This window comes from Macaca mulatta, chromosome 4, assembly GCF_049350105.2.
Source record: "Macaca mulatta isolate MMU2019108-1 chromosome 4, T2T-MMU8v2.0, whole genome shotgun sequence".
NCBI lineage: Eukaryota > Metazoa > Chordata > Mammalia > Primates > Cercopithecidae > Macaca > Macaca mulatta.
In genome coordinates, this window is record NC_133409.1 from 2,777,928 (window position 1) to 2,850,016 (window position 72,089).

The following is a 72,089-nucleotide window of genomic DNA, read 5'->3' on the forward strand; positions in this document are numbered from 1 at the left end:
ATTTGGATGACTATCTTGGGCCGCCTTTTCCGCCTGCTGAGACGTTTTGCTCCTTCGTTATACACACTGACCTTGCCTCCAGGGCTGCCACAGATGCAAGTTTGCTTGCTGTCTCCTCTGTGGCACCGGTCACTGATGGCAATGCTCATGGCCAGGGCTGTGCACAGAGCCCACGATCCTCCTCATGCCGTTCTCAAATCACCGTCCTCTGTCTGCCTTCCCTCCTCCCTACGTTATCAGCACCACAGGCACCTGCTCCCTGGACTCAGAGTCTGTCTCTTATCACAGGGCTCAGAATGCTCTATCTCTTTTAGGGACTCCCACTGTAATGGGGGATCTTTGGGACTGCATGACCACTTTAGAAACATCTGGAATAATGGAAGTTTCAGGCAATGTATCTGCATGGATACTGCGTCTTTACAAACTGAAGGTCTGTGGCAAGTCCGCAGGTTTGATTTCTCCAGCAACAAGTGCTCACTTCATGGCTCTGTGTCATGCTTTGTAATTTTTATGATATTTCATGTTTTTTATTATTATTCTGTCTGTGCTGGTGATCTGTGATCAGTGACCTTCACTGTTAACTACCTTAATTGTTTTGGGCCATCAACAATTGCACCCATGTAAGATGGCGAACAAAATCAATGAGGATTGTGTGTGCTCTGACTTCCCTACCGACGGCCGGTCCATTTCTCTCCCTCTCTTTGGGCCTCCCTGTTCCCTGAGATGCAACAATATTGAAATTAAGCCAATTAATTACCTACAATGGCCTCTAAGAGTTCAAGTGAAAGGAAGAGTTTTGATTTCTCACTGCAAATAAAAACTTATTAAGTTTAGAGAGGAAGGCGTATCAAAAGCTGAGACAGGCTGAAAGCTAGGCCTCTTGCACCGGTTAGCCAAGTTGCAAATACAAAGGCAAAGTTCTTAAAGGGAAAGTGCTCCTCCAGTGAACACACAATTGATAAGAGAGCAGAACAGCCTTATCGCTGATTGACAGGGAGAAAGTTTGAGTGTCCTGGAGAGAAAATCAAACCAGCCACAACATTCTCTGAAGCCAAAGCCTAATCTAAGCAAGGCTCTAACTCTCTCCAATTCTGTGAAGGCTGAGAGAGATGAGGAAGCTGCAGAAGAAAAGTTCGAAGCTGGCAGAGATTGGTTCATGAAGTTTAGGGAAGAAGTCGTCTCCGTAAGATAAAAATGTGAGGTGAATCAGCAAGTGCTGATGGAGAAGCTTCAGCAAGTGATGCAAAAGATCTAGCTAAAATCATTGTTGAGGTGGCTACACTCAACAGCCGATTTTCAATGAAGATGAAACAGTCTTCTCTTAGAAGAAGAGGCCATGTCTAGCTGTCATAGCTTCAGAGGAGAAGTCAATGCCTGGCTTCAAAAACTCAAAAGCCAGGCTGTCTCTTCTATGAGAGGCTAATGCAGCCAGTGACTTCAAGTTGAAGCCTGTGATCATTTACCAATCTGGAAATCTTCAGGCCCTTTAGCTATGCTAAATGTATTACTCTTGTGCTCTTTAAATGTAACAGCAAAGTCTAGATGACAGCAAATCTGTTCTCAGCATGGCTTACTAAATATTTCAAGCCCACTGTTGAGACCTACTGCTCAAAAAACTATCTATTTTAGAGTATTACTGCTCTTGGTCAATGCACCTAGTCACCCAAGAGCTCTGAGGGAGATGCTCAGTGAGACTAAGGTTGTTTTCATGCTTACTAACACAATATCCATTCTGCAGCCCATGGGTCAAGAGGTCATTTGGACTTCCAAGTCTTACTATTCAAGAAATACATTTCATGAGGCTATAGCTGCCATAGACAGTGATTCCTCTGATGAATCTGGGCAAAGTCAGCTGAAAACCTTCTGGAAAGGATTCACCGTTCTAGATGCCACTAGGACATTCATGAGTCCTGGGAGAGGGAAAAGTATCAACAGTGACAGGAGTTTGGAAGAAGCTGATTCCCATCAAGAGGGATGACCGTGAGGGTTCAAGGCTTCAGTGGAGGAAGTCACTGAAGATGTGACGAAATGAGGGAGAGAGGTGGCGTTAGAAGCTGGGCCTGAGGATGGGACTGAATTGCTGTACTCTCATGATAAAACTTGAATGGATCAGGAGTTATTTCTTGTGGATGAGCAAAGAAAATGATTTCTTCAGATGAAATGTACTCCCAGTGAAGATGTTGTGAAATGCTTCACTCCTAGGGAAGATGTTGAGATGGCAACAAATAATTTAGAATATTACATAAGCTTAGTTGAAAAAGCAGCAGCAGCGTTTCAGAGAATAGACACCAATTGTGAAACAGGTTCTTGTGTGGGTAAACTGCTATCAAAAAGCATGACATGCTACAGAGAAACGTTTTATAAAAGAGTCAATAGATGCAGCAAACTTCATTGTGGTCTTACTTTAAGAACGTGCCACAGACACTCCAACCTTCAGCAACCACCACCCTGATCAGTAAGCAGCTGTCAGCATTGAGGCAAGACTCTCCACCAGCAAAATAGGACGACTCATTGAAGCCTCAGATGACCATTAGTAGTTTTGAGCAATGAAATGTTTTAGAATTAAGATATACACCATTGTTCTCCTAGACATAATGCTACTGCACCCTTAATAGACTATAGTGGAATGTAAACGTCCTTTTTATATGCACTGGGAAAGCATAAATCCACGCAACTGACTTTATTGCAGAGGTGTGGAACCAAGCCTGCGGTATCTCCAAGGTGTGCCTGTGTTAGTTCCCTGGGCCTGCTGCAATGAAGTATCACAAACAACACATGTATTGTCCCGCGGCTCTGGAGTCCAGCAGTTTTAAGCGCCGCGGGTGGCAGGGCTGCACGTCCTTGGAATGCTCTGGCAGAAGCCCCTTCCCCATCTCCCACAGTTCTGGTGTTTCTGGCAGCCCTTGGTGACCTTGGCTCGTGTTTGCATCACCGCGTTCTCTGGTCCTTCATCAAGCGGTGCTTGTCCTGTGTCTCCATCTTCATATTCTCTATTCTTATTAGAACGCTAGCCATTAGATTTGGATGTTGCCCTATGTCAGTTCGACGATGTCTACACTTGGTTTCATCCACAAACACTGTGGTATTTCCAGTAAGCTCATTCACAGGTTCAGGGTGGAGGTGAACTTGCGGGGGGGCATGATTCCACCTGCTGCGTGTCTGTCCCTCGTCCTCCCGCGCTCACACGCGATGATGCTTCCCTCAGCATCGCTGGCTTTCCCGCCGAGGCCTCTGACTGCTTTTTGTTTCATCCTCACATCTCCCTTCCTGCTCACCCCCAGGGGGCCCAGGGAATATGCTGACCAGGCGCTGTCCCCTGTACTCCCCCTCTAGCCCCCTGCACAGTGGGGCTGCAAAGTCCCGCCTCACCCTGCCAGGCACCTCTCTGTGACTTCCACCACCTATGAAGCCCTTTCCATGCATCTGGGCCTGGGTGCTGCTCCAGGAACCTGCTGTTCTCTGCACCATGAACACCTACCCACTCTCTCTGCCTGACATACTTTCTCAACCGGGGACGCCCCATTCATGGGCCATGTTCCAGTCGGTTTACCTTCTGTCTCCTCTAAACAGACTTCCCTGATTATGGGCTGCTAGATTCTACAGAAGGAGGCCCGTCTTCTCTGCACCCACCCATCGGCACATGGAGGGTCATTACCACATTCCTTCCTCCTCCCCAGTGAGTGTCACGGTCTTCACCGCATGCTCCCGAAGTGCTGAGCAGCAGAGCTGTGTGTCTTCACCTTTAATCAGGAAACATGCGTTCCGTGGACTGAGGAAGAGGGGAGGCTGTGGCACGCGGATGCCACCCTCCACATTCCGGCCCCAGGAAAAACTGACCTGGAGGCAGAAAAACTCAAACCGATGAATGGATAATTATCCACTGAAAATTCTTTAAGGGGAACTGGGTTATACTTTTCTTGAATTTGAGATAACATTAACCTATTTAAACTACTTTTTAATTCAAATGATGACTTTGTCCCCAATAGCTTAAAAAAGCAAAATAATGTACCTTAAACATGACACATACACTCTTGGAGTCTAGTCTCTTGTCTGTGTGTGTGTCAGAAACTGATATTTACCAAGTGATAAACAAACAAGTGCCACTAGGAAAAACAGAGGTTTTCGCAAATGAAAGCTCCTTCCCTCTCCCACACCTGCTCACATATCCTCCCTGAAGACAGAGGTAAGAAAGCGAGGCTTGATCTTCATGATGCCTGCCGACCTCTGCGGCGCTGGACCTCTGTGGGGGAAGGCCAGGAGGCTTAAGAGATGCTCCCCTGCCACAGAGACAGTGAAAGCTGTGTCCATAGAAATTCTCTTTAATGTTCTCTAAGACTTGACAGGTCCATGGCCAGGCTGACAACTCCACACACACGTGAAGGAACCCAACAGGCAGGTGCCGACAGGAAGCAGGTGCAGGTGGCTCTGGGCAAAGCAGCACCTCCCCAGTCACCATTCACCCCACCTGGAACAAGTAGAACCTCCCCCATCCAAGGTCCACCCTAACCTGGGAGAAGCAGCAGCTCACCTGTCTGCCATTAACCCTGACCTGGGAGAAACAGCCCCTCCACCATCCACCTTTCACACTGTCCCGGAAGAAACAGCCCCTCCACCATCCACCTTTCACACTGTCCCGGAAGAAACAGCCCCTCCACCATCCACCTTTCACACTGTCCCGGAAGAAACAGCCCCTCCACCATCCACCCTTCACACTGTCCCGGAAGAAACAGCCCCTCCACCATCCACCCTTCACACTGTCCCGGAAGAAACAGCCCCTCCACCATCCACCTTTCACACTGTCCCGGAAGAAACAGCCCCTCCACCATCCACCTTTCACACTGTCCCGGAAGAAACAGCCCCTCCACCATCCACCCTTCACACTGTCCTGGGAGAAACAGCCCCTCCACCATCCACCTTTCACACTGTCCTGGAAGAAACAGCCCCTCCACCATCCACCTTTCACACTGTCCCGGGAGAAACAGCCCCTCCACCATCCACCTTTCACACTGTCCCGGAAGAAACAGCCCCTCCACCATCCACCTTTCACACTGTCCTGGAAGAAACAGCCCCTCCACCATCCACCTTTCACACTGTCCCGGAAGAAACAGCCCCTCCACCATCCACCCTTCACACTGTCCTGGGAGAAGTGGCACCTCCCCCATCCACTGTCCAGCCCAAATTGGGAGAAGCAGACCCTCCCCCACTTACCATCTACCCCAACCTAGGAGAAGCAGCAGCTCCCTTTCCACCATGTACCCTGACTTGGGAGAAGCAGACCCTCCCCCATGTACCATCAACCTCCGCCTTGGAACAGCAGCTCCCCTTTCCACCATCCACCCTGACCCGGGAGGAGCAGCCCCTCCCCATGCATGGTTCACCCTGACCTCTGAGAAGCGGCCCCTCCCACCCGCATGCAGAGTGCACCTTGATTGGCAGGTGTGGGAGGGGCAGGGGTTCGCTGCTGCCACTGCTTCTGGTTCTGAGTCCTTGCTCTGTGCGGCTGCACATCAGGCTGTTGCTGCGATGGGACCATGTGAAAGTGTGCACCGAGGGGACTTGGTCGGGTATTGCATGTCACTGGGAGACGTCCTTGTAGGGGATCTTCACTGAGCAGATGAAGCAGAATTTGGGTTAAAATGAATTTTCCCAAAGCTGCAGTACAGTTTTTCAGTCCTCTAACTGCCTGAGATAAATGTTGGCAACTTCCTTTGACATTACACTTCACTTTTGTCACATAATAAACTTGGTTATTGACCATAATAACTTTATTAATATACAGACTAATTATTGATACTCACCGATGTATTTTATGTGTTATTAAGAGTCAGTCATTTGGTTTAGAAAGACCAATATCACATTGAATAATTCGAAACATATTTAAGGCATAGAACTTGCATTTTTTTCTCTTAAGCAAAATGAGGAGTTCTAGCCAATCTTGCTAGTGTTATTTATAGCATCTTATTTCCTGAGAGAAGACAGGAAAAGTGAGTCCCTGCCTTCCCTCTCTCTCTGTCTGGCTCCTCCCAGGCCTGTCTGGCAGGGGCCGGGGTGCAGGAGGAGGAGGCGGCCTCCAGTGCAGAGGGGCTGGACTTGGACCCCTGCAGCAGGTACTCGGAGCAAATGGTGAGATCAGAAGGGGGATGATGTCATTCCTTCGAAGGAATGAATTAAACGTGCTTCCTCGTGTGTCTGATTGACAGCACTGCACAGGAGAAGCGGCATATAAAGCCGCACTGCCCGGGAGCCGCTCGGCCACGTCCACCGGAGCGTCCTGCACGGCGGGGCCGGTCTCTCGCTCCGGCAGAGCCTGAGCCTTTCTGACCCAGTCCGGAACACTGAAATCAGTCATCACTGCATCTTTTTAGCAAACCAGGTACGATTATTTCTTAAACTCAATTATTTCATCGTGCTCCAATTTTAAGAAATTAGAGCTCTTGAACTGTAAGACGGGGAGAAGAAAAAAGAGCTATCGAGATTCCGAAGGTGGGTGGTGCGTCTATTAACACTAAACGGCAAGCCTTTCTTCACGTGGAGTTTTTACTGCCCACTGGAAGAGCAAGGCACGTGGCCGCCGCTAAGCTTTTCCTCCGGCTCCTTTCGCCGGCTGGCCCGGCACCCCTTCCTCTCTGAGGGTTGTGGTAGTTGCTATTGTAATGCATGTACCTACCTGGGAACCCGGTAAAGGCTTTATGTTTTCACCTTCAGAATAAGAAGATTCCACATGAGAGTTTGTTATTGAGGAGGGAATTAGAAACCACTCCCGGAGTATCTGAAAAGTAACCGAGATTAGAGAGAGACTCTAATTGTTAACATTATTAGTAGATTAGAGAGAGACTCTGATCTCTGATGAACATTATTAGTGGATTAGAGAGAGACTCTGATCTCTGATGAACATTATTAGTGGATTAGAGAGAGACTCTGATCTCTGATGAACATTATTAGTAGATTAGAGAGAGACTCTGATTGTTAACTTTATTAGTAGATTAGAGAGAGACTCTGATCTCTGATTAACATTATTAGTGGATTAGAGAGAGACTGATTGTTTACATTATTCGTAGCTGAAAAGTGTTTTGAACCTAACTAGAGAATATTTGTGGTAAGTCTATGCAAAGTCCTGTGACTGCTGGGACACACAGCGACTTTTAACAGTTTTGCGGCAGTTTGCATATGAAAAGCCAGCTGGCGGGTTGCCTGGCTACCACTTAAGGAAGGTGGGTTTGGCCTCCCAGGGCTGGGGGCTGAGCACCCAGGAGTCTGCTGTTTCATCAGACTGCTTTTGGTGGGGGATGGCCGGTAAACAATTAGCTCTCTGCAAAGTTATCTTTTACTTTGATTGTTCAACTGAAAAGAGTTTTCAAAGACCTTTGCAAATTCAAACTGTGTTCTGCTGCCGAGAGGCACTGACATCTTTCTTTTGGAAAGACACCAGCATAAACGTGGTGCGTGGCGTGCAGAGGCTGGGGCAGGGGTGAGCGGCACTGGCTCGTCCGTGGCTCCATCCCTGCCCGGTGTCCCTGGATGGGCTGAGGCCAGGCAGCCCGGCTGCTCATCCTTCCTGTGGCATGGAGCCTCACTGTCCTTTGACAATCCTCAGCGGCGGATGCTTTGTTAGACTCCTGCTCCTGTAAGAATCCACCTCAAGGCAGAGACAGTAGGATATGGTTTTGTCAAAGGAGTTTGCTTTACTTTTTCCAACCTGTCCTTATGAAGCTGGGCATCCAGAACTTTCGCGTTTGCCATCCTGTTCTTGGCTGGCCTCTGCAGGGCCAGCCCCACAGAGCTGTCCTTAGGGGACTTCAATGTGTCCGGCAGTGTGGGCTAATAAGGTGGAGAGGTGGGAAGAGCCTGCCAAGGCTGTACCTGAGCTGCGTAATTCTAACACCTCTCTGTGGTGCTTACTGTGTGCAGACATTGTTCCAAGCTCATGGTCAAGTGTTCACTCATGTCATTAAACCCTCTTAAGAGCTCCATAGAAAGGTCCTGTCAGCACTACCATTATTACTGCGGCTGCCTCGGGCATTTACAGTAGAAAGTGCCCCAGACCCAGAGGCACATTCTGCTCCTGTAACCCATGTCTGTGGCTTGCTTGGCTAAGTCAGCCCCTGGTAAAGATTCGTTTGCTGAATTCATCTCTCATAACAACCCGATGAGGTGGGCGTTTTATATGAGGCTATGTTTCTACAGATGAGGAAACTGAGACAGAGAGGTTAAGTAAGTTTTCCTAGGTTGCACAGCTGGTGTTCAGCATTGCTCAGCCTGGTGCTGGCCTCCGCCGGCCGCGGGCCGTGCTGCTTCCGGAGCCAGGACAGATGAAACAATCACCAAGGACCCGGGGGGTGGCACTGGGGGCAGCAGATGGGTTGCCGGGGGGGGGCTGGGAGCAGATGAGTTGGGGGGTGGTTCAGGGAGCAGATGGGTGCGGGGTCTGGAGGTGCTGCCAAGCATTTCTTCTGGGGAACGTTTCTTTATTTCTGGAAGGTGAGGATTTCCAGGTTACCAAATGTTGTTTCTGGAGAGGGAGAGTCCTTGGATTAACAATGAGAAGTTAACAGCCTTTGCTATTCGAAATATGGGAAGAATTGGGGTCTCAGTCTTTGCTTCAACCTGGAGCAGGGTATGACCAATTGCTGGAAGGGACTTGGGGAGCCCCGGGACCCGCAGGCTCATGCTCCTTCGGGAGAGGAGAAGCTGAGACCCACAGGGTTAATCGTGCAGCAGGGCATTGGGCCATGTCTCCTGACTCCGGGTCCAGCCTCCACTGAGCTGTGCCAACTTAAAATCCCCAAGAATGGAAAAACAGGCCTGCAGGAAAATAAAAAGGCAGGGTCAAAATGATGGCTAAGTCAAGTGTTCTGTTTTTTTGTAAGTATAATTCACCAAATTAAGTTTATTTCTAACTGTTTTTACAGTTAGTATTTATTCTGTTTAATTAGGTTATGTGTAACTGTTTTTTTTCTGGATATTTACACAAAATGCTTTCACAGATTATTTTTGTCAGGCTGGATATTTTTCTAAATTCAAACTTTCCAGATCTAAGTCCTGTCTACAAGTCATATGAACAGAATTACTCCTGGCAAGCGCTGACCTTGCCCATCGTCCATTTGCTCATCTGTAAAACGAGGACAATTAGAGCACCACTTACCTCCTCGGCTATTATGAAGATGAAATAATAGGAATATTTAGAACGTGATGAGCACAGTGCTTGCCGGTGAATGCCAGCCTAACAAATCTTAGTTATAGTTAGAAGAATCCTGCTTGAAAAGTAAATTTCCTCCTTAGCTCTTAGTTTCCCACAAATCCAGTTGGTGCTGAGTTTTATATGCAAACTGTTTTTCAATGGTCATGTGAGTCACTGGGCCAGTCTCCCTCATAGGCAGGGTTGCAGCTGTGGACTCATCACTAACAAGGGTTTCCTGTATCCCCAGGAGCTAAACTGCAGGAGGCAGGATGGTCTGGGGGCTGGTCCTGCTGGCTCTGTGGGTGTGGCCCAGCACACAAGGTGAGTGTCCTCAGAGCCCGTGGTCTCTTGGGCTTGTGAGATGTGGCTTAGCTGCAAGGCGAGAGACGACAAAATAAAGTGTGTAGTAGGACAATTTTACCCGTGAGGACCTTCTAGCTCCTTAATAGTAACTTACTTCAGAGCCAATATGACATGAGAGAATTTATCTTTGGAAAATTCAGGTGTTAGAGAAAAATGCCATTCCACTTAGAGTTGCACAGTTTATCCTTTTTTTTTCTGTAGAGGATGTTCACAGCACTGCAAGCATTTGGTGTTTGTTGAATTATTTTTGCTCCACTTTCTTCCTCCTTTAAATATTTTCCCATGTGTTTACTTTTCTACAGTATGATTTTTAATGACCACGTAATATTTCATCACAGATGAAGTTTGATCTTTTTCAATCAATTCCCACTTAGATTGGTTTATTTTCATTAGCATAAACGGTGACACAAAAAATACTGACGTGGATAAATCTTAAGTAGCATTTGTGATTATGTCCTTTGGATAGGTTACAAAATTAGAATTGTTGAATCAAAGCTTTTAATTCTTGCCAAGTAACTCTATGGAAAGTGGTCCCATGCCCACTTCTATCAGCAACACTGTGTATTATACTGTTCTAATTTGCCAAATATTACATGAAAAGGAAGGCTTTGTTTAAACTTTCCGTTCAGTGTATTACTTCGAATTATTTAAACTGTTATGATTTTGGTGAGGTCTGATCACTTTTCTTGCCAATAGCTTAGGTGGTGAGTTAAAACCATTTGTTTCTATACTGGACACTGATCACTCTTTCAGATCCTTACCCACAGGGTGCATTAAGAGCTGGAGAATACATTTTTACAAAATAGCAACCTGCTAACGTAACGGGTTTTAGGCAGTTGATCTCAACAAGAAAGCAACATACGAGTGAGCCGCTTTCAGACACTTTATCAATAGCAAGGCTAGAGATCCATGTCTTTCCTAGTTTATTCATTCATTTATTTCCTGAGCAATCAACTGGTAGAGAGGACAGCTGCTTTTCAGCCTCAGATCTGAGATGGAAGAGCCAGACAGAGTCACTTGGGACATGTGCCAGAATGTCAGTCGAGGCCCGGATTCCCTCACCACGAAGGTCGGGCTATGCAAAGGGCCAGGTGAAGGGACAGGGCGCTGCCTGGCCCCACCGATTTACCTTCTAGCACACGCTCCTCGGCCAGCCAGGGACAGAAGCTGACCCCACAGACCCGCAGCTGCGTTGGCACCACACTCTGAGTAGCAGCACTGGCAGTGGCTTTTCATCAGAGAGGGCTCTAGCACTCCTATAAAAGAGGGAGAGAAGTTGTGGGATATTGGGAGGCCTCGTTAATTTCCTTACACGCGAGGTTCTGGTTTGTCACCCTGGGTCTGGCCAACCTCGCCCTCTTCCCCTACGTCACCCTTCTGCACTGCGGTTCCCTTTGCAGCTGGTCACCAGGACAAAGGCACGACCTTCGACCTTTTCAGTATCAGCAACATCAACCGCAAGACCATTGGCGCCAAGCAGTTCCGCGGGCCCGACCCCGGCGTGCCGGCTTACCGCTTCGTGCGCTTCGACTACATCCCGCCGGTGAACGCAGAGGACCTCAGCAAGATCACCAGGAGCATGCGGCAGAAGGAGGGCTTCTTCCTCACGGCCCAGCTCAAGCAGGACGGCAAGTCCAGGGGCACGCTGCTGGCTCTGGAGGGCCCCGGTCTCTCCCAGAGGCAGTTCGAGATCGTCTCCAATGGCCCTGCGGACACGCTGGACCTCATCTACTGGATCGACGGCACCCGGCACGTGGTCTCCCTGGAGGACGTGGGCCTGGCTGACTCGCAGTGGAAGAACGTCACCGTGCAGGTGGCTGGAGAGACCTACAGCCTGCACGTGGGCTGCGACCTCATAGACAGCTTCGCTCTGGACGAGCCCTTCTACGAGCACCTGCAGGCGGAAAAGAGCCGGATGTACGTGGCCAAAGGCTCAGCCAGAGAGAGTCACTTCAGGGTACGCTCTGCAGGGAGGCGGCCACGGTGAGGGAGGAAAGAGCTTTGCTGGGAACTGACCCGCGAGTGCGTCTGGTGATGCGAGGCTTAAGCAGGCGGAGCCTGGCCTTAGAGAAGCACACTGCACCTCCACACACGTGCTCACATGCACACATGCACACACTGCACACCACATGCAACCACAGGCATGTGCACACGTGCACATGCACCACACACCCATGAACACGCATGCACACAAACACATGAACACACATCCAAAGACATATGCACAAACACTGCATATGCACTCACACTCGCATGTGTATATACATCACACATGCACACACATGAATACACATCCAGAGACATATACACAAACACTGCATATGCACTCACACTTGTATATGTATATACATCACACATGCACACATTACACACACATGCGAACACACATGCACACAAACACACGAACACACATCCAGAGACATATACACAAACACTGCATATGCACTCACACTCGCATATGTATATACATCACACATGCACACACCACACACATATGTGAACACACATGCACACAAACACATGAACACACATCGAGACATATACACAAACACTGCATATGTACTCACACTCGCATATGTATATACATCACACATGTACACACACCACACAACACATGCACAGACACACACCTCACCACATACACACGCATGTGAACACACCCTCACATATGCATGCCCGTGTGCAAACACTGTACATGCGCATGCACATGCAGACCCACATAAACACCATTCACACACTCATGTGCGTGCATGCACACCACAGACATGCATGTGAACACACACATGCACACACGTGCACACACCCTACATGGGCATACATGCACATACACAAATAAACACCATGCATACACTCACATTCACACAGATGTGTGCACGTGCCACACATGCACACACACACCACACACACATGTGAACATACTCTCACACATGCACATGTGCACACAACCATATATAGGCACTTATACAGACATGTGGACAAAACAGGTGTGCACACACCACACAAAGTCATTCAATGCACACACATCATACACATGTGAACACACACATACATGTGCACAAAAGCACCATACACAGTCACACACATGCACACACCTCCACACATAAACACACCATACATACACTCACATTCACTCACATCCCACACACACACACAAAAACACATATAGATGCACACACAGAACCACAGATGTACAGACGCATGAACACACATGCACACACACTCATACACACGTATACACACACAAACTCCACATGTGAACTCATGCATACACATACGTCCACCATGCATGTGTACACACACAGGCACACATGCACACACAGGCACACATGCACACACAACGCATGCAGAGCCACAGGCAGTTGTCAGCACATACATACTTTCACACATGCACTCACCCTTTCATGTGCAAACACCGCCCACAAGCGCGCACACACACACAATGCACGCCTTTCTAAGTCATGATTAATCAGAGAGGGCCGCCCCAGCTGTGCTTTCCTAACTGCACTAATAACCATCAGTTGTGATTGACGGCTGGTTTGATGATCAGGGAATCAATCCTATTCCAATGTTTCTAGCAATCCCAGACTCTTTTGATCACGACCAAAACCACTCCTAAATGTTTGCTTTAGCAGCGAAATGATGGGAGAGCAAAGTAGCAGGTGCCCTTTTCCAAGGGAAAGGGCTACTGATTTATGAGGGAATGGTTTCATGTCCATTTTGGTGAAAATATGTTTGGAAATGAATCTTCCTTAAACTGCAGGTGTTTAGAATCACAACAGGGTGTGGTACCTTGCTCCCTCCCAGTCATGTAGGGCCTTGGAAATAAGTACATGCTTAAACTCAGTAATTTGAGTAAAAGGCCTAGAGATGCATAGCTTGTTTTTGAGTTAATCTCTCGTGGGTGCCCGGGAATTCCATACTATATAGGATTGGCCCAGCCCCACCGTAACTCAGCTGCGGGAGGCGCTCAGAGTCTGTGTCTCTGAGTAGACCAGTGGGCCTCTGTGAGCTCCTTTGCCCAATGCAGAAACTCGCTAATCATGGTGACTTGCAAGGAAAGAATGGCCTTGAACGTCCATGGGAACATGCCCAGAACACACAGCAGGCCACACCTCTCCAAGGGCCATCTCACTCATTTGTGAAACATTTCCTTCTAGGTAGATTTCTTACATTACACTTCCATTTCTTGTGTCATGCTCAAAAGCAAAATTTCAAAAGTCCTATATACAGAAAATCTGATTATAAAGAGACTGCAAATCTGCTACGTAGAAGGAAATACTTTCACTACTTGAAGATTACATCTTGTGTTTTTAGAATGTCAGTGAGCTTGGCATCAAACGTCGGATGTTTATCTGTTGCTCTATTTTTCTGCTTGTATGTATTTACAGGGTTTGCTTCAGAATGTCCACCTCGTGTTTGAAAACTCTGTGGAAGATATTCTAAGCAAGAAGGGTTGCCAGCAAGGCCAGGGAGGTAGGTGTGTTTTCAAAAATGCATTTGATTTACTGGCTTGGATGGGTTTCTATTGTGACATGATGTATGTGTGTGTGTGTATGTATGTGCATGCATGCTTGTAAAAATTCAAGTAAAAATATTTGGAACTACCACTATTCTCTTTGAGTGAGTTAGCTGGTCACCTTAGACATGTCGATATCTGAAAATAATAAATTGATTAAACAGTTAATTTTAAGCAGATTTTAATAATCCAAACAATTTTATTATAGAAGACGAAATATAAATAGCTGGTACTTTAATATGACTTTAAATATAGGCGACTTTTCCAGCATATTAATGTGCGATGCTTGTCTGCCTAAGGAAAGTCATAGATATTTGTTGAACTTGACTTATAGAAGTTTTTTGTTTGTTTGTTTTGTTTTTTGAGACGGAGTCTCGCTCTGTCCCCCAGGCTGGAGTGCAGTGGCACGATCTCGACTCACTGCAAGCTCCGCCTTCTGGGTTCACACCATTCTCCTGCCTCAGCCTCCCGAGTAGCTGGAACTACGGGCGCCTGCCACCATGCCTGGCTAATTTTTTGTATTTTTAGTAGAGACGGGATTTCAGTGTTAGCCAGGATGGTCTCGATCTCCTGACCTTGTGATCCACCGCCTCGGCCTCCCAAAGTGCTAGGATTACAGGCGTGAGCCACTGCTCCTGGCCTAGAAGTTTTCTTATACTGTTCATAGTTGTTATCTCCATCATATGATGGAAATCTATGCTACTTAAATCATTGACAGATGATCTCACCTTTTTTGTTAGTTACAGCTGTGAATGGTATTTCCAAGCATACTTTCCAATATTTTCTTGAGCATTTCATTCCGAAGGTTGCTACGACAGGTTCATTAAATGCCATACATCATTTAATCTTCAGAGTCACTACGTGAGATGCCTACTTTCACTTTCTTCGTTTTACAAAGAGGAAGTCTGGCGCCCAAGGGGGTGCTGTGTGGCTGCCGTGTTCAGCTCCCCAGAGAGCAGGCAGCAGGGCTGCTGCCGGGGTCTGACAGCCTCAAAGCGGAGCTCACGTCTGCCACACGGTGTGGCTGTGTGCGCATGAAGGCCAGGCCATTTCAATTCCAAATTATGACAAGTGTAAATTGTTATGTCGTCGGGAAGATGTGGGATTTGGTATCTTTGATGCACAATGACTCTGTGATCCCATCGGCTACTTCAGAACCGGGGTGCGTAGCCCACTCCTCAGTTACACGTTGCAGGTCCTGATTGCTGTGCATGTCCTGTGGGGAAAGAGAACAGGGAGACATTTGATCATCAGTGCAGGGAGAAGGGTGTTCTAAGACCAACCCTCATCCCAGCTCCGACTTTCACCCCGCCATGACCCTCGCTGTGCCTGTGACCTGAGGGGTAATTTGCAGCACAGGCAGCGTTATCTTGGCTCCAGCACTCCGAGTGCCAGGGCCTCAGCTTCATGAGGCAGTGCTCTTCCCCGGGCTCCTGGGGTGCAGGTGGCTGTGGGGCTTTTGGGTACTTTTTGTTGCAATAATGTTTTCAGTCTGATATATTTATATGTATATATGCAGGTGTGTGTGTCTGTGTGTGTGTATTTTCACTAATATAGAAAAATATTGTTTTTATAAACAAAACATATATGCAAATATTATTTGTATGAAAGAAAATATACCCTTTGTGGTGTTCCTAATCACACGTTCGTACCATAATTTCACGTGGGTTCAGTTAAACTAGAGCACAGGTTATCTATGGCATGTTGAATTCGTTGTCATAATGGTTAGGGAGTAAAACTAACCTACTATGACAAACACGACTTACAATTCTATGTAAGCAAACATCCTGTGTGTGTGTGTGTGTGTGTGTGTGTGTGTGTTACCAGCATACGCCCTAGCAGGTGCAGTCTCCTTCAGCAGGTATTTCCTAGGCTCATAGGTACCAGTGAATAATCCCTGGAACTATTAAAAGCAAACCTTTAAAACTTATGGGAAACTCTTAGATCTTCCAAAAAAAAAAAACCAAAAAAAAACCCCCAGACTTACAGAGAAATCTAGATCTGTTATCTCCAGATGTAGAATAAGTATGGATCTCTATACATGTATCTACCTACCATATGTGGCAATCAGCCCTGAGTTAGTCTACTCAAAGCCAGGTGGATGCCGATGTCCCATTTGGAGATCTTTGCCAGCGAAGACTTCTTCTTCACTGGTTAGGTCAGATTTGAGGAAAATGGGTCTTTATAGAAATAGCTACTTCATGGAGTGGTGCTTGGTAATGACACTCCCTTCTTCACTGTTTGTTAAAAGTGAGAGTAACCTTGTGAAGAGGCTGAGCCATTATTATTTTACAACTGAGAATATTGGCAGAAGCCTGGAGAAATACAAGCTAGTTGGAAGGTTTTACTACAAAGTAAAACTACATGCCTGTCAGAGCCGGAGCAGAAGCAAAGATATATGTGGTCTTTTGTTTAACTTTTAAAGGAATGAAAAGCAAATACCCTAGGTTAGCTAAAGATCAGTGTGCTGGGTAAAATCCACTCAGGGTGGTTTCTCTCTCTCTGCTTATCCATTGATATTGACCTGATTGTACATGGTTATGGGCATGATGAATCTGAGGGGAAGCTTCTGAGCTTAATGTGAATTGCAGCACAGTTTATAACCAAGTGACAAAAACTCGATCACGGAATGCCTGACAGTGCTGTAAAATGTGTAAGTCATTCCTCAATAATGGACTGTCTGAGAGAAGTCAGGCATTTCAAAGACGGGATCCTCACCCCTAAGAGGGAGCAGAGTCCTAGATGGGGGTGAGGTGAGCTCCGGCGTATAGCCTGGGCCCCTACTGCGTCCGTGCAGGCCCCACTGAACCTGAGAACGGGACCTGCCTCCGACCCCAACTTGCCTTGGGTCAATTTGTAAATTACGTGCCATACCCATCCAGGTCCCACGATATAGGGTTTCAGATGGAGCGGTGGGAAGGTAGGAAGGTGGAAGTGGGGGGAAGGTGGGAAGTTGGGAAGGTAGGAGTGGTGGAAACGTGGGAAGGTGGGAGCGGTGGGAAGGTGGGAGCGGGGGGAAGTGGGAAGGTAGGAGTAGTGGGAAGGTGGGAAGGTGGGAAGGTGGGAAGGAGGGAGCGGGGGGAAGGTGGGAAGATGGGAAGGTGGGAAGGTGGGAGTGGGGGGGAAGGTGGGAAGATGGGAAGGTGGGAAGGTGGGAAGGCCGGGACCAGCAAGGCACAGTCTCGAGGGGACCGGCTGTTTCAGCAAGAGGATGAGTGAATTTTCTTTAAAGCAGAGCAAGGAGCCATAAGAAAGGGTGTTTGGGGATGAAAATAAAAAAGGATGAAGAGTCTAGAGGAGCTGTCAGAACTTGTAGGGGATGTGTTGTTCAAGAAGCAGATTTGTGGTCGGAAGCTTTGGAAAGAGGGGACCTGGGTCTGAGTGACATGCGTGGCTGCTCCTGCTTCTGCGTTTGGACCGTGTGGGCCTGTCCTATACTTCTGTGTCTCCCCACTCCTAAGCTAACCACGGCTCTGCTCCTTCTGTGACGCGTGGCAGTGTGGGAAACAGCCGCTGTCCCCTGTCCCTGCTGTTCCTGGTGTCACCCAGCACCAGGCCTCTCTGGGAACCAGGGCAGGTCATCCTCCCTGTGGTTCCGGCCCTTGCTGCTGGCCACGTCCTCCGTGACGCTCAGGGCCCTTCTGTGCTTCCCCTCAGCTGAGATCAACGCCATCAGTGAGAACACGGAGACACTGCGCCTGGGTCCGCATGTCACCACCGAGTACGTGGGCCCCAGCTCGGAGAGGAGGCCTGAGGTGTGCGAACGCTCCTGCGAGGAGCTGGGGAACATGGTCCAGGAGCTTTCCGGGCTCCACGTCCTCGTGAACCAGCTCAGCGAGAACCTCAAGAGAGTGGTGGGTGCCCGCGCGGGGCTGCAGGGGTCACAGGGCACGGGCAGCTCCGCCACTGGCCCATCTCGGCGGATCTCAACACTCCTTGGCCTGGCAGTGCCTGGTGCTCGATTAAAAACCTACAGTTCTCAGGGGAGGCGTCTGCTGGGACCCTTGCTCAATATTCAGCCTTGTTAGAGGGAAGTTGGGTAGATCTAGGGAAGTATTCCCAAGGAAAACAGTCCTGGGCACAGTCTCCAAAGTACATTCTTAATTTGGGGAAATTTACCTCCTCGGTAAATCTGTAGGTACGAGTGTACACACACACACACACACACCTGCAGAGGAAAATACTTTTATTTAAAGGACTGCATGTTGGAGTAGCTGAAGAAGCAGGATGAGAAGTCCCCGTGAGGCTGGCAGGAGTGAAATGGGTTTTAGCAGCACAGCGTGGCCAGGAAGAGTGAGGGATGCCTGCGGGGCTCAGGACGGGCAGCTCGCAGTTTAGAGAAAGGGACTGAACATAATGAGGTGCTCTGGGCCACGGTGCCCCACGATGTCCACATGGCTAACCAGGCTGCAGTGATGCTGACTTGTACCTAGAGGACACGAAGTAAATGATGCCAGGAGATGGAACCCGGGGCAAGGAGGGCCGCGAGGGCAGGAGCCCAGGTCAGGGAGGGTGGCGAGGGCAGGAGCCTGGGGCAGGGAAGGCGGCGAGGGCAAGAGGTTGGCTGTATCCCTGCCTGTCCTTATGGCTGCTGCCTGGGGACCTTGTTCCCACCCGCAGTCCCACCTTGGGTTCCCATTTGAAGGCGTCCCAGCATTGCTCTGCACTGACCCCGGTGTGATGTGAGCCGCGCAGTTTCCCCTCCCCTGGAAGGCAGGTGGATGGGTCGCCGCAGAAGCCCAGGCAGTGACAAGCTGTGGCACTGGCTCAGAAAGCTCCCTGAGGATGGAGGGCAGCTTCTGGGACTTCCTCCCAGGGATAAGTCAAGTCCTACTAGACTTTAGAGCTTTTTAATGAAGGAGGAACTTTGTTTTTCATCCACAAGCATGATGACTAAATATGTAGTTTTCTTGTCTGTACTTAAATATTTCACTTGATTTTCCAGTCGAACGATAACCAGTTTCTCTGGGAGCTCATTGGTGGCCCTCCTAAGACAAGGAACATGTCAGCTTGCTGGCAGGATGGCCGGTTCTTTGCGGAAAATGAGACGTGGGTGGTGGACAGCTGCACCACGTGTACCTGCAAGGTGAGGCCCCAGAACACGGCTCTGGGGGGAGGAGGCCACCACTGGACACTCGGCAGAGCTTGACTGCCTGGAAATGCCAGCATTCAGTGCAGATGTATAAAACCTGTTCAGCTATGTGAGGAAATCCGAGTGTAAGAACCACAGACGGGCCAGGAACCATATTTATGACTCGAATCAACCTTTTTGTTTGCACATAAAGAACCAGAGCCCAGATTGCGGGGAGCGACCTGGCCAGCATCACCAGTGGGTTAGAAACAGGAGGAACAGAGAAGCCAGACATGGCCCTAGACTCTGCATTTAATTCCATTCGGTTCTGACAGAGCCTGAGGCTCAGCAGAAACATTTGGGGGAAATACAAGCCACTGCCTGAAGTCTTATAGACAGACAATTTAGCTTTTAGTGTTACTCTATTTCTGTAACAATGGCCTCAGAGTTGCCCTAGATAACGGGAGTTCCTGCTGCCTGTCTTTTCTTCCCTCCTTCCAGGAAACGTGGGGCTCTCTATTGCTTCCTTGCTGCTCAGTGAAGGGAGAAAGGAACGGAATGAATGCAAAGAGCCATCTGGGGGCCCTGTTGTTGTCAGGCTCTGAGCACTAATGGGAGAAAAAGATGCCCTTATTTTCACATCTCTGTTTGTAACGTACGGTCCATAGGATGGAAAACATTCAGCCATTCTGTCGACTCCTTCTAGTCTCAGCCCTTGTACCAATGTCCCCTGCTTTTAAATGAGTGTTTCATGCATGCCTTTCTTCACTTGTAGAAATTTAAAACCATTTGCCACCAAATCACCTGCCCGCCCGCGACCTGCGCCAGCCCGTCCTTCGTGGAAGGCGAATGCTGCCCCTCCTGCCTCCACTGTGAGTATCGCCAGCCGGCGAGCGCATCCTGCATTTTTAGGACGTCCATGCTTGTTTGTTTATTGATTCATTGGTTGGTTTTGGCGGAGAAGAGTGAGGTTCAGCCCCATGAGGACAGGTGAGGGAATCAGGGGGCCACCCTAGGCCACTGGTCGTCCGCTGAGGACTGAATCGTGGCCAGAAAGGAGTGTGGAAGCCCTGGGAACGTGGGGGTGGGAAGGCCTGTCCTGATGCTTCTCAGACGAGGAAGCTGAGCCCAGGGGTCATGCAGGTGAGCCCAGAACAGGCCTTGATGGGGCCCCAGCTCAGTCAGAGAACACACGTAGATCTGTGACTGTGTTACGGCGGCGAGTGATGACTGTACACACACTCCTGGATAAGAACCATAGGAAATCAGACAAACAAAAACCAAAGACTGTTACCCAAGGAATATGTTCTAAGTGATAGAAATACGTTCCAAGGAACAGAACCTGAGACAGAGAGGAACCACGCGTGGACACCCTGGGGGTCCCGGGCCACCCTGGAAACTCAGTGCACGTTCAGAGACTGAGTTGACCCCAACGCTGCCCTCGGGTCTCTGTGCTGCCTCCCACCCCTGCCCCAAGTTCCCTTCCCAAGTTGGCTCTGCTGACCCCACCCAGAGCTCCTGAGCCATCCATGGCTCCCCAGTGCCTTGCTATCCAGGCAAGGTGCTTCAGGTCCACCCCGCAAGTTGCTGCTGCACTAAGAGCAGGCAACGCTTCTCCCAAACTAAAAGTCACCATCCCCCAAACATTCCCAGAATGTTCCTGTGGCCCCAGAGCTCTGTCATCCTCAGGACACCTTAACTCTGATGCGGACAGAGAATGAAGGGACTCAGAGCTCACGCTCTGCCACTCTGTGATTTTGAATACAATGGGATTTTTCTGAGTTTCAGATTTATTGCCTGTAAAATGCAGAAAATATATCCCCTATATGGTTAGTCTTATAATGAAAATCAACAATTCAGTACGCATAAAAGTGCCTGTTAGGTATTCACAAAGCCAGATTGCTCCTGGCACAGCATAAAAATATAATCTTGATAATTAAATGGCCCACATTAGACTAGAAGGAGATATCTTATGTTACCAAGAGCATCATAACCAGGAAAAGATCGCCTTGACCATTTTTCTTTTCTTTTCTTTCCCTGCTTTCTGGAACGCTGAGTCATGGCACATTCATTGGGTTTCTCTCCTTACGGGAATGATTTCTTGCATCAGGTTGCTCTTTCTTTCCATTTGGGGGCTGTGATTACCTGTGAGGAATTTCTTTACAGGGAATCTCCTTTTTATTAGCTTGTTTCAGTTTACTTGGAAATAAGTGACCTGTAATTTTCACCAATAATTGAAATGTTTCACTACATTACGTACATCAGTGAACAGAGGTTAAATGGAAATACATTAAGTCTTTATAACTTTAATGAAACCTCAGGTAGAAAAGATTCAGCAATGTCTTTGGCAAGCTATTTTATAAAATCGATTAGAAGACTTTCCTGGACACACACGGATTTAGCTCCCCACGGCACCCAACAGTAGACCCAGAAATGCATTTCTGCTCTTCCCTTGAAAGGCAGCCCCTGAAGTCCTGTGCTGGTCACAGACTTGGGTCCCACAGAGCCACAGCCCAGCCACCGGGACGTCCACCTGCCCCAGCCAGGCAGTGGCTCCTCAGACTCCTGGATGCATGAACTGCGGCCCCACGCCAGCTGCCCTGTGCCTGTTCTGTTCTGTGGCACGTCTGCAAGGCAGGGCCTGATTCCACTGTGTTTGCTTCCTCTGGCAGCGGTGGACGGTGAGGAGGGCTGGTCTCCGTGGGCAGAGTGGACCGAGTGCTCGGTGACGTGTGGCTCTGGGACGCAGCAGAGAGGCCGGTCCTGTGACGTCACCAGCAACACCTGCTTGGGGCCCTCCATCCAGACACGGGCTTGCAGCCTGAGCAAGTGTGACACCCGCAGTGAGTGTTGGGCGTGTGACACCCGCATGCCTGTGGGGGTGGGGCTGGGCTTCCCTCAGCCTTTGAGACCTTTGCAAGGGACAAAGCTGTCCTCAGGAGGCGCTGGGCCTTTGCAAGGATTCTGGCCAGGCGAGGCTTTTCCTCCCGGCTGATGGGAGGGATTCTCCTGCCCTCTCCTCGGCAGCTGTGAGATGCTTCTCAGTTAATAAGGCACATGGTTTATAGGCAAACGCCCCTCTACGCGGCACAGCCTGATCTCTCTGTGCTTCTTGTGTTAGTCCGGCAGGATGGCGGCTGGAGCCACTGGTCACCTTGGTCTTCATGCTCTGTGACCTGTGGAGTCGGCAACATCACACGCATTCGTCTCTGCAACTCCCCAGTGCCCCAGATGGGGGGCAAGAATTGCAAAGGGAGTGGTCGGGAGACCAAAGCCTGCCAGGGTGCCCCATGCCCAAGTAAGTGTGGTGAAGACGGGGCCCTGGGTAGGTGGGTTCGCAGGCGGCTCACAGTGATCCGGGGTGCCAGGGTCTGTTCCAGTCCAGTCCAGCTGAGCAGCAAAGGGGGCTGCTAGCCCAGGCCTGGCTCAGTACTGGACCCATCCTTTGTGATTAATTCTGCTCACCTGTGCTCAACGCCAGCCTCCTCTGAGATAGTCCCGTTTCATCCTGGTTCAGAAGAGACTGTAATTAAAAGAAGAATGAGCCAGCACTGCAGCTCTGTCATGGGAGTGAGTGTGGATGGGGAGTGAGTGTGGATGGAAGTGAGTGAGTGTGGACGGGGGACTGAGTGTGGACAGGGAGGGAGTGTGGATGGAGGAGTGAGTGTGGATGGGGTGTGAGTGTGGATGGGGAGTGAATGTGGATGGAGAGTGAGTGTGGACGGGGAAGTGAGTGTGGATGGAGAGTGAGTGTGGATGGAGAGTGAGTGTGGACGGGGAAGTGAGTGTGGACGGGGGAGTGAGTGTGGATGGAGAGTGAGTGTGGATGGGGGAATGAGTGTGGATGGGGGAGTGAGTGTGGATGGGGAGTGAGTGTGGATGGGGAGTGAGTGTGGACGGGGAAGTGAGTGTGGATGGAGAGTGAGTGTGGACGGGGGAGTGAGTGTGGACGGGGGAGTGAGTGTGGATGGGGAGTGAGTGTGGATGGAGAGTTAGTGTGGACGGAGGAGTGAGTGTGGATGGAGAGTGAGTGTGGACGGGGGAGTGAGTGTGGATGGAGAGTGAGTGTGGATGGGGAGTGAGTGTGGATGGGGAGTGAGTGTGGATGGGGAGTGAGTGTGGATGGGGGAGGGAGTGTGGATGGGGAGTGAGTGTGGATGGGGGAGGGAGTGTGGATGGGGAGTGACTGTGGATGGGGAGTGAGTGTGGATGGGGGAGGGAGTGTGGATGGGGAGTGAGTGTGGATGGGGAGTGAGTGTGGACGGGGAAGTGAGTGTGGACGGAAGTGAGTGTGGACAGGGGAGTGAGTGTGGATGGGGGAGTGAGTGTGGATGGGGAGTGAGTGTGGATGGGGGAGTGAGTGTGGATGGGGGAGTGAGAATGGATGGGGAGTGAGTGTGGATGGGGGAGTGAGTGTGGACGGGGAAGTGAGTGTGGATGGAAGTGAGTGTGGACAGGGGAGTGAGTGTGGACGGGGGAGTGAGTGTGGATGGGGAGTGAGTGTGGATGGGGGAGTGAGTGTGGATGGGGGAGTGAGTGTGGATGGGGAGGGAGTGTGGACGGGGAGTGAGTGTGGATGGGGAGTGAGTGTGGATGGGGGAGTGAGTGTGGATGGGGGAGTGAGTGTGGATGGGGAGTGAGTGTGGACGGGGAAGTGAGTGTGGATGGAAGTGAGTGTGGACAGGGGAGTGAGTGTGGACGGGGGACTGAGTGTGGATGGGGGAGTGAGTGTGGACGGGGAGTGAGTGTGGATGGGGGAGTGAGTGTGGATGGGGGAGTGAGTGTGGACGGGGAGTGAATGTGGACGGGGAGTGAGTGTGGATGGGGAGTGAGTGTGGACGGGGAAGTGAGTGTGGATGGGGAGTGAGTGTGGATGGGGGAGTGAGTGTGGACAGGGAGTGAGTGTGGATGGGGGAGTGAGTGTGGACAGGTAAGGAGTGTAGATGGGAGTGAGTGTGGACAGAGGATACCGCAGATGCACAGAACTGTGTCTCTCTGAAATAGCCTTTCCCTGCGCCTGTGCAGACTGGGGTGGGGTGGGAGTTACAGAGCACTTGGTCCAAAGCATCAAGGGCTTCCCCAGGGAGACCTGGCTCAGGAAGTGCATGGACATGCTGAGAACAAAAGGGTGTGCAGGGATTGCTTTCAGCGGTGCTCACGCCTCGTGGATACTGCTTATGAGGACATCGAGTGTCACACCAGGCTTCTGAGTTGAGGTCACCCTCCATGACAGAGGGACACCTTGGCGAGGAGTTCTGAGCTTCTCAGTGTAAATGGTGGTGTGGGGCGGGGCACGGTGGCTCACGCCTGTAATTCCAGCACCGTGGGAGGCTGAGGCAGGAGGATTGCTTGAGGCCAGGAGTTTGAGAGCAGCCTGGGCAACATAGCGAGACCCTCTCTATTAAAAAAATTCTTTTATTAAAAAGAGGAGGTGGTATGATTTGTCTTCTGGAGGCCAAGAGATTGCAGCAAAACCACTGGAAACGCTGTCATCTGCACCACTCCTGGAATACACCGTTGCAGCAGGCTTAGTGGTGCGATCACGCTCTGACCTGTAGTCAGCCAACCCGGGGAGAAACCAGTTTGTGAGGCTGTATAGGGAACACCACGTCCCACCTGCTTTTCCCTCTCACTCAGCCAGCTCGTGTTCTCCACCCCGGGCCTTGCTCTGAGCTCTCCACGTTGGTTTTCCCCACAGTCGATGGCCGCTGGAGCCCCTGGTCCCCATGGTCGGCCTGCACTGTCACCTGTGCCGGTGGGATCCGGGAGCGCACCCGGGTCTGCAACAGCCCTGAGCCTCAGTACGGAGGGAAGGCCTGCGTGGGGGACGTGCAGGAACGCCAGATGTGCAACAAGAGGAGCTGCCCCGTGGGTGAGTGAGGGGTGGCAGTGGGGGCACTGAAACCGGCTTCCGTTCTGATGACAAATGCAAACGCTTTGGGAAACTAGATGAAAAACACAGAAAAGAAAAATCCATTTTAGTTGCACATGAGAAGATAACTGCTTTTCACATCTGTATTTCAGTCCTCCTGTATTTCTAATGTAAAAACAGAAAAGATGCCACGTGGCGTGACCTGTGGAATGCAGGTAGTTGTGTGGTGTAGAATGCGGTGTGTGAGTAATTGTGTGGCGTGGCCTGTGGAATGTGGGTAGTTGTGCGGTGTGGCCTGTGGAATGTGGGTAGTTGTGTAGTGTGGAATGCGGTGTGTGGGTAATTGTGTGGTGTGGACTGTGGAATGTGAGTAGTTGTGCGGTGTGGCCTGTGGAATGCAGGTAGTTGTGTGGTGTGGAATGCGGTGTGTGAGTAATTGTGTGGAGTGGCCTGTGGAATGTGGGTAGTTGTGCGGTGTGGCCTGTGGAATGTGGGTAGTTGTATGGTGTGGTCTGTGGAATGTGGGTAGTTGTGTAGTGTGGAATGTGGTGTGTGGGTAGTTGTGTGGTGTGGCCTGTGGAATGTGGGTAGTTGTGTGGTGTGGCCTGTGGAATGTGGGTAGTTGTGTGGCCTGTGGAAAGTGGGTAGTTGTGTGGTGTAGACTGTGGCATTTGGGTAGCTGTGTGGCTGGGAACATAGCATGTAGATAGTTATGTGGTATGGAACATGGTGTGTGGGTAGTTGCATGGTATGGAATGTGGCACATGGATAGTTGTGTGGTCTGGGATGTGGCATCTGGATAGTTGTATGGTCTGGAACATGGCATGTAGGTAGTTGTTCAGTGTAGAACATGGCACATGGGTAGTTGTGTGGTCTGGAATGTGGTATGTAGGTAGTTCTATGGTCTGGAACATGGCACGTAGGTTGTTCAGTGTGTAATGTGGCATGTGGGTAGTTATGTGGTGTGAAACACGGCATGTAAACTGTGATATGATCCGGAGCGGGGCATGTGGGTTGTGAAACATGGCATGTGGGTAGCTGTGCAGTGTGGAACGTGGCACATGGATAGATGTGTGGTCTGGAATGTAATATGTAGTTGTGTAGTGTGAAACGTGACATGTGAGTAGCTGTGTGTTGTGAAACGTGGTGTGTAGGTAATTGCGTGGTGTGGAACATGGTGTGTGGGTCGCGGTGTGGTGTGAAATGTGACACATGGTAGTTGTGTGGTCTGGAATGTGGCATGTAGGTAGTTGTGCGGTGTGGAAGGTGGCATGTGGGTAGATGTGTGGTCCGGAATGTGGCACGTAGGTAGTTGGGTGGTGTGGAAGGTGGCGTGTGGGTAGCTGTGTGGTGTGGCCCGTGGCGTGTAGTCATAGTGTGCGTGTGCTTCTGTAACCCACTGCACTGTGTCCAGCTGAGCAATGCATTCTTGGAAATGGCGCCCCTAGATGCTCATCCAGAATCACACCGCAGTATTCCTGACTACACAGTTTGATGACAAGGACATCCAGAGTGTTTGACAGCACGCAGGGCGGCCTTCCCTCTGTGCTGTGCAGGGTGCGTGGTTAACTCTGCTGCACCTTCTCCCACCCAGATGGCTGTTTATCCAACCCCTGCTTCCCGGGAGCCCAGTGCAGCAGCTTCCCCGACGGGTCCTGGTCCTGCGGCTCCTGCCCCGTGGGCTTCTTGGGTAATGGCACCCACTGTGAGGACCTGGACGAGGTGGGTGACCCCGCCCTGGGCTGTGGGCGCCCTGGAGGTCGGGAGTGGCCTCTCACGTCTGCTTGTCCCCACAGTGTGCCCTGGTCCCCGACATCTGCTTCTCCACCAGCAAGGTGCCTCGCTGTGTCAACACTCAGCCCGGCTTCCACTGCCTGCCCTGCCCACCCCGATACAGAGGGAGCCAGCCCACTGGGGTTGGCCTGGAGGCAGCCAAGACGGAAAAGCAAGTACGCAAGGCCGGCCTTCCTTGTGTGTTGTGGAGGCTTTGGAAAAATCAAATGAGTTCGCAAAAGAAGCAGGAGGAAGGAGAGGAAGGGGTGGTGTGGCCCAGGAGAGACATGGGAGGGGCTGGCCCGGGGAAGCTGAGCACCGACACGGCTTGGCGGCTCCTCTCAGCACGGGGTGAAGGGCTGAGTGCTCAGGTGAGGCCTGTGAAGGTCAGGCCACAACCTCTCAGCTATTAGCGGCATCCCTTGGTGAGCTGCAGCCGAGGCTCAGAAACGATGACTGAGTCACTCACAGAGCCTCAGGAACAAACAGCACCTGCAGTGCACGTCCAGAAAGCCCTTCCCACGTCAGGACTTGGGTCTGCTTGGGACGGGGCCTGCTGGGGGCCACGGTGCCCGACCTCCTGCCTCGATGCCTCCAGAGCCATCATCCTGCCTGTCACTAACCACACAGCCCTTCTCCCCTTAGGTGTGTGAGCCCGAAAACCCATGTAAGGACAAGACACACAACTGCCACAAGCACGCAGAGTGCATCTACCTGGGCCACTTCAGCGACCCCATGTACAAGTGCGAGTGCCAGACAGGCTACGCGGGCGACGGGCTCATCTGCGGGGAGGACTCGGACCTGGACGGCTGGCCCAACCTCAACCTGGTCTGCGCCACCAACGCCACCTACCACTGCATCAAGGTGAGGCGCGGGGCTCGCAGGGCACCCAGGGCCATGGCGGTCAGCCCTCCTCCTGATGCCAGGGACGCTACGTCGAGGAGGGGAGCACAGCGAATTTCGAAGCCTGGTGAATTTGGAGGGAGCGTCTCCAAGGCCTCTTGCCTGATCACCAGGTTGAATGCGTCCCCCCGGTCCCCTTTCTGGGGGTCCTTAGTAGACACATCCACACTCTGGCGCTGCCCGCTGCTGGGCACCAGAGAACAGCAGGCACCTTGGCCCATATTTGCAGCTGTGTGCATCGCATCACTCGAAAGTGTGAGTAGAGGGAGGACGCCGCCAGCTCCACGCTCAGCTCCAGGCTGTGCCGAGGCCATTGTGTCTCAGGCAGGTATGGCCAGGCTTTGTCACTTGGAAAGAGTTAGGACGTGGTTTTCTTCCCAAAGCCCAGGCGTGTTGCGGTATAAGGAGCAGCTCAGCTGGCTGGGAGAAGGAGCTCCTTCGGGGCCCATCACAGGCTGGACCGCTTTCCTGTGGCCACCGGAACGAACACCACGGTCCAGGAGGCTCAGAACAACAAAAATCTGTTACCTCGCAGCTCTGGAGGCCAGAAACACGACGTCATGGTGCTAGCGGGGCCATGCTCCCTCTGCTTCTCCCAGCTTCTCTGGCTCAGCCGTCGCTGGGCTTCTGGGGCTGGTGGCTGCATCACCCTGACCTCTGGTCTGTCTTCATACCACTTTCTCCAGTGCCTTTCTCTCCCGAAGCTTCCTCTGCCTCTCTCTGATAAGAACACCTGTGCTTGTGTTTAGGGCCCACCCAGATAATCCAGGACGAGCCTCTCTGTTCAAAGTCCTTAACCTAATTGCACTTGTTACCATATAAGATGAAATTCACTTCAGCCATGTCAGGTGACATTCCCAGGCTCCAGACATTACGACGTGGACATCCACAGTGGGGACCACTACTCAGTCCACCGCACAGGGTGCCCCAAAATGTGTTACTGCAGTTTTATGCCTTAAGAAAGTCAGACATGGAAATGCCACAAACTGACACAAAATACCACTTGAAAATATAACTATATTCATTTTTATTTAACATTTAATCACACTTGTGAATTTGTGTTAATTTTCCCTTTCAGTCCCTCTTGACTAAAGATGGCAAATACTGACTGAAAATACTGAAACAAAATATGAATATGTTTTAAAATCAATGAGGCACTGATCCCAACCTATGTTACACCCCTTGCCTACCCAGCCTATACTTCCTGAAGCCCCTGATTTCAGAAAGTCAGCTGTAGCTGAGACCATGCTGCTGGAAGATATCCCGATTATTCTTTCCATTGTTGTGGAATTTTAGATGGAAATTTAATAATTTTGAAAATGGTACATAATTTACAAAGTTACATATGTGTGTGTGTGTGTGTGTGTGTGTGTGTGTGTGCGTGTGTGTATGGGACTGCCCAGAGTGTGCTGCCAGAAATGTTTTGAATAATTTTATCTATTTTAACTGCACAAAAATATATAAATATATACACACACGCACACACACACACACACTCACACACACAAAATAATTTAAAAGAGAGACTTGACAAGGGACCCCGTGCCTGTTCCCATATTCACCTGACACACAGGTGCTGGATCCTCCCCATTGCCAGGGGCCCCCATCTGGGATCCATGTCCTCCATGACAAGCAACATACTGTCCTTTCTTGATCTGTGAGTGCTGAAACTCTGGGCTCCAGGACAAGACTCCACATTCTGTTTTCTGATTCAATGAGTGATGTACTTTGAGCCACGGGGAGGAGACACCCGTTGGGGCTCTTGTACACGTGTTCAGGAAACTGAAACAGATGCTCTACTCTCTACCTTTTCCTAGATTTCCAGTTCCCTCGAGTTGTTAGTGTCTGTACAACTCAGCTTTAAATTATGGTATAATTGGGCTGAAATGAAATGAGTTTTTTGCCCTATTACATGCATTACCCACTCATCGTGAAGAGCTGAGTTAGCAGATAATTTCAAGTTCTCAGCCCTGGTTTCTGAACATATCACATACATATTTGAAAGACTGTTTTCTTTGAGATCTTTTGGCTGGTGAGGGTTAAATGTTTATAAGCTTTGGCATTTTGATTTATGAGCTGAAGTCTGTGGGAAGGAAAGCGCCACTAAAGCCTCTTTTCTCTCCCATGTTCTCTCAGAGCAATACCTTGTCATTCTCTTCTTGTTTCTGCCGTTGTTTGGCAACCTCACTGGGATCCTGGGCTCCGAACACTAGTTTCTTTTGTCTCCCTCATGAGTAGTGGTGACGTCATTTCCAGGGCAGGAGTTGAGAAGAAATCCATGCGCCTCTGGCCTCTTGGCTCCTCTCTTAGCTCCCACTCGAGATCGAGGACAGACGGGGGACGCTTCCTTCCTCAGAGCCAAGCTGGTTTCATTTCACCTGCATTCCTGAAAGAGGCGCTTTCCTGAATGTTTTTCCAAGTATTCTTCCTTCTCTAATTGCAGGATAACTGCCCCCATCTGCCGAATTCTGGGCAGGAAGACTTTGACAAGGACGGGATTGGCGATGCCTGTGATGATGACGACGACAATGATGGTGTGACCGATGAGAAGGTAGGATCGGCTCGTGCCGCGTACCTGTCCTGGGTTCCAGGAGCAGTGAGGTCCGCAGGAGGCCGCTTTATACCAAACAGCCCTTATCAACGTAACTGCCATTGTCTTGCAAGCGTTTGTGCATAAGCAGTTCCCAAAGGTCACTGTAAAGTCAGTCACTTGCAAAAGCGGATTACCTCAGTGCATGGGACTGCCCAGAGTGTGCTGCCGGAAATGTTTTGAATAATTTTTCTATTTTAACTGCACAAAAATAGAAGACCTCCTCTCCTTCTGCGGAGGAGCCAGTGATGGGCAAGGCTGACACCACCACGAGTGACAGACTTGCCTTTATGGCAACCTTTAAAATATTATCATTTTTCTGAGAAAATTGCTGCAAACACAAATGGTTTAACGTATTTGCACACAAAGCAGCTCTAGCAAGAATAGATTACGTTTTTACTCACTGCTTTCTTACATCTGACTTTGATGGAGACATTGACTCACTAATCCATTCATTTATTTGATATTTACATCTCTCCTCACCATGAAGTGTATGTTATACTGTTTTTGCCTCAGCAATCTCCGAATTTTCAACAGAAATGATGATAAAATTATTTTATATTGAAAAAGTGTTTGGCGAGGGCTAACTGGCTTTTTTTTTGTTTTGACGGAGTTTCAATTTTGTCACCCAGGCTGGAGTACAATGGCATGATCTTGGTTCACTGCAATCTCCATCTTCTGAGTTCAAGCGATTCTCCTGCCTCATCTCCCGAGTAGCTGGGATTACAGGCGCACACCACCAAGCCTGGCTAATTTTTGTATTTTTAGTAGAGATGGGGTTTCACCATGTTGGCCAGGCTGGTCTCGAACTCCTGACCTCAGGTGATCTGCCTGCCTCAGCCTCCCAAAGTGCTGGGATTAAAGGTGTGAGCCACCTCGCCTGGCCCTAACTGGCTTTTTGAAGTGCTGGGATTAAAGGCGTGAGCCACTGAGCCCAGCCCTGGTCTCGAACTCCTGACCTCAGGTGACCTGCCCGCCTCAGCTTCCCATAGTGCTGGGATTAAAGGTGTGAGCCCCCGCGCCCGGCCCTAACTGACTTTTTGGTGTGCTGGGATTACAGGTGTGAGCCACTGTCCAGCCCTAACTGGCTTTTGTGTTTGTTTGATTTCTATATTGATTTTCATCAGTTTTTAGTACATAACTTATAAGTGCTAAACGGCTTGACACACATTCCTATGATCTTCGTTAAAGTCTTCCCTTTCTTGTTTTTCCAGGACAACTGCCAGCTCCTCTTCAATCCCCGCCAGGCTGACTACGACAAGGATGAGGTTGGGGACCGCTGTGACAACTGTCCTTACGTGCACAACCCCGCCCAGATCGACACAGACAGCAACGGAGAGGGTGACGCCTGCTCCGTGGACATTGACGGGGACGGTGAGTGCTTCTGCTCCTTCCAACACATGCAGTTTTTTTTTTTTATTTTTTATTTTTTGAGACGGAGTTTCACTGTTGTTGCCCAGGCTGGAGTGCAATGGCACCATCTTGGCTCACTGAGATCTCCACCTACTGGGTTCGAGCGATTCTCCTGTTTCAGCCTCCTGAGTAGCTGGGATCATAGGCACGCACCACCACACTCAACTAATTTGGTATTTTTAGGAGAGACGGGGTTTCACCATGTTGGCCAGGCTGGTCTCAGACTCCTGACCTCAAGTGATCTGCCTGCCTTGGCCTCCCAAAGTGCCGGGATGACAGGCGTGAGCCACTGCACCCGGCCCAATGCATGCGTTTTAAGGGTCACAGTTGGAGGCATTTGCAAGCTTCATGTTTTATTCTGAATTTTGATAAGCTCCTCTCATTTTTACACTACTATAAGATTAAATGATTCGTTCAGTTATTCCCATAGGGGCCCATGCTTATTCTGCCTTGCCTTTTCCTGAGGGTCGGGGACACCGGCCACAGGACCGCCCTAGAGAAAGCTATGCATTTGGTATGCTCCTCTCTCTGACCCCCGCCTCGCAGTCCTGGGCCTCATGCTTCTTCATGGCATCTTTTCTAAAGTTCACCCTTCATTCAAAAATTCCAAGAAGCCATTACATGTTTTCATCAAACTGAGCTTCCAGGAGCCGTGGGTCTCTCCTGTGCCCCCATCCTGGGACATCTGTCTCTGCGCCCTTATTTCTAAATATGTATTGGAAAGCTCCTCCCACAGGGCTCAGTTAGAATAACATGGGTGTATTGTGGCTACCTCTGCCACTGCTCCCGGCTGATGCTTTACCTGGAGAGCTTTGCTGGTCTCGGTAAGCGAGCTCTGCAACCCAGTGCCACAGTCACCGCACGGCGAGCGAGCTCTGCAACCCAGTGCCACTGTCACCGCACGGCCGCTCCTTCTCTCGGGGGCCTGGAGACCAGGCGAGCGCTTCTGTAGAACCAGCAAGAGCTTGGGGCAGGCTCACGTCCACGCCGAGGTTTGACCCCAGCTCCTCCACACTGGGCCTCATGGGGTCCTCTTCCCAGCCCGGCGCCAGCCACACCCCTTCTGAGCCACCCCAACCTGCTGTTCGGTCTCACGGCAGGGTTCTCAATCTAATCTTTTCCCCTGATTTCTGCCTCCACCCTCTTCTCGGTCTCGGGAATGTGGTGGGTTGCTGTCTAAGGGCTCGTGGTGGCCAGGGGGCTCCTCGGCTCTCATCCAGGGTGGCGTCTGTGATGTGCTGGATGCAGATCTCAAGCTCCCAGTCCCTTCCGTTTTTATTTTTTAGGGGCTCCTTACTTCCCTTCTCCAGACCTCACCTGACCAAAGCAAGGCGAGCGTCTCAGCTCAGTTCTGGCTCTTCCTGTGGACTCGCTGCCGTGTCACGTTTTGCTCTGTCATTTGTGACACTGTCGCTGATGGGATTGTTTAGTTCAATGCTAGTTATATTTTTATAACTTCAGTATCAATGCAACTCATCATTTTCAGATTTCTTAAAATAAGATATGACATCGAAAAACCCTGCCACTGTCTGCCATTGTTTTTTCCTACTCATGTGCATGGATGATAAGCTCCTAGGAACTCAACGCGTACTTTCTGAGTGGGTATTAGGGAGAAAGAAGCAATTTAGCAAGCTCAGATTTACACGGCGACAGCACATTCAGCTGCCCCTCCTGCAACATTGCCCAGAAGTCTCCAAAAGTTGGTTCTATTTCAAATGAAAGGAATTTGAGTTGTAATGAAATACGTCGTATGTTCTTCTAAAATCTAATAGTCTTTATATTTTACTATATTCTTAGGCTTCTTTTTATTATCATTAAATAAAAGTGTGGCTGTAAGCAATTTCACGTGATAGGAACCCAGTGAGCTTCTCCTAAACTCACCTGTCCTTGTGGTTTGTTTTTGTTTTTTTCCCCCTTTGAACACCAACAGATGTCTTCAATGAACGAGACAATTGTCCCTACGTCTACAACACTGACCAGAGGGACACGGACGGTGACGGTGTGGGGGATCACTGTGACAACTGCCCCCTGGTGCACAACCCCGACCAGGTGAGGGCAACCGTGAACAGGCAGGGTTGGTGGGGTTGGGGGTCCTCATCAGAGGGACTTGGATGGTGACAGTATGGGGGGTCACTGTGACAACTGCCCCCGGTGCACAACCCCGACCAGGTGAGGGCAGCTGTGGGCAGGCGGGCTTGGGGGTCCTCATCAGAGGGATGTGGATGGTGACGGTGTGGGGGGTCACTGGACAACTGCCCCCGGTGCATAACCCTGACCAGGTGAGGGCAGCTGCGGGCAGGCGGGGTTGGGGGTCCTCATCAGAGGGACTTGGATGGTGACGGTGTGGGGGGTCACTGTGACAACTGCCCCCTGGTGCACAACCCCGACCAGTTGAGGGCAGCCGTGGACGGGCGAGTCTCAGGTCCTCATCAGTCCCCTCCACGGGGCCTTGGCAGTCTTCCATGAGCTCCGCCAAGACAGGATAACATGGAGTTTTCAATGATTTCAATCGAACACATTTACTCAACTCAAATCGCAGCACAATTCTTGTATCTCAGTGGCCATAGGCCAAATGAATAAATGCCTTCGCCTCCTCAGCTGGAGCGAGGTTGCATCTTCACAGAATTCTCTCCCCATTTTCCTGATGCCAACTAGAAACTGGCTTTATTCCCAGGTTTGCGTTTGAAAGAGACAAGGGAAGACAATCATCTTGATGCAGCCCATAGGACATATTCTAGCAAATGATGTAAAAAAGAGACATGATTACTTGGTAGTTCGTGCTTGTCTAGTGAAGAAGCACAACGTCTTCCTTTAGTGAAGTGAATTACTGTGGAGAGGTGGCAGAGGGTGGAGAGGTTCCTGGCCCCAGTGCTGGTCCTGACGTCAGGGTCGGTGTGACCTTAGACCAGCTGCCCTTGCGTGACCCGGGGCTTGTGCTGCAGGACGAGGAGGCGGCTCTCAGGCTTGCGTCCTGCTGGTTCCTCTCCACCTCCTCAAATTGGCACTCCTCTGCTGTTTCCCTCACGCCCCATCCCCTAGACTGACATGGACAACGACCTCGTCGGGGACCAGTGTGACAACAACGAGGACATAGATGACGACGGCCACCAGAACAACCAGGACAACTGCCCCTACGTCTCCAACGCCAACCAGGCCGACCACGACAACGACGGCCAAGGCGACGCCTGCGATCACGATGATGACAACGATGGCGTCCCCGACGACAGGGACAACTGCCGGCTTGTGTTCAACCCAGACCAGGAGGACTTGGACGGTGGGTGCTCTCCCAGCTCATCGGGTGTGGAGGAAAACGGCTTCTGAGCAACCCACTAGGGCAGAGACATGTATACACAGAGATCAGCTTAAATCTGCTGCTGGAAAAAAGGCAGTTACTTTGGGCCTCTTAAAGCTATGGGTCCACGCAATATGAGTTTCCTCTGCCCTGACACTCAGCACATTCTTGACTGTGTACCCTTCAGCGGGTGTGCTGCCTCAAGTGTGTGTGCGCGTTGGGAGGAGGAGAAATCCCTGCCCCCATGTCACTGCTAGATCATTGATGATCTCCTAGAAACAAAGCCAGTTATAAACATAGGATGAATTGGAGATTTGGCATATGGGGCCAGGCAGAGGACAGGGAGGATTTTTTTAAGAGCATTTTTTTAAGAGCAAAACAAACAAAAGTGGCACGAGTGTGAAGCGTGAGAGGAAGAGCTGCTTTGCTCAGGGGTGAGCATAAATAGGTAGCCCATAGGCACGGGGGGTGCTGAGGAAGGAGCTGGATGGGCTGCAGTCCTCAAAGTCAGAGTCCCTGAGTAATAAACAAGGGCACAGCTGTGCTCTGGGGATTCCTGGGTGGCTGTGAGAAAGTGGTCCTCACTCGGAGTTGGGCTCTGGCTGACACAGGCTCTTTTTGGAAGCTGTGTCCTTGACAGATGGAGATAAGGACTTGAGGGGCGTCTGAGACAGCATGACTCAGAAGTACGTGGGAGACGCTGGGATCAGAAGGGCAGCTCCCGGGTTCTCCCTGAGCAGCATGAAGGGATGGAGTGAGCACAGGAAGCCTCATCTGGACTCCGTGCTCTGGTGGGCAGGGACTTGCTCCCCAGGCAGCCTTTCCACAGAGAGGGCCTGGGATGGAGAGAAGCTGACAGGGAGAGCAGCATTTCAGCATTTCAGAGTGCCCTGATAGCAACTACGTGCCTGCCACACGGTAGGTGGAGTATGTTCTTGAACAGAACGGAAACTAGTTGAAGAATATGATGAGATATTCAATCCAACTTACCTTTCCTCCTAAAACAGCAGGCCATGTGAAAGCTAATTCAGTACGTTGCTATCTGCCTGTCAGGTTATCGTCATTGCTGTAGGCTGACTGGACACATGTGGCAAATTCGTGTTCCCCCCTGTTTGCACCAGGCCCACCTCATCCCCACTCCCCACTATGCCACAACCCTGTTGAAAACTTGACAAGGACCTCCTAAACAGCAGAAGTCCATGTCTCCCTAGGAAAAACCATTTTAGTGTGAGTTCCGCTTTGATGCCCAATAGACTATAAAAGGCAGGGATGACTAAGAAAAGTAATAACAGACATTCAGAAAACTATCCAAAAAGAAAACTGGAAATGCAGGTTGATATTACTTGACAGCCATTCAGGTTTTATACCCTCAGCGTTGAGTTTGGAACACGGTGAGAAATGGCTTTATGTGAATTTGCTGTGCTGGCCTTTGCTGTGTATTTATCACAAAAATGTTGTGAAAAGAGTTGAGGCTCCTCACAGCAGTGAAGTCAAATGTTTTGGAGATTGCAGAGCATGAATCCACAAAACACTGCAAAGCACTCAGTCTTAGATGTTCGGGGAATGACACACTCATGTTTCTCAGACATAGAAAAGCAAATGGCAAACCACCAACTTTGCTTCTTTGTTTCGTGTGTGTGTGTTTTAGTTATTTTTATTTTTTATTTTTTGGCTTGTTCTTTGTGCATAGGTGATGGACGGGGTGATATTTGTAAAGATGATTTTGACAATGACAACGTCCCAGATATTGATGATGTGTGTCCTGAAAACAATGCCATCAGTGAGACAGACTTCAGGAACTTCCAGATGGTCCCCTTGGATCCCAAAGGGACCACCCAAATTGATCCCAACTGGGTCATTCGCCATCAAGGCAAGGAGCTGGTTCAGACGGCCAACTCGGACCCTGGCATCGCTGTAGGTGAGTCTCTGAGTCACGGCGGTGGTGCAATTGCTCTGGGGGAGGCACCCACAGAGGATGCAGACTGTGCTTTAAGATCATGCAGGTGCGATGCCGTGTGGTCTTTCCGGAAGCCCCCAGCCTTCCATGGTCTGTGAAACTGTCTGCCTAGATAAGCTTGACAGGCACATGCACCTGCCGCTCTGAAGTCTCTGAAATGTCAGTAAACCATTTTATTTTATAGACTTGGTCTATGAAATGGGACCTCATAACCCCCTCAGAACTCTTGTAAGTTGACTCTTAAATCCCTTCAATTCCAATAATCTCATGGTAAAAGAGCCCACTGGGTATGAAGAGGGGAGCCCGCCCTGCCCGCTGGGCATCCATTCTCAGATGGTCACAGGGCCAAGGATTGCCTGAAACCTGTTTCTTTTTTTCTTTTCTTTTTCTCTCTCTCTTTCTTTCTTTTCTTTCTTTCTTTCTTTCTTTCTTTCTTTCTTTCTTTCTTTCTTTCTTTCTTTCTTTCTTTCTTTCTTTCTTTCTTTCTTTCTTTCTTTCTTTCTTTCTTTCCTTCCTTCCTTCCTTCCTTTCTTTCTTTCTTTCTGAAATCTGTTTTTTTCTTTTCTTTTTCTCTTTCTTTCTTTCTTCTTTTTTTTTTTTTTTTTTTGAGATGGAGTCTTGCTCTTGTCGCCCAGGCTGGAGTATAGTGGTACAATCTCAGCTCACTGCAACCTTTGTTCCCGGGTTCAAGTGATTCTCCATTACAGGTGCCCACCACCATGCCCGGCTAATTTTTGTATTTTTAGTAGAGACGAGGTTTTGCCATGACTGGTCTCAAACTTTTGACTTCAGGTGTTCTGCCCGCCTCAGCCTCTCAAAGTGCTGGGATTACAGGCATGAGCCATCGCTCCCGGCCACCTGAAAGGTGTTTCTAACAAAACCTTATGGCATTGCATCCAGGTTTTGACGAGTTTGGGTCCGTGGACTTCAGTGGCACGTTCTATGTAAACACTGACCGGGATGACGACTATGCCGGCTTCGTCTTTGGGTACCAGTCAAGCAGCCGCTTCTACGTGGTGATGTGGAAGCAGGTGACGCAGACCTACTGGGAGGACCAGCCGACGCGGGCCTATGGCTACTCCGGCGTGTCCCTCAAGGTGGTGAACTCCACCACGGGGACGGGCGAGCACCTGAGGAACGCGCTGTGGCACACGGGGAACACACCGGGGCAGGTGAGGATGGCCGGCCGGGCCCGTGCATCTCCTGTGTGCCACTGTGGCTGCGGGTGTTTCAGCAGGACCAGTCCAACCCCGAGACCCCAATTTTGTTTTTATCAATTTTAACTCCAGGCACAGTTATTTTAATAATCTTACTTTATTATAGACACTGTGCCTGGGGTTACAACTCAACACATTTGATTATTACCCATTAAACACAGTTGCTAATCCCCTTACAAATTAAACCTCTTTTACCTTCCTCTGGAGAACAGGAGTGAGCACAGGACATAACGATCAGATATAATATGAAAAACATTTTTTAAAATTGGAGATAGGTAGAACTGAATATCAAAACTTTAAGTATTTTGCCCGACATCCCGTATCAAGGAAAGAGAAGATCCAGACATGAACCCAGGAATCTAGGGTCAGGTGCCTGGGCTCTTCAATCCAGGAATCTGAGGGTCAGGTGCCTGGGCTGTCAGCCCTGAGTCACACTCTCTGTCCATGGGCTTCAATCTACAGTAGAGATTTGGATGATAAACACATCAGAGAGAGATGGAGCACCATGAGCCTTAAATGTGAACTTTCAGAGTCATGTTTTTGCTTCCTGCTTGGTGTTACGGGGCTGTGGTTAAGGTCCTGGGTGCCCATGGCACTCAAGAGTGCTGTGTTCTTCCTCAGGTGCGAACCTTATGGCATGACCCCAGGAACATTGGCTGGAAGGACTACACAGCCTACAGGTGGCACCTGACTCACAGGCCCAAGACTGGCTACATCAGGTGAGGGCAGGTCAGCACAGCTGCATTTCTTCCAAGGGGCTTCCCATCGGATGGCACATTATATAATGTTTGAACATTAGTAGACAAATAAGCTCAAGTGAATTCTAACTTTTTGTTTTACTCTAGATTTTTCAGCATTAACTGCCTTCTCTTTTCTATCCTGCATCTCTACTAAATATTACATAGTTTTAAAAAACGGTTGAAAAGGAGAACATACAATCTGCTTTGTTTTTAAAATGACTTTTGGGATGATAACCGTATTTTCTCCTAATGAATAGCCCAGGCAGGGGAGAACACCTGCAATTAGAATAACTGCATCTTTACAGAATTAGCATGTGCTTTATTGGAGACTAGATTTGTACCTGTTTCTGATGATGTAGATGGCTGAATTTAAAACACGGTTGTATGAAGTTTTGACACGGTTAGCCCAACAGAATCTTTTCCCTTGGCTTAACAGCTTTTGTAATTGATTTTTACTGAAACAAAATGTGGTCAATTTAAAATCAAGGTATTTTCGTTTTTGTTTCTTCAAAGTTAATAAGCACCAAGATCAGGCCAGACTCTGTACAGATGCCAGGAGTGTGTGAGTCCCTGGCAATAGTGGGCAGATCTGTGTGGGTGAAGTGCAGGCTCATGGCCTGGCTGGAACGTCTCCCTAGAGGGCCTCCCATTTATTCACACTTACGCCCCATCCTCCTGTTGGGGGCTTGGTGTATCTGGTCCTGCTCCCACACAGCTTCTACAGTGGGGAGGGAAGTCAGTGAGCTCATGATTTTAGCACATGGTGAAGTAGGGAGAGTCCAGTGTGGCTTCCCAGGAAGTGGGAAGTTTCCTCCTCACCCCACCAAAGGCAGAGTCTCCTCTAAAGCCCTTGCCCGGCTAACTGTAAGTGAACTCACAGATTGTGACAATGGTGTGGTTGCAAGAAGGGAGGCGTGCCCTGGATCAGTGCTGCACCAGGGGTGGCTGGAGCTCCAAAGGAGAAAGCCAGTGATGCCCCCTGGGGCACTGAAGCCCTGGGCAGGGTATCCACAGCTCGTGTCGGGAGCCGACCTGCCACCACTGGTGAATGCTTCATGGAGTTCATGTTTTCTTTCTTTCCTCTTCTTCTTTTTACAAACCATTTTTAGAGTCTTAGTGCATGAAGGAAAACAGGTCATGGCAGACTCAGGACCTATCTATGACCAAACCTACGCTGGCGGGCGGCTGGGTCTATTTGTCTTCTCTCAAGAAATGGTCTATTTCTCAGACCTCAAGTACGAATGCAGAGGTGAGTGTGAGTGCTTCAGGTTAGTGGGGAAGGCATGTGGCACCCAGAAAGGGAAAGTGCACTTTTCCACTTACAAAAGCTGTACATCAGGGCAATAAACCTAATGCACAATACCACATGAGACCCTCGCACATTCCAAGCAGCCATTTCATTTGGTCAGCTTGGATTGTTGTTTGTGGTAATTGCATTTGGATGCCTCTGGTAGAACACTTTCCAATTATTTACAGGTCCCACCCATCCTCATTGTGCCATATCCTAGAGTTTCCTAGATTTCCTCCACTTTCCAGGCTCCTGACGCCATTTTAGATTGGTACCCTTGCATTAGCAATGGCAGGCAGGCAGGAAGGAAGGAAGGAAAGAAGGAAGGGGTTTCTCTATAGTTATCTCACTACAAGTATATTTGAATCAAAATATTATAGACCTGGAAGATAACTTGAATCCCATCTGCTCTAATTCCATGACTTCACGTGCACATTACCCTTCCACAGATGCGGGAAATAAGGCTCAGGCTGCTTCTCAAAAATTACACATTGAAAATCATGTGTTTGGCTGGGGGCAGTGGCTCATGCCTGTAATCCTAGCCCTTTGGGAGGCCAAGGCGGGTGGATTCCCTGAAGTCAGCAGTTCAAGACCAGTCTGGCCAACAGGGCAAAACCCTGCTGGGGTTGATTTCTCTGTTTGTTCTGTGGAAGTTTTCTTCTTATGTTAGGATGACTTTCAAGGCATCTCATTTCCTCCCATCCATCCATATCATTCATCCACCCACCCATATATCTCATCCATCCACCCATCCATCCATCCATCCATCCACCCATCCGCCCATCCATCTCATCCATTCACCCAACCATTCACCTCATCCATCCATCCATTCATTCATCCATCCACCCACCCACACACCCACCCATCTCATCCATCCATCCATCCATCCATCCACCCATCTCATCCATCCATCCATCCATCTATCCATCCATCCATCTATCCATCCATCCATCCATCCATCCATCCACCCATCCATCTATCCATGTAATCCATCCACCCACCCACCCACCCACTCATCCATCTCATCCATCCATCTACCCACCCATCCACACAACCATTTCATCCACCCCCACCCACTCATTATCCCATCCATCCTTCCATCTCATCCACTCACCCACCTACTCACCCATCCATCCACCCACATATCCATCCATCTCATCCATCCATCCATCCATCCATCCATCCATCCATCTCATCCATTTACCCACCCACTCATCATCCATCCATCCAGCCACCACTCATCCATCTATCTTATCCATCCATCCATCTCAGTCACCCACCCACCCACTCACTCATTCATCTCATCCATCCACCCACCCATCTATCTCATCCATCCATCCATCCATCTCATCCACCAACCCATTCATCCATCCATCCATCCACCCACCCACCCATCCATCCATCCATCTCATTCACCCACCCACCTATCTCATCCATCCATCCATCCACCTATCTCATCCATCCATGTCATCCATCCATCCATTCATCTCATCCATCTCATCCATCCATCCATCCATCCATCCATCCATTCATCCACCCATCCGCCCATCCATCTCATCCATTCACCCAACCATCCATCTCATCCATCCATCCATTCATTCATCCATCCACCCAACCCACACACCCACCCATCTCATCCATCCATCCATCCATCCATCCATCCATCCATTCACCCAACCACCCATCCACCTATCCATCTAATCCATCCACCCATCCACCTCATCCATCCATCCATCCACCCACTCACCCATCCACCTCATCCATCCATCCACCCACCCACCCATCCACCCATCCATTTCATCAACCCCCACCCACTCATCTATCCCATCCATCCATCCATCCATCTCATCCACTCACCCACCTACTCATCCATCCAGGCAGCCACCTATCCATCCATCCATCCATCCATCCATCCATCCATTTCATCCACCCACCTATCTCATCCATCCATCCATCCATCCATCTCATCCATCCATCCACCCATCCACCCACCCATTTCATCCACCCCCACCCACTCATCTATCCCATCTCATCCACTCATCTATTTCATCCACTCGCCCACCTACTCATCCATCCATGCACCCACCTATCCATCCATCCATCCATCCATCCATCCATCTCAGCCACCCACCCATCCATCCATCCATCCATCCATCCATCCATCCATCTCAGCCACCCACCCATCCACTCATCCATCCACCAATCTAGCCACCCATCCATCTAATCCCCCACCCACCTATCTATCCCATCCATCCATCCATCCATCTCATCCACCCACCCATCTCATCCATCCATCCACCTATCTCATCCATCCATCTCATCCATCCATCTATCTCATCCATCCATCCATCCATCCATCCATCCATCCACCCATCCATCTCATCCATCCACCCATCCATCCATCTCATCCAGCCACCCACCCACCTCATCATCCATCCACCCATCCATCCACCCACCCATTTCATCCATCCATACATACATTTCATCCATCCATCCATCCATCTCATTCACCCACCCACCCATCTCATCCATCCACCCATCCATCCACCCATCCATTTCATCCATCCACCCATCCATCCATCCATCCATATGGTAGCTCTCATTTTTAATTAAAGTAGTTATATTTCAGGTTCTAGGTGAAACAAAATAAAACACTACCCATGGCCCAGTCATCCTAACTCTGTTTATTGCTTTTTTTCTTTTTGTAGATGTTTAAACAAGATTTGCTGCATTTCCGGCAATGCCCCGTGCATGCCATGGTCCCCAGACACCTCAGTTCATCGTGGTCCTTGCGGCTTCTCTCTCCAGCAGCACCTCCTGTCCTTTGACCTTAACTCTGATGGTTCCTCACCTCTTGCCAGCAAACCCAAACCCAAGTGCCTTCAGAGGATAAATATCAGTGGAACTTAGAGATGAACATCTAACCCACTAGAGGAAACCAGTTTGGTGATATACGAGACTTTATGTGGAGTGAAAATTGGGCATGCCATTACATTGCTTTTTCTTGTTTGTTTAAAAAGAATGACGTTTACATATAAAATGTAATTACTTATTGTATTTATGTGTATATGGAGTTGAAGGGAATATTGTGCATAAGCCATTATGATAAATTAAGCATGAAAAATATTGCTGAACTACTTTTGGTGCTTAAAGTTGTCACTATTCTTGAATTAGAGCTGCTCTACAATGACACACACATCCCATTAAATCAATTATAAAGAAGGTTCAATTCAAATTTGAAGTAATGTTATAATAAGGAGAGATTAGAAGACAACAGGCATAGCAAATGACATAAGCTACCAATTAACTAATTGGAACATGTAAAATAGTTATAAAAATAAACGAACTCTCCTCTTGTCCTACAATGAAAGCCCTCATGTGCAGTAGAGATGCAGTTTCATCAAAGAACAAATATCCTTGCAAAATGGGTGTGACGCGGTTCCAGATGTGGATTTGGCAAAACCTCATTTAAGTAAAAGGTTAGCAGAGCAAAGTGCTGCGCTTCAGCTGCTGCTTGTGCCGCTGCGGTGTCGGGGAGGCTCCTGCCTGAGCCTCCTTCCCCAGCTTTGCTGCCTGAGAGGAGGCAGAGCAGACGCACAGGCCGGAAAAGGCACATCTAACTCGTATCTAGGCTTTGGTAACTGCAGACAAGTTGCTTTTACCTAATTTGATAATACATTTCATTAAGGTTCCAGTTATAAATGTTTTGTTAATATTTATTAAATGAATATAGAATGCAGCTCCATTTACCAATAACTTATTTTAAATATGCCTAGTAACACATATGTAGCATAATTTCTAGAAACAAACATCTAACAAGTATATAATCCTGTGAAAATATGAGGCTTTATAATATTAGGTTGTCATGATGAAGCATGCTAGAAGCTGTAACAGAATAAATAGAGAATAATGAGGAGTTTATGACGGAACCTTAATATATAATGTTGCCAGTGATTTTAGTTCAATATTTGTTACTGTTATCTATCTGCTGTATATGGAATTCTTTTAATTCAAATGCTGAAAACGAATCAGTATTTAGTCTTGCCAGGCACACCCAGTAATCAGTCATGTGTAATATGCACAAGTTTGTTTTTGTTTTTTGTTTGTTGGTTTTTTTTTTTTTTTTTTTGCTTTAAGTTGCATGATCTTTCTGCAGGAAATAGTCGCTCATCCCACTCCACGTAAGGGGTTTAGTAAGAGAAGTCTGTCTATCTGATAGGGAGCAAATCTTTTTCCCCTTTCTGTTAATAGTCATCACATTTCTATGCCAAATGGGAACGATCCATAACTTTAGTCTTAATGTACACATTGCATTTTGATAAAATTATTTTTGTTGTTTCCTTTGAGGTTGATCGTTGTATTGTTGTTTTGCTGCACTTTTTACTTTTTTGTGTGGAGCTGTATTCCCGAGACCAACGAAGCGTTGGGAGACTTCATTAAATGTAGCGACTGTCAACAGCGTGCAGGTTTTCTGTTTCTGTGTTGTGGGGTCCACCGTACAATGGTGTGGGAATGATGATGATGTGAATATTTAGAATGTACCATATTTTTTGTAAGTTATTTATGTTTTTCTAAACAAATTTATCCTATAGGTTGATGAAACGTCATGTGTTTTGCCAAAGACTGTAAATATTTATTTATGTGTTCACATGGTCAAAATTTCACCACTGAAACCCTACACTTAGCTAGAACCTCATTTTTAAAGATTAACAACAGGAAATAAATTGTAAAAAAGGTTTTCTATACATGATCTCTCTCCCTTTTTTAAAAAGAATTAGCAGGGTTTCTACTGGGGGGAAAGGGGTAAAAGGAATTGGCATTTTGCCTCCTCTAATGTAAGCAGGCCTGCGGTGTGATCACGGGCTATCTCCTCACAAGTCACAGGTTAAAATGCAGGCTGAAGGGCCTGGTGGAGAAGGAAGCCCTGCTTGACACAGGTCTCTGTTCTGCTGAGCCTCCCAGCGCGGTGTGGGATACAACCATTTAGCAATTCATCTCTCCTGCCTCTGCTCATTGTCAAACGAGGGAACAGAACTTTGTAGGGAATTTGGCAAACATGATTGAAATGATTCAGAAAAAGACAACAGCACAAGGGACCCTCTCCCTAATACTAAATGTTCTTCCCTCTTGACTCATTCTTCTGAGTCAGGCGGAGGGAAGTAGCAGACCCCAGAGGAAGGGCCCATTTCCAACCATAGCACTGTCTAAAAACGGGCCAATCAGGCTCACCAGTTGGAGGAGGCAACGGCAGCAGCACAGGATGCTGGGGTTTCTTTAGCAGTTCCAGCTGTTCTTGTTGGGATTTCTGAGTAGTATGGAGCCAGACACAGGAAAGACACAGAGAAGAAAAACAGGGAGAGAGGGAGAGAGGGCATCCAGAGAGAAAGGGGAAGAGAGGGAGGGACTGGGGAGAGAAAAAGAGACAAAGAGACAGAGGGGGAGTGTGGGGGAGGGAGGAAAAGAGAGCGAGATGAATAAAAACAAGTATATTTGGCTGAAACACGCTGGAGTGAGTCAGACAGTGAAGCAATAAGATATAGGAAAGGCCATCTGAGGCAACAGGCTGTGAACTGAAGGCCCTGGCTTTGAGTTGTGAAATGGGTGAGTTTCATTTCATCAATATGGAGGAAAGAGCTAGATCTACATGTGTAAATGAAAAGTTTAGAAACAAAATAATGATGGCAGTGATAGTGGCTGGTCTATGGACAGCTATTGGAGGAAGCTCAATGCACATTTTACTCATGAAACAAAAAATACATAAACTGTATTGAATAAGGATGCTTAGAAGTCAGGCATTAAATTAGATACATTTCTCGTGCATTCAGGTTTTGTTGTCATTTACCAAAAAGTTGAGGTTTGCTGACAGCCATATTCCCTGTCGATGGCCTTAGACACATCAGAATGGTTGTCTCCAGGGATTAATCTCTGGTGCCTTTGTGAGCTGACCTGGGAGGAAGGTGTCCCTGGACCTCAATGACTCCGTGCGAGGGCCTGCTCTGTGCCCCTCCATCTCCCTTCTGCGAGCGGCTGCCAGCACAGCACCCGAGCTCCGCACCTTCCACCGTGGACAGGGAGGGCCATCGTTCTAGACGCTGCTGCCGCTCACAGGGAAAGGTTCAGCCCAAGCCCACGCTCTGAGAGTCGACTGCACCAGGCTCAACCAGCTCGCCCTCAGGGCAGGCACAGGCCTTGGTCCTGTGGAACGAGTCGGTGGGTGAAATAACACATCTTCATTCCCAAGTACCTGAGCTTGGGATCTGTGATTGCCGGGAGGAGAGAGGCCCTTCAAACCGTGACCGACTCACTGGCTGCTGCGTGTCCCAGCTGTCTGCTACATGGCGGGAAGGGGCTCCTTCCATCATTCCTGGAGGACCAAAATCTTAGGCCAGCTTTGCTCAGCCTGAGTTTCACAAAGTGATGCTTTTGACCATGGAGCAAGTAGTGCCTAGGCCTTGAGGAACGCAGGTGTGGGGTGATCCAGGAGCTGCCACTCAGCTCCATGGCCACAGCCCCGTGGGCTGCCAATACCCAAATGGGAGGGCCCTGCTGAGGGCTGAGATCACCCAGACGAGGCAGGTACTGCACTGGTGCTTCCCACCCTCTTACGAAGCTCCTTCTGGAGCCACCAGCCCGGGGGCCCAGGTGAGGGGCTGAAGCAAGCCTGGACACCCCTGCTTCGCCCGGGTGTCAGCCCTGTGCCCAGCGGAGTGAGCTGCGGGTCCAGAGCAGCTTGCGGCCCACGCAACCGGCGTTAGTTTTGGGGACCGCGTGGGCATTTGTGCCGAGAGGTCTCGGCCCCCAGCTCCCCCCGCCCCGTGCAGTCCCACAGGGGCCCCCGATTCACCCTTCCCCAGCCCTCGCTCAGGGGCCCGGCCCCTCTGGCTCCCCCGAGTCTGCGCTTGGCACCTCACGGGTAGGGTGGGCGTGGAGCCACGGCTGTCCCTGCCGCGTGGCCCACCCAGGACACCCGCCGACCCTGCAGCCGTGGGAGGACCTCCTGCCAGCTTCTCAGTTCCTGTCTCGGTCATTTTCAGGCCCTTGAAGACTTTTGCCACTTTTCAGACACTTTTTACCACATAATGGCTTTTTCAACCCCAAAGCACAGCAGATGCAGGATGGGAAGTGATCTTCAACTTTCTGGCTTTCAGCGGACACCCCAGACGCGCGTGGACTGCAGGGCTTGGGTCGGCGCGTCCCTGGGAAGCTGAGTGCGTTCAGTCCGGGCGAGCCCCGCCCGTGCGCCTCCCCCGGAGCCCGAGGCCCCGCCGAGCGCATGCCCAGCCCTCCCTGCGCGCCTGCGCCCTCCCTGCTCTCTCTCCTGGGCCCTGACTGTGGTTGAGTGACAGCTTCACTGCAGGGAAACCAGGAACCTTCAAAAGGTCGATTCTGCAAACAAAATGGTGTAGAGAGAGGAAGAAAGTATTAGTGCAACAAAACTCAATTGCGCTTCGCTTTACGTACGATTTATTTACTTTTAAAATATTTATTATTTTTTCTGTTTTTAGATTTATTTTTCTACTGAAAAATTGTTTAGTTATCTTGAGGTGGGACAGAATTCTTCATATGACTTTTCCCATTTAAAAATGTAATTATTTTAAAATATGGCTTTAGGAATAAATTACAGTTGTTAAAATGGAGATATGCATTATTTATATTTATGTATTGATTACTGAATGGTATATATGCAAGCAACATACACGTGACTAACATGCATCATGAATACACAAACCTCCCTTGTCTCAGGCCATACTTATTCTGAATTTTTAAAAAGTAGAAAATTTGACAAACTTTCAGAGAACAAGATCAACACACAGAAATCAGTTGTGCGTCTGTATACCAGACAGAAACAATTTAAAACGGAAGTTAAAAATACAATACCATTTGCAATAACATACAAAACAATAAAATACCTCGTAATAAATCTAACTTGGGAGGCGAAGACTTGTACTATGAAAACAGAAAAACAATGCCAAATAAATTAAAGGAAACCTGTATAAATGGAAAGATACCCTCTGTGTATAGTTTGGAAGATTTAATTCTAATTGATTACAATATCTGTAGTATTCTTGGGTTATATGTGATATTTTGATATCTGTATAAAATGTGTAATGATAAAGTCAGGGTAATCAGGATACCCATGACCTCATACATTTTTGTATTCTTTGTGTTGAGAACATTACAATTCTTCCAGCTATTTTGATATGTACAATAAACTATTAAGTTTAATTTTCCTACTATACTGCATGTGATAGCTCATTCCTTCTGACTGTATTTTTGTACTCCTTAACCAGCTCCCCTTCATCTTCCTCTCCACCATTCCACCCGAGCAACTGGCATCCACCATCCTGCTCTCAACATCCACAAGACCCACTTTTTTAGCTCCCACATATGAATGAGAACATGTAATATTTGTTTTTCTGTGTCGTGCTTATTTTACATAACAAAATGATCTTCATATCTATCCATCCTGCTGCAAATGACAGGATTTAATTCCTTTTTATGGCTGACTAGTATTCCATTGTGTAGATATACAACATTTTCTTTGTCCATTCACCTATTGATGAACACTTAGGTTGATTCCATGTCTCGACTGTTTAGTGAGTAGTGTTGTAAAAAACATGAGAGGGCCGATGTCTCTTTGATATACTGATTTCCTTTCCGTCGGATGTATATCCAGCAGTAAGATTGCTGGACCATACCAAACGTAGTTCTAGTTTAGTTTTTTGAGGAACCTCCATACTGTTTTCTCTAGTGGGTGTACTACTTTACATCCCTACCAACAGTGTATGAGTGTTCCTCTTTTTCCACCTTCTCATATCAGCATTTGCTATTTTTTGTCTTGGTGATAATTCTAAATAGGGTCAGATAATATCTTCTTGTGGTTTTGAATTGCATTTCCATAATGACTAGTGATGTTGAGCCTTTTTTCATATATGTGTTGGCCATTTCTTTTGAGAAATGTCTATTAGGTCTTTTGCCCAGCTTTTAATTGGGTTGTTTGAGTTTCTCATATATTCTGGTTACCAATCCCTTGTTGGATGGGTAGTTTGCAAATATTTTCTCCCATTCTGTGGGTTGTCTCTTCACTTTGTTGATTGTTTCCTTTGCTGTGTAGAAGCTTTCTGGTTTGATATATATATTATTTTTCTATTTTTGTTATAGTTGTCTGTAATGTTGAGGTCTTACCAAAAAATCTTTACCCAGATCAATGTCCTGGAATTTTTTCTCCCTATTATTTTTTAGTAGTAGTTCTATCGTTTTGGGTCTTCCATTGAAGTCTTTAATCCATTTCGATTTGATGTATGTATATGGTAAAAGGGGGGGGGTCCCGATTCATTTTTCTGCATGTCTAACTTTCCCGGCAGTATTTATCAAAGAGACTGTCCATTCCCCAATGTATGTTCCTGGTGTCTTTGCCAAAAATAGTTGGCTATAAATGCGTGGATTTATTTCTGAATTCATCATTTTATTCCATTGGTCCACACGTCTGTTTTAGTGTTGGTACCGTGCTGTTCTGGTTGTAATAAACACGAGAGGGCTGATTTCCTTTTTCCATTTTTCCTTGTTGACTGTGATATTAAATGTGGGTGTGTCATATATGGACTTTCTTGTGCTGAAGTACATTCCTTCTATACCTTATTTGTTGAGAGTTTTTTAAAAATCAAGAATGGATGTTGAATTTTATTAAATACCTTTCAACATCTATTGAAATGATCATATGGTTTTTGTCCTCAATTCTGTTGATATGCTATGTTACATCTGCTACTATATAGATTTGTAGCAACATTTGAAATCAGGCAGTGTGATGTCTTCAGCCTTGTTCTTTTTTCTCAGGATGGCTTTAGCTATTTGGAGTTTTTTGTGGTTTCCTACACTTTTAGGAATGCTTTTTTATGTTTCTGTGAAGAATGTCATTGGTATTTTGCTAGAGATTACATTGAATCTATTGATCACTTTGGGTGATTTACAGTATTCATTCTTCTAATCCATGAGCATAGGATATCTTTCCATTTGTGTCTGTGTACCCCCTTCTATCTCTCTCATCAGTGTTTTATAGTTTTCCTTGTAGATATCTTTTACTTCCTTGCTTAAATGTATTCCTAGGTATGTTTTTTGTAGCTATTGTAAATGAGATTGCTTTCTTGATTTCCTTTTTAGATTGATCTCTGTTAATGTATATAAATGCTACTGATTTTTGTATGGTCATTTTTTATTCTGAAACTTTATTGAGTTAATTTATTGGCTCTGATTTTGTGTGTGTGTGTGTGTGTGTGTTGTCTGTGTAGTCTTTAGGTTTTTCTAACTATAAGACTGTGTCATCTGCAAACAAGGATAATGTGATGTCTTCCTTTTCCAACGTGGATACTCTTGCTTGCTTTCTCTTGTCTAATTGCTCTGGCCAGGGCTTTGGGTACTATATTGAATAAAAGCAGTGAAAATGGGCATCCTTGCCTTGTTCCAGATCTTAGTGAAAAGGTTTTCCATTTTTCCTTGTTCAGTATGATATTAAATGTGGGTGTGTCATATATGGACTTTCTTGTGTTGAAGTACATTCCTTCTATACCTTATTTGTTGAGAGTTTTTTAAAAATCAAGAATGGATGTTGAATTTTATTAAATACCTTTCAACATCTATTGCAATGATCATATGGTTTTTGTCCTCAATTCTGTTGATGTGCTATGTCATGCATATTGATTTGCACATGTTGAACCATCCTTACATCCCTATAATGAATCCCACTTTATTACAGTGAATGATCTATTTAATGTGGTGTTAAATTCAGTTTGCTAGTGTTTTGTTGAGAAGTTTTGCATCCATGTGTATTAGGGTTATTGGCCTATAGTTTGTGTGTGTGTGTGTGTGTGTGTGTATGTGTGTGTCCTTGTCTGATCTGGCAACAGGATAATGCTGGCCTTACGGAATGAGTTTGAAAGCATTTCCTCCTTTTCAATTTTTTGAAATAGTTTGAGTAGAACTGGTATTACTTCCTATTTAAGTGTTTGACAGAATTCAGCAGTGAATCCATCAGGTCTTGAGGGCTTTTTCTTTTGATGGGAGATTTTTCATTAGTGCTTTAATGTTGTTACTTATTATTGGTGATTTCTTGATGGTTCAATATTTGTGGGTTTTATGTGTGTAGAAATTTATTCATTTCTTACCATTGTTTTCCAATTTGTTGGCATGTAGTTGCTTAGTTTCTAATTATCTTTAGAATTTCTGTGGAATCAATTGTTGTATTTCCGTTTTTATCTCTGCTTTTATTTATTTGGGTTTTCTCTCTTTTTCACTCGGTCTGGCTAAGAGTGTCAAATTGTGTATCTTTTCAAAAAACTAACATTTTGTTTTGTTGATATTTTGTATTATTTTAGTTTCAATTTTATTTATTTCTCTTCTGTACTTCATTACATCTTTCTTTCTATTAATTTTGCTTTTAGTTTATTCTTACTTTTCTAGTTCCTGCAGTGCATTGTTAAGTTGTTTATTTGAAGTCTTTCTACTTTTCTGATATAGACATTTATCACTGTGAAGTTCCCTCTTAAAAATATCCCATAGCTTTTGATGTGGGTGTATTTCCATTTTTGTTTGTTTTAATACATTTTGTAATTTCTTTCTTAATTTCTTTATTGATCCATTAGTCATTCATGAGCATGTTGTTTAATGTCCACATATTGTACAGTTTTGAAAGTTCCTCTTGTTATTGATTTCCAGTTTTATTCCATGTGGTCAGAAAAGATACTTGATATGATTTCAACTGTTTTAAATTTCCTGAGACTTGTTTTATTGCCTAACATGTGGTCTATCCTGAAGAATGTTCCATGTGCTCAGGAGAAGAATATAAGTTCTTCAGCAGTTGGATAAAATATTCTGTAAATGTCTGTTGGGTCCATTTGATCTAGAGTGTAATTTAACTCCAATGTTTCTTCATTGGTTTTCTGCCTGGATGATTTGTCCCCTGTTGAAAGTGGGGTGTTGAACTATCCAACTATTGTTGTGTTGCAATCTATGTCTCCCTGTAGTTCTATTGGTATTTGCTTTATATATTTGCATGCTGTGGTGTTGAGTGCTTATTTATTTATTTCCTCTGGCTGAATTGATAAATTCCCTTTATCATAATTTTCTTTGACTCTTTCTACAGTTTTTGACTTAAGATCTATTTTATCTGATATGAGTACAGTTACTCCTGCTCTTTTTTGGTTTGCATTTGCATGAAATATCTTTTTTTATTCTTTCACTCTCAGTCTATGTGTGAATTTATAGATATAATGAGTTTCTTGTAGGCAGCACATAGCTGATTCTTCTTTTGAAAAAAAAGTCATTCAGCCACTCTATGTCTTTGAAATGGATAATTATTCCATTTACATTCAATGTTATTATTCATAGGTAAGGACTTTCAACTACCATTTTGCTACTTGTTTTCTAGTTCTTTTGTAACCCTTCTCTTCCTTTCTTCTGCTTTTTTCTGCCTTCTTTTGTGGTTAAGTGGTTTCTTCTGGTTGTATGTTTTAATTCATTGCATTTTATTTTTAGTGTACCAGTTATAGGCTTTGGCTTTGTGGTTACCATGATTCTTACAAAAAGCATTCTATAATTTTAAGTAGTTATTTAAAATTGATACCAACTTAACTTTATCACAAATGAAATAAATAACCAGGAAAACCTGTATACATTAACTCCCTTCTCCCACCACATTTTAAATCTTGATGTCACAATTTGTATTTTTAATATTGTCAATTTCTTAAATATTGTTGTACTCGTTTTTACTTCAATTGCTTTCCCTTTTAGTCTTCTTAGTAAATACACAAATAGTTTACACACCACGATTGCCATATTAGTGTAGCAATCACATTAGCATTATTTTCTTTCAGTTTTAAGAACCCCCTCTAGCATTTCCTATAGAACATGTTTGGTAGCAACACATTTTCTCAGCTTTTGTTTTTCTGGTCAAGTTTTTATCTCACCTTTATTTTTAAAGGGCATATTTGCTGGGTTTAGTATTCCTGGTGGGCAGTATTTTTTCTTCAGCACTCTGAATATATTGTCCCATTCCCTTCCTACCTGTAAAGTTTCTGCTGAAAACTCTGCTGCTAGACATATTGGATCTTCCTTATATGCCATTTCCTACTCTTCGCTCACACTTCTCTCACTTTCAAGAGCTTACCTTTGTTTTTGACCTTGGAGTGTACTTGTAGCATGTTTTGGAGTATTTTTAATTTGGTGGAAACTGACTGGTGACTTTTGACCTTCCTATACCTGGATATTCATATCTTTCTCCAGATTTGGAAAGTTTTCTATTATTATTAATAAGTAATAATGATAATTATTATTTTAAGACAGGATCTCACTGTTGACTAGGCTGGAGTGCAGTGGAGAGATCCTGGCTTACTGCAGCCTTACTCTCCCAGGTTCAAGGGATCTTTCCACCTCAGCTTCCCGAATAGCTGGAAGTACAGGCATAAGCCGTCATGCCTGACTAATTTTTTAAAAAGTGATTGGAGACATAAGAACTCACTTGTGTTGTCTAAGGTGGTCTCAAACTCCCGGGCTTAAGTGATTTTCCTGCCTTGGCCTCGCAAAGTCTTGGTATTATAGGGATGAGTGACTGCACCCAACCTTATATTTCTGCATAAGGTTTCTACCCCTTTTTGTTTTTCAGTTTTCTCTTTATCTTCAATAACCTGAATATTTGATTTTTGCCTGTCATCCTATAGAAACTCTAAAGCTTTCTTCATTCCATTTCACCTTTTTCATCTCTTTTCTTTCCTTTTTTTTCCCTCAGTTAGTCTTCAAGCTCACTGATTCTTTCTTCTCTTTGGTCAATTTCTGTTATTGATACTGTTTATTTCATTTCTCATATTATTCATTGTTCTTCACAGGATTTCTGTTTGATTTTTTTTCTAAAATTTATATCAATCTCTCTGTTAACTTTCTCTGATAAATTTCTGAATTGATTCTTTGTATTTTCTTGAAGTTCATTGAACTTTCTTAAAACAGCTATTTTTACTTAATTGTCTGATAGATTACATATCTCTATCATTTTAGGGTTGATCTCTGGCACCTTGATCTGTCTATTTGGTGAAGTCACATTTTTCTGAGTGTCATTGATGCTTATGGATATGTGGTAATGTCAGCACATTGAAAGATTACATATTTATTTTAGTCTTCACAGTCTGGCTTTGTTTGTGCCTGTCCTTCTTCTAAGTAGAAAAAGTATATTCTAAGTAGATTGACTGTTGAATTCCCTGAGCCTGTGACCACTGCAACCATATTTGCACTAGAAGACACTCTAAGTCTAGGCTTGCTACAAGTCTTGTAAAGACTCTGAGGTTGACATGGCTTTCCACCTGAGATTAATTTGGGGAAGACCCAAGGAAGGTACTTGGGCTGTGTGGGAATGCCGGCCAGGAAGCTGAGTCCAGAAGACTGTGTCAATGGCCCAGATGGATGTGCCACCAAACAGGTCTCTGCACAGTTGGGCTGGGTTCCCAAGTGCAGCAAGAGTGGCTGAAATTGAGACTGGGTCCCCTAGAAATCTGCTGTTGAAAGAAGGCTTATGGGTCTTTCACATTGGCTCAGGTGGGTATATATCTCTCAGGGAGTTCTTGCACAGATAAAATCATTCCATAACTGTAGCAGAAGGGGCTGGAGCTTGGAATGGGCCCCTTTGGAATCTGCTGTGGCACAGAGGCTGGAGAGCCTGATCTTGGTTTAGAGTGATGCATGTTGCCTAGCAAGTTCCTGCATCAATGAGGTAGTTCATCAACTATAGCAGGAGGGTCCAGAACTGAGCCTGGGCCCCCTGAGGATCTTCTGTGGAATGCAGGCTGGAGATCCTGGTCTCACTGGCTCAGAGGGGTGCACATTTCCCTGCAGATCTTAGTATAGATGGGATAGATCTCTGATTGTATCAGAAGGGGCCAAGCTGAGACGGGGTCCCCTGAGGATCTGCTGTGGCATGCAGGCTGGAGAGCCCGGTCTCACTGACTCAAAAGGGTGCAAATATCCCTGCATGTCTCAGTATAGATGGGATAGTTCTCTGATTGTAGCAGAAGGGGCCAGAGCTGAGACTGGGTCACCTAAGGATCTGCTGTGGGAGACAGGTTGGCAATCCTATCAGGCAGTCTCAGACACCTGGGCTGCCACAGATGGGTGAATCTCTCTCTGGGTCCTTGTGCAAGCAGCTCTGAGCTGGCACCTCAACTGGGGGACACTGGGACCGAACCACAGGGAAACTGTCAGGTTCACCACTGAGACTGATGTTAGCAGGCAGATGAGCCCTTCTGCCAAGGCCCTAGTGTGTGTGATTCCTTCCAGATCCCTTGGCAGGTGGTTTGGATTGCAGCCTCAAGCCCAAAATGGGGTTGTAGCCAAACCCCTTGGAAGACTGAGTCATTTCTGGGTTTGAGCCTGGGAGCAAGCTCAGCAGACCAGCCACCCGAGCGTGGGTCTAAACTCTTAAAATGACCCTCCACAGTGTTGGGCTTCAAACTTCTACCCGAATCCTGAAGCTCCAGCAGAGACGTGACCGTGGATGCATAATTCTTATTGTGGTGGGAGGATATGAGCTAGTTACCTTCTATTTTGCCTTATTGGTGACATTACCTACTTAATATTGTAAAGATGGTAATATTGCCCCACAGTAATCCACAGATTCAGTACAGTTGCTATCAAAATTCTGATGGTTGGGTGGTTTTTGGCAGTATTAGAAAAAATTATACTCAGATTCATATGTAATTACAGTGTCTTCTAAAAATTCAAAACAAGATTGAAAAAGAAGAACAAAGTTGGAGAATTTATACTTCTTGATTTCAAAACTTACTACAAAGCTACAGTAATCAAATAGTGTAGCATGGACATACAGATAAACATAGAGACCAATGGAGCATAACTGAGAGTCCAGAAAGAAACATACATATGTATAGTGAATTGATTTCAACAGAGTCTTAAGACCATTGAATGAGGAAGGAGCAGGCTCTTCCACAAGTGGCCCTGGGACAACTGGATCTCTACATACCAAAGAAAGAAATGGTTCCTACCTCACATTATATACACAAATCAACTTAGAAATGTATTGGTGACCTACTGTAAGGGCTAATACTATAAAACTCTTAGATAAAAACATAGGGGTAAATTTTCAAGACCTTAGATTTAGCAATGGATTCTCAGATATGCCACTGAAAGCATGAGCAACAACAAACAAAACTAGATAAATTGGTCTCTATTCAAATAAAATTAAAAACTTTTGTGTAATCTCATAAGCAAACTATTTACTTTTGAAAGTAAAACGATGTATGACTGAATGGGAAGAATATTTGCAAATTATATGTTTTATAAGTGTCTAGTGTCTCAACAATGAAAAGACAAAGAACTCAACTCAAAAATAGTCAGTGGATTTGAATAGACATTTCCCCAAAGAAGTTATACAAATGGCCAAAAATCACATGAAAAAACTCTCGACCTCATCAGTCATTAGAGAAATGAAAATGGAAACCACATTGGGGTGCCACCTGCCACTCACTGGGATGGTGATAATAATAATTAAAAAGGGGAGTATTTGTGAGAAATTGGAACCCCCGTGTACCACTGCTGGTGGGAATGTAAAATGGTGCAGATGCCTTGGAAAACAGCTTCACATTTCCTCAGAAAGTTAATCTTCAGGAAAGATTAACTTTGATCCAAAAGTTTCACTCTTAGGGATATATAGCCAAAATAATCGAAAACAGATCTACAAACATAGTTCCATACCTGAATGTCCATAGCAGCATTATTCACAGTAGCCCAAACATGTAAACAACCCAAATGTTCATCCATGGATAAACGGCTAAGCACAACATGGCGTGGACATACAGCCGCATTTTCCTCATCTGTAAAAAGTAATTTAATACTGATACACCTACAGCATGGATAATCCCCTAAAACACTGTGCAAAGTGAAAGAAGTCAAACACAAAGGTCACAATAGATATAATTCTGTTTATATGAAACATACAGAAAATGTAAATCCGTAGAGACAGAATGCTGATTGGTATTTGCTGGGGCTGGGGGCAAGGGAAAATGACGGTGACTGCTAATCGGGTACAAGATTTTCTTCTGAGGTGATGAATATGCTTGGTGATAGTTTAACAACATTGTGAATGTACTAAGTGCCATTGAATTGCATACTTTAAAACTGTTACTTTCATATTATGTGAATTTCACCTTAACAAGAAAAAAGAGGCCAGTGTGGTAACTCATGCCTGTAATCCCAGCACTTTGGAGACCCAAGTTGGGTGGATCTCCTGAGGTCAGGAGTTTGAGACCAGCCTGTCCAACATGGTGAAATACCGTCTCTACTAAATATACAAAAAATTAACCGGGCCTGGTGGCAGACGCCTGTAATCTCAGCTACTCAGGAGGCTGAGGCAGGATAATTGCTTGAACCTGGGAGGTGGAGGTTGCAGTGAGCCAAGATCGCACCAGTGCACTCCAGCCTGGGCGACAGAGTGAGACTCCATCTCAAAAAAAAAAAAAAAAAAAAAAAAAAAAAGAAAAGGAAAGAAAAAGAAAGAAAGAAAAAAACAGGAAGCAATCGTAACTACAGTAAACACTCAGCAAATGAAACTGTCAGACTAATAAACTGACCTTAAGACATGTTTTTTTCTTTGATTGAGAAAAGGCCTAAGCCTTTAGGCCTAAACATTTATCATCTTACACATATAAAATAAACAGTTTCTGAGAATCTAGTGTACAGAGCAGTGACTACATCTCACACTAATGTATAACGTATTGAATACTTAAAATTTGCTGAGAGTAGATCTTATATTCTCACCACATGCATGCACACACATGCAATAACTATGTGAGGCGATGAACACGTTAAGCAGCTGGACTAGGGTCAGCATCTCACAATGTATACGTATATCGAAACATCACATTGTACACCTTGAATGCAAACAATTTTCATTTACCAATGGATATGATTTGGATCTGTGTCCCCACCCAAATCTCATGTCAAGTTGTAATCCTCAGTGCTGGAGGTGGGGCCTGGTGAGAGGTGAATGGGTCATGGGGGTGGAGCCCTCATGAATGGGTTAGTGCCATCCCCTGGGTGCTGTTTTTGTGATAGTGAGTTCTCATGAGATCTGGTTGTTTTAAAGTGTGTGACACCTCCGCTTTCCCTCCTTCCTCCTGCTCCAGCCACGTACAATGCGCTGGCTTCCCCTTCGCCTTCTGTCATAATTGTAAGCTTCCTGAGGTCTCCCCAGAAGCTGAGTAGCATCATGCTTCCTGCATAGCCTACAGAACCGTGAGCCAATGCAACCTCTTCTTTATAAACTACCCAGTCTCAAGCATTTCTTTATAGCAGTGCGAGATCAGCCTCAAACACCAACTATCCCTCAATATAGCTGAGAAACCAAGGTAAGTGTGTGGACCACGGCAGACCTGGCTGTGAGGAGTCCGAGTCTCCCTGCTCCCCTAGGTCCAACTGTTCTCACGCCTGCTGCTCTCCGGTGGTGATGCAGACATGGAGGGAAGGATACATTCTGGAGTGGGGCATCCATGTGTGATATCAGCTCCACCACACCAGCCACACTGTAACTTATGTTCACTGAGCCTCGCTGCTCCCATCTCTAAGATGGGAACACACTGTCTGCCTCCCTGAGTTTCCGCGAGGCCAAATGAGGCTGTATATTTAACGCATGCTTGTGCACAGTACAGAGTTTTCCACACGTGTATGTTCTTTCCCCTCCACTCAGGTTTTGTGCATAGACAAGTTTTGAGAGACAGAGGAGAAGCAGTGGCGGGAGGTCTGTGCTGGAGGCAGAGGAGTGCAGGTGGCTGTCTGGGTCTGCCTCTGTTTGCGAAGGAAGTGCTAGGAAAGTAGCTAAGGAGAAAATTGTAGGCTGAGGATCTTCACTCTGAGTGATGTTGGGCCTCCTGTGGCCTCCCCTTAATTGTCCCAGGGCCCCCTCTGCTAGGCCCTCTGCAGTTCCCATCGGGGGTCTGCGCCGTGTGACTAAAGGTATCAACTCGTCTCATTCTCACGGAGATTCTCCACCTGCCGCCAGGCTCCCCGAATGCTCCATACTGGATTATTATATATACAGGGCCTTTTGTTTTTCTGGCTGGTGGTTCCATTGCTTTCGTTGTTTCTTGAAGGAGTCATGATCTTAACATTTCTACAAGCTGTTGTATTGGACAGAGTGTTTCTTGACATACCATAGTGCTTCGTATGTGTGCACATGCCTGTGTGTGTGCATGTGTGTGTACGTATATTCAGTGACTGAAGGCTGTGTGTCCAGCCCTGAGATAGATGCTACATGCCCACTACATTTTCAAATCATTCCTGTGTTCACTACCTGTTTCTGGGTCTCCCATGAGGAAGCTGGGGCTCAGAATCATGGAGCCCCTGTCTGAGGTCCCCCAGCCCGTGCCCGGCTGTGGCAGCACAGGGATTCTGGACCTTGCCGTGGGCACTGTTTTGTGTGTCTCATCCAACAGCGCAGACCAGACAGTGCTGAGGACGTTCTGCCGGAGAGCAAGCTCGGGGGCATCTGGAGTTTTCTTATGAAGAATTCCATTGTCTCGCCAGTTTGGATTTTGGGAAGCCTTTCTCTCCTGCCAGAGTAATCATGCTTTCTTTCGATGAAGAATGAGGGTGTGAACTTCCAAGCTGGCCTTTGGGATGGATGGTGTTGGCCGGGGCTCCCGGGCTGTGTCCAGAGGGCTGTTTGATGACTTCTCCATCTGCCCCCGTCTCCTTCCTGGCCTCTCAGGAGTGGGGTGGGGCTTCGTGGCTTCATTGGAGGAGAACGTGCTTGCCTCACCTGGAATCCTGGCATGTCTAAACGTTAATGCATCTTATACCACCCAAAGCTTAGCTCAGTTCAAGAGTCGCCTGGGTAGGTAATGATTACACAACCTCTGTGTACCTGGGGAGGCTGATGGCACGAGGGTAGGACTGCTGCCCGAGGTAGGGTTGTGTAAATCCCAGCGTGTCCGCTGCCTGGCTTTCGGGTACCTCCGTGTTCTCATGCGTGGCGTGGGGATGCCCATTTCGGCACCCGGCTCACTGTTTTGATGCCAGAATGACGGGACATGGGTGAAGCTCTTTGCAGATTCCCTGACACATAACATGTAGTCAGCGAAATTTAATTATTATTTGTTATTTGCAGGGAAGTGTGTTACTGACCTCATCTTTGAGGAAATGTGAAGCTTTTTGGGAGTGTGTATTGTGTTGAGGCTGGCAAGCACAGGGGGCCATGTCCCTCAGTCTGCCTCAGCCATTGACTGCCTGTGTAGTTCCTGGGAAAGTCACTAGCCTCCCCTGAGCTTCAGTTTCCTCATCCGCGATACGACAGAAATAACATTCCTCATGGGGCTATTGTAAGAATTAACCTAAATTAATGCAATAGAAGAATCAAAATGGCTCATTTGAGGTGTTTTGGAGTAACTGTTAGATGAATAATAAAACAATGGCTAGCAGGAGCTAGAAGGTGGGCAGAGGGGTTTAGGGGAGGGAGCTGTGCATAGAGCCCCCCTTGGAGAGGGCGACGGAGAGTGGGGGCAGGAAAGCGCCTATCCATGGGAGAGTTGCATCGAGGACACAAGGCAGGGTCCAGCTATGGGGAGTTGGAAAAATGCTTCCCAGAGAAATGGGAACCGACACAGAGTCACGTGTGCCGGGAGCTTGGCCCCTACTCACGCTGGCCCCTAACCCAGTCCATCAACCCTGGACAGAGCCTGGGATCTCAGCCTGCAGGTACTGAGCAGGGGAAGATGCTTACCTCAGAAGAAGTGATGGGACAGGAGGAAGAGATGGCAGCACTGACCAGGCTATCTGTGGGGACTTCGACCCCTGGAGTCCCCTCTCAACAGCGTTGGGAGGCAGGTCTGGTGCAGCCTGCACCAGGGCAGCTCTGAGGGTGGAGATGAGCAATATTTACCAGACCCCCAAGACGGCCGCATGGGAAGCAGAGGCCACACGCTTGGTCTCACAGCTTTGCAGTTGCATAGGGTCAGCACACTCATGGGGAATGCAGAAAGGATCTGTGGGATCTTGAAGGGGAAAACTGTCTCCTTGAGACATGTCGCAGCCCAATGTCTGCACCCCTGAGGCTAAGAGGAAAAGAGCAGAGGACACATGTTCCCGACGTGGCGTGAAAGCAAAGGTCTTGGTTGTAATTCTGGAACACGGGTGTCTCCGAGGAATACTCAGGAATATTCACCTGCCCTAAAGCACTTCCCTCAAAGAGGGAGCAGACATGCAAAGGTGATTGACCGTTCATCGACAGAACCTTCTGTGCTTACATGCTTTCAACATGTGTGTTTACCTCAGCATCAACAAAGCTACCACAGAGAAAAAGCACATTGATTCTGCCCCAGATCAAAAGATGTCAACAGCAGAATACATGGTCATTTTCATCTTGACCATCACATTGTCATGTTTCTGTGTGTGTGTGTGTGTGTGTGTGCGCACGCACAAGTACTTGTGAAGGTTCATGTAAACCTGCTTATGAGGAAAACTGTAGACTCAGATTAAAAGCATCTTTGTACATTACATGTACTCCAGAAATACGTACAATCATTGCTCACCAATAAAAACTTAAGCTGGGTATGGTGGTTCACATGGTGGCACTTTGGGAGGCCAAGGCATGAGGATTGCTTGAGTCCAGCAGTTTTAGACCAGGATGGGCTATGTAGGGAGACCCTGTGTCTACACAAAATTTAAAAAATAATTAGCCGGGCATGGTGGTGAGCACCTGCAGTCCCAGCTGCTTGAGAGGCTGAAGCAGGAGGATTGCTTGAGCCTGAGAGGTCAAGGCTTCAGTGAGCCATGATTGCACCACTGCATTCCAGTCTGTGTGACACAGAGAGACCCTATTTCCTAAAAACAAAATTAAAAATTTTTAATAGAATTTCTAAAATAATTAAAAGCAAGCAAGAAGAGTAAGGAGCAAAGATCGCCAGATGCTCAGTTTTCTTGTGAAACCACCTTGCATAGACGGTGTATATCAGTTGTAGGCTGCTTATTCACAAGTGGAACTCACAAACAGCCTTTTATACTGTAGCCTCTTTATTTTTTTTTTAACTTTTATTTTAGGTTCAGGGATACAAGTGCAGATTCGTGTAGATGAATTGTATGTCACATGGGTTTGATGTACTGATTACTTAGTCACCCAGATAATGGGCACAGCACCTGATACGTAGTTTTTGGATTCTCACCCTTCCCTTCAAGTAGGCTTCAGTGTGTGTTGTTCACTTCTATGGGTCCATGTGTTCTCATCATTTAACTCCCACTTACAAGTGAGAACCTCTGGTATTTGGTTTTCCGTTCCTGTGTTAGTTTGCTATGGAGAGTGGCCTCCATCTCCATCACGCTGCTGCAGAAGACGTGCCCTTGTACTTCACTATGGCTGCATCGTATTCCATGGCGTGTGCACGTTTTCTTTAGCGTCGTATTCTATGGTGTGTGTGCACCACATTTTCTTTAGCGTCGTATTCCATGGTGTGTGTGTGCATAGTTTCTTTAGCGTCATATTCTATGGTGTATATGCACCATATTTTCTTTATCCAGTCCACCAGTGACGGGCATTTAGGTTGACTCTGCGTTTGCTATTGTGAACAGTACTGCAATGAACACATGGGTGCATGTGTCTTTCTGGTAGAATGATTTCTATTCCTTTGGGTATATACCCAGTAATGGGATTGCTGGGTTGAATGGCTAAGTTCTTTGAGAAATCACCAAATTGCTTTCCATAATGTCTGAACTAAGTTACATTCCCACCTGTGGTATGTACATGTCCTCTTCTCTCTGCAACTGTACCAGCACCTGTTATTTTTTGGCTTTTAAATAATAGCCATCCTGCCTCCTGTGAGTCAACTCAAGATACATTAAAGGCTTAAATGTAAAACCTAAAGCTATAAAAACCCTGGAATATAACCTAGGAAACACCATTCTGGACAAAGGCCCTGGCGAAGATTTCATGACAAAGATGCCAAGAGCAATTCCAACAAAAACAAAAATTGACAAATGGGACCTAATTAAACTGAAGCGCTTCTGCACGACGAAACAAACTATCAACAAAGTAGACAGACAACCTACAGAACAGGAGAAAATTTTTGCAAACCACGTCTGATAAAGGTCTAATCTTCAGAATCTATAAAAAACTTAAACTTATAATCTAAAAGTAACCTCATTAAAAAGTGGGCAAAGGACATGAACGGACACTTTTCAAAAAAAAGACATACATATGGCCAACAAACACGAAGAAAAGCTCCACATCGCTGATCATTAGAGAAATGCAAATCGAAACCACAATGAGGTACCGTAACCTCTTTATAACAAAAACTTTCATCACACTTTCAGCAGGAGTAAAACTAGGGCCGCGGGTGTTTGGAAAGGGTACATTTCAGGCCTCGGTAGCCTGCATGGCACTTTCCCTTTGCCTTAAGCAGTCAGGCATCTTGAGGCCCCTGTCTCTTGCCGGACTCAGGCAGAGGTGGGAGGACCACAGACAGGAGCCTCTAAGCAGGAGCAAAAGGTGGGACCCTTGGAGAATTTGCTCAGGATAAACCAGTGTGGGGCAGATGAGCTCAACCATCACAGAGGCAACTCCCATGCAATAATCTCTGAATGGGACGCTGAAGAGTTTAAGAAACACCCAAATCTTAATGTGTCCTGGGTGTAACTTTCCAATGGAATGCACTTTCAAAACTTAAATGTGCTCCATTGTAGCCGACTTGGGAAAAAAAAAAAAAAAAGAAAAAACAACAACAAAACTGTGTTACTGGAAAAAGGATTGCCTGCCCTAGGGCTGAGGGCTGGGGGGAGGTGGAGAGTGAAGGTCCGAGCCCAGCTGCAGGGGAGAGGCCTTTCCAGAAGGCCCATGAGCATCCACGTGGGAGCGCTCTCTGGGGCTTGGATGATCATGGTTTCATGTTGATGAAAGTATGATAATTATAGCCTTGATAATAATACAATTAGTTTCCTTGTGTTGATTCTCTAACCACCAAGAAAACTTTCATTGGGGTTTGTCTTAGAGCAGAGCATTGGACCTGAGCTTGGGGCCAAGTCATTTATTTTGGAGGTGACCCCAGGAAGCTGGACTCAGGGAGCAGGGAACCTACAAGAGAGATTTAAAGTGTACATTATTGAGTTGGTTACTGCTGTGGGCAACTGAAGCTCAATTTTCCCAGGATCCTATTGAGAAACCGGGAAGAAATGTTCCTCTGAAGGAGTCTGGGGTGTTTATTCATCAGCTCACCTTCCACCCCCTCACCCTCCGTGCCTTTAATTGCCCATAGTTCTGGGCTGCATCCACCTGTAGGCTTAGAAAATGTGAGAAACACAGTGTTTACTTGAGGTAGGACGCCGTCAAGAGAGATCGGAATGTCCATGGTCACTGTAGCTCATGCCAGAGCTGGTTGAAGAAGACACAGTCCAGGGAACTAAGAGGGTCTGCGATAGGCAGACTCTCCTGGAAAGTGAGACAGCGCTGATGGGGGCTCCAACCTGGCTTAGGGCAGGGCACATTTGCGCGTCTACATCCTGGTTTCCAAGCAGTTCTCCTCCAAGAGTGGCTGGTGCTCAGCAAAGGCCTCTGAGTGGACATCTAAGACTTCAGTGATGCTGAGTGTTTTCTGGTCTCTCAGCTGTGTTTCTCCCACTTTCATCCAAAAGAGCTTGAATCTAACGTACCTAACTTAGAAGAGTCTTCTGAGAGGTTCACCATTTTGAATTCAAGACGGCATCTCATATCATGGATTGGGATTCCCTGGAAAGCATGGAGTCTGTTTTGGCAAAAAGATTGCCCAGTTATTGGAAGGGGCTCTGCATGATTTGTTGAGGAACACTGACCACCAGAATAAGGGAACAGGAATTGATTACAGGCAGCAAGAATGACGTTGGAATAGGTGTCTGTGCAGCCCCTGCCACCTTTCCAGCTGTGCACAGCTCCTTTTGAGTCTGTACTCCTCTCCTCTCCTCTCCTCTCCTCTCCTCTCCTTTGGAGCAGTGTCCTTCTTGCAATTCTTAAGCATTTCTTCATTGGCAGACTCCACAGGTTCCCCACTGGGATGAGCCGTGGGAGAGATCTCTTTACCTCCTGCTTCTCTTTGCATAGAAGCCAACAAAAGTGAGATCTGAGGAGAGACTGTTCTGCCTGGCACCTTAAGAGAAGGCGTTTCCAGGGACTGCTGAGCACAGATGCTGAGAACTGGAGCTGTAGAAAAAGGGGTTAGAGGAGAGGTTAGGGAGGTCTGTGTGCACCACCTGCCCTGAAGAAGGTTCATTATGAAAGACGGAGGAAATACAGAGTGGGCTTGGGGAAGCAAAGGCATAAAGCCCAAGATACAGGAAGATGGGGAGATGGGAAGAGGAGTGGGCAGAGGAGAATTCAAAGGAGTAGAAGGTGGAAAGAGGGAGAGAAACACTCCTCTGATTCTGAGAGCATGATCAAGGGGTTTGGTCACCAGAGTTCGGTTTTAGGAAAAACAGACATGTCATCTTCTGAAGCTGCTGGTAAGGAGAGAATTGGGGTACAAGGGGAGAGGGAAGTCATTGAAAGCAAGAAGCAGGCACTGGAAGGACATTCCAGATGCACCAAGAGCAGTGACTTCAGTCCGCTCCGGGCACATCTTCCAGCCGAGAAAAAGAGGCGCCCCAACGTGCAGCCATGATTATCACCTCCCAGGGTTAGGTGGAGCCATGATTATATCCTCCTAGGAGTACAGCAGGCCACGATTCTCTCCTCCTAAGATTACACAGATCATGATTATCCCCCCCAGGATCACACAGGGCCATGATTATCTCCCCCGCAGAATCACACGGGGTCATGATTATCTCCCCGCCAGGTCCACACGGGGTCATGATTATCCCCCCCAGGATCACACGGGGTCATGATTATCTCCCCCCAGGATCACACGGGGTCATGATTATCTCCCCCCCAGGTCCACACGGGGTCATGATTATCCCCCCCAGGATCACACAGGGCCATGATTATCTCCCCCACAGAATCACACGGGGTCATGATTATCTCCCTGCCAGGTCCACACGGGGTCATGATTATCCCCCCCAGGATCACACGGGGTCATGATTATCTCCCCCCAGGATCACATGGGGTCATGATTATCTCCCCCCCAGGTCCACACGGGGTCATGATTATCCCCCCCAGGTCCACACGGGGTCATGATTATCCCCCCCAGGATCACACGGGGTCATGATTATCTCCCCCAGGATCACACGGCGTCATGATTATCTCCCCCCAGGATCACACGAGACCATGATTATCACCTCCCAGGATCACACGGGGTCATGATTATCTCCTCCCAAGATCACACGGGGCCATGATTATCCTCTCCCAGGATCACACGGGGTCATGATTATCTCCCCCTCAGGATCACACGGCGTCATGATTATCAAAATATATTCCAGATGAAATGAAATTATATTTGAAGCATCAGTCAAATACAAAAAGAAAGTGACCTATCTCACTACCTTGTGTTCTTACTTAACTCTGACAACAAATGAGCTGGTGCAGTCAGTGGAATTACCGTCTTCTGTAAGCAAAGGCCCTAAGAGGAGGCGTAGAGGCTGAGTGAACCATGTAAGGTCTTAAAGCAAGTTTTTGAGGGGCCAGGATCCCTAACTTCTGTCCCTGACTCTTAGGTAGCTGCTACAACCTTTTCCTTAAAATACCTTTCATGCACAAATGAAAGCGAATGTTTGTACAAGGCAGGCACTATTATGTAATGAGAGGCACAGTATTGGAACACATGCTCTAGGTCTGTGTGACTCTAAACCATTCAGCTCTCTGGAAACTCAGTTTTCTCATCTGTGCAGCAGGTCTGCAGAGACAGGGTGAGAATTTCAGGAGACTCACAATGGGTGACTAGTGAGATGGCTTTTCTGTCCTGCCTTCAGTGAATTCCTCTTGGGATGCTCACAGTTCCACGCTGACTGTTATCAGGGCCATGTTGGGGTTTCAGAGACCATACCTACTGTTTTATGGCCAGAATTAGAGATTTTTGAGTTACTTTAGGTCCATTTTAGTTGTAGCCACTTTGTGTAGCTTTTTCTGAGTTTGGGTTTCTCTTACAGTTTAATAAGCTGCAAGTTTTACACATTTTAATAACATTAAGTTATGCAGTATTAAACTTTTCATAATGTTCTGCTTTTTTTTTTTTTTTTAGTTTTAAAATTGAAATAGTCTTCAACATTTTAAATCCAGAATTCTTATTCAGGAAAAGCTCCAAAGCCAGAAATAGCTTTACATTTTCTGCCAACACATGACATAAAAATATTTCTTTGAAAAAAAATAGCAAATCATTTGTGGTTCTCTTAATGGCTAGTAAGAATATGTCTAGCTTTTACTTGATTATGAAATGGAAAATTGCAACACTTACCTTAAATAAGTAATATGACTTTTGTCAGACACCAAGATCCCAAATTTCCCAGAAAAGCTCAATAACGATGACCCAAGGCAGGAAGAACTCAGATTCCTACGGTTGGGCTGCCTTTGGCTGCACACATGGCTCCCACAGGCATGTCTGGCGCGGTGCTGAGGTCCACTGATAGGGGAGAGGGAACTGCCCGGGGGAAGGGCCAGGAGACTCAGGGCTTTGTTTGGGACTGGTGCAAATCAGGGCCTGGGAGACACTGGGCAGGACCAGAGCATTCACGTCTCAGCTTCAGGGCTTGGGAAGCTGGAGATGCTCAGCCTGTCCTAGGAAGCCTCGCTGTGTGTGTGGGAGGGTGGGGTTGAGTATTATGAAGGTGGATGAATCCTACAGTAAGGGAGTCATTGCGTGTGGCCTGAGAAAATATTTTAAAGTCAAATAATCATGAGAATCCATTAATTCATCACTCAACCCTTCTGCCATATTTTGTTCATGCCTGTGGCATCCCAGAGGATGCAGGCTAAGGCCCTGCCTGGTGGCTCTGAGGCTCACAGGTCCTTAGGAGCTAGGATGCGAATAGAGCAGGGACGAATTCAGGGCTCAGGATTTGGTACTTTCTCCAGAAACTTTTTTACAGAGAAGCCTCCCAACATCTGGCAAACATCGACAACATTCGACAACACAAGGGAAGGTCGCGGGGGCGTGGTGCTCGGGCTGGGGGGCGCCACGGGTCCCACAGAGCTGCTTTTATTAACAATAAGGAATTTCATGCCCCCGTCTGCCCATGAGAAGCAGAATACTGTCTGATGTGCTGAGTATCCCACACATATTCTGATCCTCTTAACTCATCATTTGCTTAACAAAGCACAGAAAATGAAAGGAGTAAATAAATTCCACCTTGCAAAACAGTACAATTTTGCAGTTTACAAAGTGTTGCGGTGAAGCTAAGGGATCCCAAATCAACTCCTACACCCCTGCGTTCCCTAGCTTGCCCTCGTTCTGCAGCTCCTGCAGGCCCATCCTCATCCAGACCCCAGGCCTAACCTCATCCCACGTGGCTCTCTGATGATCCCACAGCTTTGTGTCTGATTGGCTGCTCCAGGGCCCAGGGAGCAAAGTTTCCCTCTGACTTCACCTTTGGGGCCCGGATGCTGTGACCAGTGGTGTTTCCCCAACAGCCAACACAGCGGCAGGTGGTTTTCCTGGAGAGTAGAGCCCTGTCCTGGATGCCTTTCCCTGTCTGGAGTCCAGAGTTCCCCTGCAATTCAGTGTGGAGTCTTTCCCTGGTCCTGGACTCTGCTCAGCGCCCCAGGGATTCATCTGCACCCAGAGATGCCTGGAAGTCCCCCGAGGAGACCCGTGCTGGTCTCACAGCTTTGCACTCAGGAAATGGCCAAGCCCATGGACAGGGAGGCCGGGTGTCCATCCCCTTCACTGCACTGTCAAAGGAACCTGGAGCTTTGGGGCATGAAGGCTCCTCTCCAGGACGAGGGTTCTTCAGCACAGAGCAAGGTTTGGAAACCACATCCTCCGTCACAACAAAAATATCCCATGGAAATCCTTCTGGCAAAAACATGGATAAACGTAAGCATAAAGCACAAAACAAATACTAGACAAAGTTCCAAATTTCCTGAATCCTTATTTCTTCCTGTTTTAACTATCAAGTCTTCCTCTAACTCTTGGCTTTTACGTATACATTATATTGTCTAAATATGCACATATTCTCTTTAATATATTACATTAAACTGTCATCACTATTTTCCTGTAAACAAACTAAATCATAGGAGCAAAATACTTCTGTCTACTTTTGATCTCAAGTACGCGACACTTTCTTTCAGATAACTGCAGATTTTATGCCAGATATAGATGTTTTTACAAGTCATCTGAGATTTTCTTAAATGTCGTTTTTCTTTCAAATGAGCTATGCTTTGGTATAAAAGAGAGGTCTTTGTAAAATGTTCGTAGGCGAATGTATTTTCAGCAGCATGCACTGATATAAATTGTTTCCTGTCCCCCTCTACCCACACACAAGTGCACACTCATTTACACACACAAGAGAAACAACATCTACACAGAATTCATGAACTAGCACACGCGAGTTCACAAACTTGCCAGTTTTCAGATAGGAAACTCTCTGAAGAGTGGACTAAAATGTCTACATTTTGAACGACAGAAATCCCGTGAGTCAATGGGAGGGGCAGGGCAGAACTGCTCACGGAGATGTGGAAAGGGACTCATGTATCCCAGCTGTTGAAAGCAAGACCCCAGAAACCTAATGGCTTCTCTGGCCCCTAAAATGTTTTCCAGACTGGAGCAGTCACCAGTGACACATTTCCAAAGAGGAACCCCTGGTCTGCGCCTACTTACGTCGAGACTTGTTTTTGTAAAACAGATGCGACTGCTGGTATTCAGATTTTGATAAATTGAAAAATCCCCTCGTTTCCTCTGCAATTGCTCATGCAGGTGAATGTACAAAATGTAGACAAGGAACAAAGAATGAGGAAAACAGGTAGTGGATGGCACAAAAGCAATATTCACGCAAAAGCAGTGTGCATACCGCTATGTGTTTTCATTCACACGTCATACTTTCTCGTTTTTATCACGATGAAGCACTGGGAGTTCCAATATCATTGGTGGAAAAATTATGTATATAATTTATACATTTCTATCACTTACTATTTTATCTTCAGAATGGGACAAAAGGGCTGTTACTGGCCTGGCGAGGTGGCTCATGCCCATAATCCCAGCACTTTGGGAGGCCAAGGTGGGTGGATCACCTGAGGTCAGGAGTTCGAGACCGACTTGACCAACATGGCAAAACCCCATCTCTACTAAAAATACCAAAATTAGCTGGACATGATGGCACATGCCTGTATTCCCAGCGACTCGGGAGGCTGAGGCAGGAGAATCACTTGAACTCAGGAGGTGTATGTTGCAGTGAGCCATGCCTGGGTGACAGAGCAAAACTCTGTCTCAAAGTAAAAAAAGGCCGTTACTAAGATGAATTATATGAATACTGGGGACAACTGGGATGGGCTTACATATTTCAGTTTAGTTTTTTCCAACAAAACTCATCTTATAATTTCCAGGCAATTTTGCTTCAGCAAATGCACACAGATATTTACACACTGTGCTGTGTGAAAGGAAAATAAATCTTGGAACCCTAAAATCACTAAAATCACTAAGCCACAGGGAAAAGTCAAGCTGGGAACTGCTTAGGGCAACCTGCTCCCATTCTACCCCTTAAAAAGATAGCTATACTACGATATAAAGCTCCACACCTTCCCTCACAAGGAATTTCCTGTAGACAAAGGACAGACGGAAGTCAAACTCACCCCCGTTCACTGAGATAAATGCACGCCTGATTCCTCCTTTGGAGAAGCTAATCAGAAACTCAGAAGAATGCAACCATTTGTCTCTTACCTGCCTATGACCTCAAAGCCTTTCCCCGCTTCAACTTGTCCTGCCTCTCCCAACAGAGTGAATGTATGTCTTAACGAATGCACACCTTACATATACTGACGGATGTCTCAGGTCTCCCTAAAATGTATAAAACCAAGCTGTCACCCGACCTCCCTGGGCACACGTCGTCAGGACTTCCTGAGGCTGTGTCACAAGCACGCATCCCTAACTCTGGCAAAATAAACTTCCTCAATTGACTAAGACCTGTCTCAGATATGTGGGGTTTGCAACTGAAATTAGGTTTGCAGGTCTGCCCTTCACTGGACAGAAATTCATCAAGAATAAGACCCATATACACACAGTTGTTGAGAGTGATACCCCCTCCAGTCACCTTGAGGAGACAACCTGGCTGTAATGGGACCTGTGCTGCGGTGTTCACTGTGCCGCAGTGTTCACACGTGTGCTGGATGGCAGAGGTCCTGGAAGGGGGCCAGGGACGATTCAGAGCGCTATGGTCTCCTTAACTTCTGATTCTTAAAACCAAGACATGTTTCCTGAAAGAGGCTCTTCAAGGCTGTTACGGCGTGACGCATACCAACATGTTCCATAAAGCAAGTGGAAAGACCAGCATTCTCATGGTGGTCTCTGAGTCAGAGGGTGCATGTGTGCTAGAAATGGTTGATGTTGAAACACAGACGCTGCATGTAACACACGCTCTTTTTGGTTGTGAAGTCTGAAACTTCCCTGAGAGGCGAGCAGATGGAGGAGAAGGGCTGGGGAGCAGATTCACCCTCCAGTGTCTTTACTGACAGGGTGGAGCACGGGGCACTGGCCCGTTCCCGATGCCTGGGCAGTGCATTTCTCTGAGTCGCTGCGGTGGGCTGGAAGAAGGCTCCAGCACCTTTAGTGCTTCCCGGTCCCTGCAGGTCAGCTCACTGGATGCTGGTGATGGGGCCGTCGAACGGAACACAACAATTGGGATATTGTTCAGCGACTGTCCTGGCAATACCTGGTGACAGAAAATAAAATATTTCAACAGTCACCTCTGCTCAGTGACAGGTCATCCATGTCACCATGACACAGGCTTCCACCAGTCACATGTGGGATAAAGTGAAGGCCTCCAAGGTCAGCAATAAA

The 72,089-nt window shown here is 47.2% G+C and overlaps 1 protein-coding gene across 2 annotated transcripts; it reads left to right on the forward strand.

The window, feature by feature from the left end:
- The first annotated feature begins 6,250 nt into the window (after positions 1-6,250).
- THBS2 (thrombospondin 2) lies at positions 6,251-44,918 on the forward strand. 2 transcript variants are annotated; one of them, XR_013416938.1, is made up of 22 exons: positions 6,251-6,373; positions 9,426-9,499; positions 10,942-11,498; positions 13,930-14,014; positions 17,715-17,911; positions 19,003-19,143; positions 19,904-20,000; positions 21,801-21,971; positions 22,250-22,426; positions 24,827-25,000; positions 26,595-26,722; positions 26,797-26,949; positions 27,419-27,637; positions 30,120-30,227; positions 31,481-31,640; positions 33,610-33,848; positions 34,719-34,953; positions 36,662-36,889; positions 37,829-38,100; positions 38,767-38,864; positions 39,995-40,134; positions 42,882-44,918. XR_013416938.1 is itself a non-coding variant. In XM_015137723.3 (22 exons), exons 2-22 carry the CDS (start codon positions 9,448-9,450, stop codon positions 42,887-42,889), a joined length of 3,519 nt encoding a protein of 1,172 aa, XP_014993209.3. In that variant the 5' UTR covers positions 6,251-6,373; positions 9,426-9,447; the 3' UTR covers positions 42,890-44,918. The 2 variants fall into 2 exon arrangements, 1 of the variants encoding a protein (XP_014993209.3); XM_015137723.3 differs by having other exon boundaries at positions 33,610-33,728.
- The last annotated feature ends 27,171 nt before the right edge of the window (positions 44,919-72,089 follow it).

Coding starts and splice junctions, on each gene's coding strand:
- THBS2 (XM_015137723.3), top strand. CDS start 9,448: ATGGTCTGGGGGCTGGTCCTGCTGGCTCTGTGGGTGTGGCCCAGCACA. Junction 22,427..24,826: donor CCAGGGTGCCCCATGCCCAA/GTAAGTGTGGTG, acceptor TTTTCCCCACAG/TCGATGGCCGCTGGAGCCCC. Junction 33,729..34,718: donor TGGTGCACAACCCCGACCAG/GTGAGGGCAACC, acceptor CCCATCCCCTAG/ACTGACATGGACAACGACCT.